General features: G+C 43.3%; 1 protein-coding gene across 2 annotated transcripts; it reads left to right on the plus strand.

Moving 5' to 3' along the window:
- The first annotated feature begins 2,276 nt into the window (after positions 1-2,276).
- SLC13A3 (solute carrier family 13 member 3) lies at positions 2,277-51,258 on the plus strand. Of its 2 annotated transcripts, XM_063963519.1 has the most exons (12): positions 2,277-2,542; positions 3,913-4,073; positions 8,794-8,860; positions 25,300-25,485; positions 26,104-26,229; positions 33,441-33,536; positions 35,438-35,542; positions 39,141-39,238; positions 41,647-41,759; positions 48,174-48,335; positions 48,576-48,713; positions 50,513-51,258. In XM_063963519.1, exons 1-12 carry the CDS (start codon positions 2,307-2,309, stop codon positions 50,684-50,686), a joined length of 1,662 nt encoding a protein of 553 aa, XP_063819589.1. In that variant the 5' UTR covers positions 2,277-2,306; the 3' UTR covers positions 50,687-51,258. The 2 variants fall into 2 exon arrangements, with proteins under 2 accessions (XP_063819589.1, XP_063819590.1); XM_063963520.1 differs by lacking the exon at positions 35,438-35,542 and having other exon boundaries at positions 2,285-2,542.
- The last annotated feature ends 20,831 nt before the right edge of the window (positions 51,259-72,089 follow it).

The following is a 72,089-nucleotide window of genomic DNA, read 5'->3' on the forward strand; positions in this document are numbered from 1 at the left end:
AGGGAGAGAGGCTGCTGCTCATTGGGCATCTACCATATGCTTCTCTGCTCCCTCCTCCTCCTTCACCACAATGACAGCGTGACAGCGGCTGACCGCACCACACAGATATTGGCAGTGCAGACAGGCCCCCATCTCTGCCCGGACCTGGAGTCCCGACATTTCCCCCTTGATGGCGGCCCTGCCAAACACGCAGCAGCCAGGAAAACAGCACACTAGTTCAGTATTTTCATGCAATCTAGCCGTGGCTAGTTTTATTGTGCAGTACATAAAACAAAACATAAAACACATCTGGGCACTAACTAAACATAATAGATTCTCTATCTCAAGGTGGTAGGACCTAATGTCCCTACCACAGACACAGGCAAATGCCCAGTACTTACAGTCATTAATTCACAGTGTCTCATCACAGGCCTGCTGCCTTTTATCCCAGGTAGTCAGAACCTAAGCCAAGTCCTGACACAGCATTTATCAGCCTCTTACAGGTGCAGGCACTAAATTATCCTGCTCTCACCTGAAGACCCAAAGATCCGCAATAGGCCTTGTGGATGGAGCCCCCCTTTCTCTCTCACATCCACACCCCCAGAACCCATTTCTGGCTTTTACTGAACGTCTATACTCTAATCAAGCCTATTTAGCAAAACAGACATTTCCTGGGTGTTAAAAATACATAGGCCAGTAACCTCAGACAAACATACAGTATCTCCCATTTATCACTTTAACAGTGCTTCTATCACAACCCCTATACTGTACCTCATAATCCTAACTAAATAGCTAACTAAGGCCACAAACTAACTGTTTTTTTAACCAACATTTTTACTATGTTTATCACCTGTGGTTTACTTTAATGCAGGGCCGGCTCCATGCCTACTAGCACTCTGAGCGAGAAATTTTGAAGCGCCCCCTACCCCCCCTAGTGCTCCGGGGAAAGTGGACATAGCCTCACAACTTTATATTATCAAACTATAAATATTTTTTCAACCCCTCCCTCTACACACACAGGGCCTAATTCAGACCTGATAGCAGCATCAAATTTGTTAGCTAATGGGCAAAACCATGTGCACTGCAGGGGGAGGGGGGGCAGATATAACATGTGCAGAGAGAGTTAGATTTGGGTGGGATGTGTTCAAACTGAAATCTAAATTGCAGTGTAAAAATAAAGCAGCCAGTATTTACCCTACACAGAAACAATATAACCCACCCAAATCTAACTCTCTCTGCACATGTTATATTTGCCGCCCCTGCAGTGCACATGGTTTTACCCATTAGCTAACAAATTTCCTGCTGCGATCAGGTGTGAATTAGGCCCTCAATTAGCAGCCTTACATATAACACCCACAGTAGTGTTCCTTACATATAATGTCCCCAGTATAGTACCAGATACATATAATGACCCCAGTAGAGTGCCAGATACACATATGTGTTCAATAGTGCAGTGCCAGATACACATATGCCTCCAATAGTGCCAGATACACATATGCCCCTAGTAGTACAGTGTCATATCCACATTTGCCCCCAATAGTGCCAGATAAACATATGCCCCCAGTATTGCAGTGCCAGATACATATAATATGCCCTCACAGTGCAATGGCAGATGCACATAATATGCCCCCACAATGCAATGCCAGATACACATAATATGCCCCCACAGTGCCAGGTACACACATGTCCCCAGTGCCAGGTACACACATGCCCCCAGTGCCAGGTACACACGTGCCCCCAGTGCCAAAAACACAAATGCTCCCAGTGCCAAAAACACACATGCCCCCAGTGCCTATACTTACCGCTGCTCACCGCCATTGCCTCTGCTGTTCCCGGCGCGCTGCGAGGGTCCGGTCCCCGGCATCTGGTAAGTCAAGTCAGGTACCGGCTCGTGAGCCAATCATAGCTTGCGGTCCGGCAGCCAATCAGGAGCTGCTGCCGGTCCGCGAGCTGATTGCTGATGAACCGGCTCCATTTTTTACTTAACTGATGGGCCAGCTGTTGGCCGCCTTTAGGAGTCGGGCGCCCTGCACAGCCGCTCATAAGGGACGTGCCTCGAGCCGGCCCTGCTATTATGAAATACACATGTAATTATGTCTTGAATATAAAATTCCCTGTGCCAAGCACAACTAAACACAACATTGTTGAGGCTGTTGATATCTTGTATATTTGCTTCGTTATTATCCTAATTTTCCTGTGTAATTACTATGACTGTAATAAAATAACTAAAACTGTTATTAACGTCAACTGTGTATTATATTATGATACTAAAAATGAATTACTGCTTGTAATTTCAGGAAGGAAAATGCCTCTTTGTCGTTCTATTGATGGCTCTTTATTGGTGTACGGAAGCACTGCCTTTGGCTGTTACTGCTCTTCTCCCAATAGTACTTTTTCCATTTATGGGTATTCTGCCCTCCAGCAAAGTCTGCCCGCAGTACTTCCTAGATACAAACGTCCTGTTTCTTAGTGGTCTGATCATGGCCGCTGCTATTGAGGAGTGGAATCTGCACAGGAGAATTGCACTAAAGGTCATCATGTTGGTAGGAGTCCAGCCTGCAAGGTTGGTTTCTTTCATTCATTCATTCATTCATTCTTAATTTTTTTTTTTTTGCATCTTATGTTTTTTTTTCTTTAGAAAGAATTAAGCTATGACAGTTGAGGGGCTCCTGCAGAGTTGATTATAAATGCACTTTGTTGTTTTTTCCCCCAGCAAAATGCATAAATTGATGTATGTGTGTTGACCGACTCATTAGCATATTTAGCATGTACTGTACTCTCTGCCTCTGTAGGTGGAATTCGAGTGTTTTGCGCACCGGTGGCCACTAGATGACGCCTAACGGAGCAATTTTAGTGTTGCTTTATACGGGCACGTACAGCCGCTGGCGCTAACATTAACTGTTATGTTGTTATCTCATTTTGATGGTTTGATCACTAGTCACGAAAATACAAGCATTGCTGAGAAGAGTAATTAAATATAATGGTTTTACGAGTTTTCAAAAAAGTTGATTGATCATATCTAGAATTTTTTAATTTAAATGATTTACCCTTATTTTTCAACAGTACTGAATAAAAAAACCATACGCTACATTCACTGTAGCCAAACCCTTTTGTCAGGTGGTATTCATGTGATCACCGGTCAGCTTACCGACAGTCACATGACCTCCTCCACCAGCCCGACGGATCACTATCCCGACGGTCGGCATGCCGACCAACAGGGACTATTTCCTCTCGTGGGTCTCCACGACACCCATAGAGTGGGAATAGAACCCGTGGCGACCGCAGGTCGCCACCGAGCCCGCAGCGTGGTGAGCGCAGCGAGCCCGCAAGGGGCTTGCTGCACTCGCCCCTCCCCGCCGGGATCCCGGCGTCGTTATGTTGCCGGGATCCCGGCGTCGGTAAGCTGACCGCCGGTCAGCAGTACTACACCCCCTTTTGTCTACAGGAAGCTATGTTTATCCCATGGAGACAGAATGCTGGGTGTAGGATTTTAGTTTACCTTTCCCTTGGATTTTTAATCTTATATTTTCTAGAATTCAATTTAACAGTTTCATGCATAAAAATGATAATATGACATGTTCATCGGTATTTATTTCAGAACATAAAATAATTGGGTATCCAATGCAATTCTGTCTTTTCTGAAAGATATAGAGCCCAGATGTGATGCCATCTCAGGTCGCCGGAGGTGCGGGTTGCCGACCAAACTCGTATGTTTTTTTAAAAGGGCATTTATTTACAAGGCATGGTTTGTCTTGTAAATGACTGACACTTTAAAAAAACGTCCGAGTTCAGCAACCAACCTGCACCTCCGCCACACTTAAACGGCATTACATCTGGCCCATAATATGTGATATTAAAAAATGAAAACAAGACTTCATCAACAAAAAATTGATACTCATTACTGAAAGAATGAATACACTTCCTTCCTTTCAGGCTCATATTGGGGATGATGATGACAACGGCTTTCCTGTCCATGTGGTTGAGTAACACGGCTTCTACTGCCATGATGCTACCCATTGCAAATGCCATCCTAACAAGTCTGTTTGGAGAAAAATGTAGCGAAGATAAAAGAATGAAGGGCGACAAAAGCTCAGGTAATACTAAAATGAAAGCTGGACAAGATAGGACTGGTAGTACACCATAAGTTTGTTAGAATGCCTATACTGCAGCATAGTATGTAGCATGAGGAGGCAACTACAGTTTGAATGTTGGCTGACCACATGATCCTCATAACGAATCCTGGGATGTCCTCTTTGGCCATACTTTAGTTGGAAGCACAACAGCAGTATCATTTTCAAAGGCTGCCCCCCTTCAGACAGAATGACACAGCTTAACCTTGATTCCCCTGGCAGTCATCTATGTGTCTCAAAGAAAGACTCTCTTTTGGCTTCAGAACACATAACAACAATTTACATACCACCAGCACCAGTTGTATAGATACCTGCCGTGGTCCCTCCATTTCCAACCACAAAGTAGTCCCCAAAGCAATCCGATTTACCAAGATGTGGCCCTGATGGGATGTAGTCACGATCCCGGCGGTCATCATACCGATGCCGGCAGGGGACAGAGGGCTATTCCCACTTGTGGGTGTCCACTGAGCCCACAGCTTGGTGAACGCAATGAGCCTGCAAGGGGCTTCATTGCACTTGCCCCATTGCCAGCATTCTGGCGGCCGGGATCACGGCGTCAGCATGCTGACCGCCGGGATCTTGACCGCCGGTCTCCTGACCTCCGGTTTCCTGAACCCAACCCGCCCTGATAGCTAACCATCTGAAGATGGTGTTAGACCAGAGTAGCCTATTGGCCACTGTAACAGAGTTTTTTTTGAGAGAGGGATTGATCATTAGCACTTTAGTGCTGAGACATTTATCCACACCTGCATGTCTAATTACTGTGCCTGTTTTAGTGACTTGCAGTGGGGTGAGGCAGAGCCTTTCCTGTCATACCAACATATATGCCAAAGTTTTTACTATATAAAGTATATGAAAAATACAAAAAATATATTAGAACTATCATCTTTGTATTATTCAAATCATTTTTATAGCCAAAATAAGTCTATTACAGGTGAGGCAGTGTATTCCCCCTGCCTACCTTTTCTACACATCTTTTAACAACACTCACCAAATTTCCAGCAGTATATACTGCTGCACCTGTGTACAGAGCCGGATTAAGGGCTACATGGGCCTGGAGTTGAAAATATTCATGGGCCTATTGTGAGAAACGGGGGAGGTGTGATCAGTGCTGTGTGCTATCAGCTCCAATGTCTCCCTAAATATGTATAAATATATAAAATTGCATAATTTTGTGAGAAAAATAGAAATGCATAGTTATAATTTATGGACGACCATGTGGTCAGCTGGTGGCTACTTGTGATGATGGGCCTGTATTTATGTGGAGGCCTGGGGCTATAGCTCCATTCGCCCTATTGTTAATCTGGCCCTGCCTGTGTATAATGGCTATATGAACTCTTTGGCTCATACAGATGGAGCTGCTCTTATCTATAGCATCCCCATCGCAAACGTGCACTCCCGGCGTGACTAGGTGATCTGTCCGCCTAGTCATGACGGGAGTGCACATATTCAATTGAAGTAGAAAGCTGCCGTCTGTCGAAAAGACAGCAGTTTTTGACTTTTTTAGGTCGGAAGGGGTTCCGATCTATTCAATCTAACCCCAAATTATTCGACAAGTCTAGGAATTCGACTTGTCGAAAAGCACGTGGATCGGCGGAATAGCTGCCGATCCTCATGCTTGTGTCGAAAACGGGGCCAAAACCAACAGGTTTTGGCCCCCTTTTCGACTATCTCAATTTGACTTTAAAAAAAGCTGAATTGAGATGCGGGAGCAGAGACAGGGGAGAGCCGCGGGCAGACGGGGGAGAGCAGCGCCGGAGGATGTATCACAGCCGCCGCTCACAGCAGCGTCAACCCGGCTCCAGCAAGCGAGACCTCGCTTGCTGGAGCCGGGTGGACGCTGCCGTGAGCCAGACTGAGACGCTCACAGTGTCCAGGCGTGCCCGGGCGGCCGCGCCTAGTCACAGACAGAGCCACGACTAGCGTGGCTCCATTTGTATATGGGCCCTCATTCCGAGTTGATCGGTCGCAAGGCGAATTTAGCAGAGTTACACACGCTAAGCCTACGCCTACTGGGAGTGTATCTTAGCTTCTTAAAATTGCGACCGATGTAATCGCAATATTGCGATTACAAACTACTTTGCAGTTTCTGAGTAACTTCAACCTTACTCTGCCTGTGCGATCAGTTCAGTGCTTGTCGTTCCTGGTTTGACGTCACAAACACACCCAGCGTTCGCTCAGACACTCCCCCGTTTCTCCAGCCACTCCTGCGTTTTTTCCGGAAACGGTAGCGTTTTCAACCACACGCCCATAAAACGCCGTGTTTCCGCCCAGTAACACCCATTTCCTGTCAATCACATTACGTTCGCCGGAGCGATGAAAAAGCCGTGAGTAAAAATACTATCTTCATTGTTAAATTACTTGGCGCAGTCGCAGTGCGAATATTGCGCATGCGTACTAAGCGGATTTTCATTGCGATGCGATGAAAAATACAGAGCGAACGACTCGGAATGAGGGCCATTGTGTGCAAATCTGGCTCTGGTACTAGTCAGTGCACCCCCCCAAGTAATTTACCTCACTGCATGTCCCTGGTCTGTTTGTCCAGGATTTCTGTGTGTGTGTATGTTAAAGTGTAGTGTCTGCTGCAATAAAAGACACTGCTTCACCGTCAGTGGTGCAAGTAGAAAAAATGTCTTACAGGTACTGCAGGTGCACGCGCAAAAAATGGGTGTGGCCAAATGCCACATGGGGCATGGCCAATGAAAATGGGGACGTGATACACATATGTGGGGAGGGGCAGATACACATATGACCCCAATAGTGCCAGATACACGTTGCCCCACAGTGCCAGATGTGCATTGCCCCACAGTGCCAGATACACATTGCCTCACTGTTCCAGATACACAAATGCCCCCAGAGTGCCAGATATACAGTACATTGCCTCACAGTGCCAGATATACATTGCTCCACAGTGCCAGATACACATTGCCTCACTGTGCCAGATACACAAATGCCCCCAGAGTGCCAGATATACAGTACATTGCCTCACAGTGCCAGATACACAAATGCCCCCACTGTGTCAGATATACATTGCCCCCCAGTGCCAGATACAGAAATGCCCCCACAGTGCCAGATATGCCCCCAGTGCCAGATACAGAAATGCCCCCAGTGCCAGATACACATGCTTCCCAAGTGCCAGATATGCCCCCAGTGCCAGATACAGCAATGCCCCCCCCAATGCCAGATATGCTCCCAGTTCCAGATATGCCCCCAGTGCCAGATACACATGTCCCTGCAGTGCCAGATATGCCCCCAGTGCCAGATACACATGTCCCCCCAGTGCCAGATATGCCCCCAGTGCCAGATACACATGTCCCCACAGTGCCAGATATGCCCCCAGTGCCAGAGATGCCCCCTTCTCCTGCTGCTCACTGCTGCTGCTGTCCTGTTCCTGTGTGTGAGGGGAGGAGAGCGCAGCCTGCGCCTCTCCTGCCCCTCAGTCTCCGGCGGCGGTGCGGGTGTCTACCTTCAATTCAGTGCCGATCCGTGAGCCAATCAAAGCTTGCGGTCCGGCAGCCAATCAGGAGCCTTGGCTGCCGGTCCGCAAGCTCTGATTGGCTCACTGGCCGGCGCTGAATTGAAGGTAGACACTGAGGGGCAGGAGAGGTGTACGCTGCGCTCCCCTCCCCTCGCAGCAGCGGCAGTGAGCAGCAACAGAAGGAGGGAGCGGCGTCCCGTCGGAGGTGGGTACCCACAGCTAAATTCTTAAGGGTACGCCGTACCCGCCCACTTGCACCGCTGTTCACCGTGAACCAGCCTATCCTGTGTCTTCATTTCTGTGACCCTGTTACTATATATATATATATATATATATATACATACATACTGTACATACACGTTTATATAAGGAGATCAAGGTAAGGGTGCCCTCTCCAGGGCTAGATGAGCACCTTCAAACACACAGCAGCCAGTAAAACAACACACCAGCCCAGGCTTTTATGCAATCTAGCCATAGCTGCGTTTATTACGCAGTACAGATGCACAAAACATAAATTAAATCCTAGCCAATCTGGGTTCACACAGATGTTCCCTCTCTCAGAGTGGTAAGACCTGATGCCCCCCCATCACATAGGCATATGCATGGTACTCACGGTCCGTACATCACAGTGTCTCTAACTGTTCCCCCAGGAAGTGAGACCCTGAGTAAAGCCCCGACACAGCTTTATTGGCCTCTACATGTGCAATCACTAATTAGTCTGACCTCAGGCTGAAGGCCTAAAGACCCGAAATGGGCCTTGCGGATGGATCATGCCCTCTCTCTCCATCCACACCACCCGGGATCCCTCAGGTCATTTTCCAGAATGTTGGAATCTGAGAGAATTATTACACATGAATAAACTTGTCTAGAGAGTTTTAAAAGAAGATAAGGGCAGTATGGTAATTGGTAAGCAAATAACAAATGGCTGTTTCGGTTAGCTAAATTGCTCAAACAACTTTATATCGTCTAGGGATGTCCTGCTACATGAATATTACTTTTCTTTCATCTCTTAAAATGTACATTAGACAAATATAAAGGGAAAAGAAAAATAGCGTTCAGTGTGCCTTTAAAGAGTTTGAGCTGAGCTCCTTATAACAAAAGCATAAATATAGTAGATGGTTAAAATACTTTAAAATTATATGTTTTCCTAGCAATATTGGCCAATGACTGGTTGGTGCTGACCTAATACAATAATTTTCATTACAGTTACCATGCAAGAGAATATCTTACACCCTGTGCTTACAGAACTGCAGATGCTCAATAGTAATGAAACGTAAGTTCAGTGTTTATTTATCATTACATTATAAAAATTCAATAGGAATTTTTTTTAGTGATGTAATATAAACAATTGGAAATTAATGGTGTATTAAAATAAGCATGTTCAGGCTGCAAGTGCCCACCTCTGAATAAGCCCCACAGTTATTACCACATGTTGCATCTTGCAAAAAGTTTTATCAATAACATTGGGGCTGACTGGCCTGCTGATCGCACAGACCAAGTGGTGGTATCAGGTGACTGCTGTTCTTGTACCCTGAGGCTCTGATGTTGGGACCATCACTTCTTAAGCCACTGGAGTTCAGTGCATGCTGCACACCAGGCTTTTACTATGTGCTACGCTCCCTGGCCTGTCATTGTAAATTGGACCTTTGCTTCCAGTGTTGGATCTGAATATTTTCAAAGAGATCCTGAACAGATAGCTCTACATAGCCAGTTGGATTAACCAGCGGTTCATATACCAGGTGATCCAGTCAGTATGGGACAAGCTGGTATTTGGGTGCAATACATTATAGGGAGAACAGAATGACAATCTTGGAATGGAGAGAGTTAACCCTCCTGGGCTGGGGGGTGGATCAGGATGGTATGACTGTCTACAGCCAATCAGGGAAAGTGAGAGGTGGTGTCAGTGGTTGTATTGGCTGGTTCTGTGTGGTACCTTGTCTCTTTCAATTTGCCTTCAGGCTGGTGAGTGCCTCTGTGGATGTAGAAGAGATTAGTGTGCTCCCAGTAGTGTAGATTATCTTTTTTCATCCTTTAGTGGGTTATAGCATCCTGCTTCTTCCCCCCTCTCCCACCGTGTTTCTTATTGGGCTGCTTTCTATTGTTGTTTCCTCTCCTCCTTCCTGTGATGGCCACCGCGGCTCGTCCCCACCGTTCCTCCCGGACCCCCGCACGGTACCGTTCAGATGACGGTAGTGGCGGGGTTCCAGGAGGGCCCGAAGTCGCTGCTGTCCGCTCGCGGGCTGTTTTGGCCGGCGCGCGCAGCGACCGGCGAGGAGGCTGGTTCTGCCCTGCCGCCGCGGACGGACCCAGATTTGGTTGCCAAGCGTGGGCGGAGGGGCGGGTGGCAGGCAGCCAGCGGGCGGGGAGGTGCTGTGGCCGAGCCTCGAGCTGCGGCCTCCTCCCCCGGTGCCCGCGGTGCCAGGGTGCGCGATCGCGCGCCCTCGCGCCGGGCTGGTGCGCGCCACCGTGTGGAGGCTGCAGGCGCACGGGGGCGCGCAGCGGTGTATGATGTCTACAGCTCTCCCCTGCCGCTTCCCACTGAGCCGGAGTCTGTGCTCGGACGGGAGCGGCAGGGGGGAGGGGGAGGGCTAAGAAGCGGCGTAACCTGCCAGGTGTAGTCTGCTGCGATTATACGGCAGTGTTAAGGGGTCTGCGTTATAGCTGCCGTAGGAAGATCAGTAAGGGTGAGTATGTAGATATTTTTGTCCTGACGGAGGATGCAAAGAAGGAGTTCAAGGCGGCTAGAGCTAAGGGAGGCATTGGGTCCGACGCATTTCGGTCATATGATAACTGGCTGGCTGGTTTTTGTGTGTTTGCCGCCTGGTTTTTAGAGGATAGACCGGATGAGCATATGAATATCATCCGGTACATACATCTTATTCACGACATGCAGCGAACGTCCAAGAGAGTGGCGTATATATGATGAAAAGTTTCGGCACAAACAGGACTGTTTGCAGATAATCAATTTCGGGTGTAAGGACGTTGAAGTGTGGCTGGACGTCACTCGGGCTACGCAAGATTCGAAGGAGCCCCGGGGCACGGGGGATGATGTTCAGCAGGCTGGCCCTTCGGGGCAGGGGGCCGGATCGGAAGCTGCGGCTGGTAGGAAGGCGGGGGCTGCAGGTTGAGGGTTTGGCCAGTCGCAAGCGAGAGGGAAATGCTTTGCGTACAATAATTCGACATGCTCATTGGGCCGCAGGTGTCGTTTTCGACACTTATACTTGCGTTGCAGTGGATTTCACCCGGCCTCGAACTGTTTTCGAGGGAATGGACAGGCACCAAGGTCAGGAAAGACAGGAGCAGGTAAACCCGCCGGCGGCGGGGGTGCTCAGTAGGGCTCCGACGCAAGTCAGGCTGGATACTATGGCCAAATGGCTTAGATGGTATCCAGATCAGGAGGTCGCAGAGTTTTTGTTTAAAGGTTTTCAGTTTGGTTTCCGGTTACCGGTTGCGGGCGAAGTGCGAGTTCGGGCCTCAAGAAATCTTCAGTCAGCTCGCAGTTTTCTGTTAGTTTTACGGGAGAAAGTTGAAAAAGAGGTTCGTCTGGGCATAATGGCGGGTCCGTTTGCGCGCCCCCCCCTGGAGGATCTGGTAATTTCGCCAGTGGGGGTGGTGCCTAAGAAGACTCCGGGTTCCTTTAGGCTCATTCAGCATCTGTCGTACCCATCGGGGTCATCCGTCAACGTCGGGATACATCCTGAGCAATGTTCGGTGGTTTACCAGTCGTTTGATGAGGCTCTTGGTATTGTGCGGGCTTACGGTTCGGGTGCCCTGATGGCTAAGATTGATGTGAGTCAGCCTTTAGGTTGCTTCCCTTACATCCGGATTCTTTCCGTTTTCTGGGTTTTCGTATCGGGTCAGAGTATTTAATTAACAAGTGTTTGCCAATGGGATGTTCCGTCTCTTGCTCATATTTTGAGAAGTTCAGCACCTTTTTGCATTGGTGCATGGAGTCTTCCACGGGAGGTCACGGGGTGGCGCACTACCTTGATGACTTCTTGTGTGTAGGGCCTGCGGAGTCGGATCGTTGCAGTGATCTGTTATTTAGCATCAAAGTGCTTTTTTATCATTTCGGAGTGCCAGTGGCTGAAGATTAGACTGCAGGTCCCGTTTCTTGCTTATCATTTTTGGGTATCGAAATTGATACGGGGGCAGGTTCGTGTCGCCTTCCTCAGGCCAAGGTGGCCAAGCTGCGTGAAGTTATCGGGCAGTTCTTGTCATTGCGAAAGGTCACGCTTCGGCAGGCTCAATCTTTGTTGGGTCTTTTGAACTTTGCTTGTTGGGTCATCCCGATGGGCAGGGTTTTTTGCCGAAAGTTGGAAAGGGCGACGGCGGGGTGTACCAGGCCGCATCATTTCGTTCGATTGTCTTCCGAGATTAAAAGAGATTTGGCTGTTTGGGACGCTTTCTTGGAGGATTTCAACGGGGTGCGGATATGGATGACCCCGGTCGTTCACAATGCTGATGTACAGCTTTTTATCGACACGGCAGGTTCTTCTGGGTTTGGGTGCTATCTCGACGGGTCTTGGTGTGTGGCTTCTTGGCCTGAGGAGTGGTTTAGTAAGGGTCTCACTAAGGATCTGTTGCTGCTTGAGCTTTTCCCAATTATGGTGGCGTTGGAAGTGGGTGGAGAGCGTCTGGCTGATCGCAGCATTTTGTTCAGATGCGATAATCTGGGCATGGTGCATGCGATTAACAACCAGAGGGCGAAGTCAGTGGTAGCGTTGAGAGTACTGGCGCAGCTTGTGTTGGCTTGTTTGCGTTGGAATGTTTGGTTTTGCGCGCTGCACGTTCCCGAGGACGATAATGGAATTGCCGACGCCTTGTCACGGGGGCAGTGGGAGAGATTTCGAGTTTTGGCACCTGAGGCTGATGCTCTTGGGATCCGCTGTCCCGATTATGTTTGGCAGGTGATCGGTCCGGCCTGGAGGGATTAGCGATGCGGTCATTAGCACCGAGTACGCTTAAGGCTTACAGCCAAGCTTGGAGTGAATGGGAAGAGTTTGCTCGCAGATGTGGGCATCAAGGTAAGAGTGGGCATCTTTTATTTGGCAACTCTTCGTCACTGGTAGGTCTAGAGCGGTCGTGTCACGGTACCTGGCGGGGATTTCTTTTTTCGCCAAGCTCAAGGGTCTCCCTGACGTTACCAAGAGCTTCCTCCTTGTGAAGGCTCTGAAAGGTTGGGCGAGGTTGGCCCCGACGCCGCCTGATAGGAGACACCCGATTGATGTGGCCCTTCTGCCGGCGGTTATTGGGGCGGTTGCCGGAGTTGCTTCTTCAAGTTTTGAGGCTTTGTTATTTGAATTAGCTTTTTCCATGGCGTATCATGGGGCTTTTCGCATTTCAGAGTTGGTGGCGCCGTCGAAAGTGGAAAGATTCGACCATGCTACGGGAGGATGTAGTTGTGGGTGAGAGGTCCTTGCTGTGTAGGCTGCGGCGTTCTAAGACGGATCAGTTAGGTAGAGGTCGATGGGTTACCTTGGTCTCGTCTTTGGATGATCGCATTTGCCCGGTGTTGCTGGCGGCCCGCTATGCGTCAGTTCGGCCCTCCTTGAAGGGGTCCTGGCTGCTGCATTATGACGGGTTGCCTTTGACGAGATACCAGTTTCGGTGGATGTTGAATCGTTGTCTGTCCGGCGTGGGCCTTTCACCCGCAGCTTTCGGCACGCATTTGTTTCGGATCGGAGCGGCTATGTCGGCCGCGTCGGCCGGCTTTTCTGTCAGGGAGATCCAATCGTTGGGCCGGTGGAAGTCTTCCACCTACAAATGGTATATCCGCCCGGTGTTATAGGTTATTGAGTTTTACAGCTGTTTGCATTTTGATTGTTCAATTGTTAAGTATGTTAATGTCCAGTATGTTTGTGTGTTATCCCCTGTTCATCCTACTCAGGGATTAGCTACTCGCCGCTGCTGGCAGTGGGGGTCTGGAGTTATTTTTCACTTTTTTGCCTGACCCGACGGACTGAATTCGGTTCATTCAATTCTAATTCGGCTAATTGGACTCCAATTGAAAGTCCCTCGGAAGGTTTTTTAAGTTTCACCTCCAGCTGAGTTTTCTCTGTGTTCCCCCTTGACCCCCCCCCCCCCTCCACATTTCCTTTTGCAATTTTTCTTTTTTCATTTGATTTTATGCCTTTCCCATTGTGTCTTTATGTTCGCTTCGATTGCCTTGAAGCTTGTTTGCATGGCCAGGCCGTGGTATTCAAAAATAAATTTTTCTTTTTGGCAGATCCTTCAGGTTTATTGTAGGTTTGCATTCATTTCGGCCTAATTTACTAACTTATTTTTATGTAATTTCCTTCATTTTAGATTGGGAGGAGGATGTCTTTACAGTGTGGGTAGTTGGTCACTCCTACGTGTACTGGGCTGGCCAGGTTTTTGGCATCTGAGGGGGCGCAGTTTTTTCCACGGGCTCGTGGTGTTCGGTGGCTTGGCTGGCGTGGTATGTTGTGGCAGGACCTAAAAAGTAGGCTATTGGATCAGGCTCGGGTGCATGGTGTCCCTGGAGTTTTGTTGGTGCACCTGGGTGGTAATGATTTGGGTAAGAGGACATCACTAGATTTGAGATGTTCTATGATAAAGGATTTGTCTAGTATTGCCATGGCCTGGCCTCATTGTACATTGTTTTTTTCCTTCATAGTGCCCAGATTGTGTTGGCGTGGAGTGCCGGATGGTCGCCCTATTGATGAGGCCAGAAAAAAGGTGAATTCGGCGGTGGCGAAGTGGGTTTTGGCTCACGGTGGGGCGGTGGTTCGCCATGATAGGATCAGGTATCGTTATGATTACCTTTTTCGGGCCGATGGTGTGCACTTGTCGCAGGAAGGATTGGTGTTTTTTCTGGAGGATCTGTTTTCGGTTTTGGATCATTTGGGTTGTGGGTATGGTGGCGGTGCGAAGCCTCTTTAAGAAGAGCCTTTCGCTGTTGGCGGAAAAGAGCGGCAGGTTCTCGTTTTTGAGTTGTTAGTCACAGTTTTTAGTCGGTTTGGTGCTGTTTAGGTGCACTCTCCTTCGTTGACTGTTATATCTGCTGGACCACCCTTCAGGAGGCAGCGTCATCACCCTTCAGGGTGGGTAGTCAAGATGAAGGTTGAGTGGATACCTTTGTTTTGTGATTTGGAGTGGTTTAGATTTAATTAGCTTGGAGTTTTTTTGTGTTTGGATTTCAGCCGTTCTTTTTTCTGGCCACCATATTCTTTTTATTAATATTCATATTAATTTCATTTTATTGCAGGTTTTCTCTAGTTATTTAGATTAACAATAAATAGCTAACAACTTTCTGCCAAAATACATGTCTCCGTGTCGTTATTCTATTGTTAAGTTGTTTAGAATTGTTCATTGTCATGAGGGAGTGAAACCCCCTCAGCCAGTAGGAGGTTTATTATCTATTAAGATTTACTGGTGGTTCTCTACAAACAGTCTGCAAATTTGCTCTACAATCGTGCATTCTAGCGACTTCAAGTTTATCAACATGCAAGGTTTATTGACATTCTAATACTGGTGAGACAATTGGCATTATTTTAATCAGAGGTATTGAACTTTGCATCTGAAGACAATAGTCTATCTGTACATTCGTGGCTTGTTTGTAGGAATGTTCTGTGAACACGTTTTTTTTACATCTTGATGTAGACATTTTATTTAGTGTGTTTTTTATTTGTTGCAGTCACATTACAAATACAATATTACAATATTATTAATATAATATTTTATATCTTGACTCTCTTTTATGCAATTTTATTGCTTATACATTACTCACGCATGTGTACTCTTATCAATAACTGATATTAATATTAATAAAAATTGTCATGTTACTTTATATCTAAATGGCAGCATTATCTGGTAATTATTTATAGTAAATGATGCTGAATGAAGCGCTGTTATATACCTTTTCCATGGATGCAGTAGGCATCTGAGTAAAAAAGATGCCTCCTGCCGGCATCACGGATCACCATTGTGATGCCCTCCATTTTGTAGAAAGGGGGCGGAGGTGGGAACCAAACAGCTGCAGCATGTGAATCATTCTGTGGCGTGGGGGAACTGTGAGCAACAACACAGAATACGTACTGCGCATGCATAATGCACCCACCCTGAGAGTAGTATGTAAGTTTCTTAAGAGATATTTAACGTTAAGGGTTTTAAAAAGTGTTAATGTTTTACAGTTGTTCAGTTGTCAGCAAATATTACTAACCCAGGAGGTGAGAGAAGTGCATAGAAACCGAGATTAGTGCTTTGTTCGTATCCCTCTTACAGACTTCTATGTAATCTTAAAAGAAGGTCTCAGAAGTGCTGTCAAATATATATATATATACAGGTTGAGTATCCCATATCCAAATATTCCGAAATACGGAATATTCCGAAATACGGACTTTTTTGAGTGAGAGTGAGATAGTGAAACCTTTGTTTTTTGATGGCTCAATATACACAAACTTTGTTTAATACACAAAGTTATTACAAATATTGTATTAAATGACCTTCAGGCTGTGTGTATAAGGTGTATATGAAACATAAATAAATTGTGTGAATGTAGACACACTTTGTTTAATGCACAAAGTTATAAAAAATATTGGCTAAAATGACCTTCAGGCTGTGTGTATAAGGTGTATATGTAACATAAATGCATTCTGTGCTTAGATTTAGGTCCCATCACCATGATATCTCATTATGGTATGCAATTATTCCAAAATACGGAAAAATCCCATATCCAAAATACCTCTGGTCCCAAGCATTTTGGATAAGGGAGACTCAACCTGTATATATATATATATGCAATACATATACTGTAGATATATATATATATATATACTGTATATATATATATATATATATATATATATACACACACAATACATATACTGTGTATATATATATAGCAATATCACAGGGAATTTACAATAACAAAATTATAATAAGCACTGATAAAAGTTTTTTTGCACTTAAATATACAGCAAAAATGTATATGTGTTCCCAGGTCAGGCAATCAGTGATTTCCTTGGAAGACATACAGTAAAAAAACATTTATTGGACCTTCTTTTAAGTTTATTATTTATTCTTTTGGAGGTTCTTTGGAGAGCCCTTCTTGGTTGTTAAGCTAGGTACACATTATATGATGTGTACCTAATCCAACATCAGCAGCGTCGGGGCCCGGCGGGGGAGCCGTCATCTGCAAGTGCATACATACTTGCCGATACGGGTAGTGACCGAGCGACGGCGGGGACCCTTGCTGCATTCAGCAACATGGCCTTCGCTAATGATATACCCTGTTGGCCCTGCATGTTGGTCCGATGGAGGATGTCACTGACAACCCACGGGAGCACGCATCTTCAGCAACATAGTGGATTCACAGTAGACGATATGCCTGATATGTTGGTCTGATTCGCCGGATTTGATGACATTTTGTCTAGTGTTTACCCAGCTTTAGAAGCAGCGGTCATTTATTTTAAGATTGTTTATTGGCTCATCCAAATGGTTTTAGCTCCAAACCTATATATTTTCTTTCGCTATGTAATCTGTATATTTGTATCTTTTGTTTTACAGGGAGTCCACTTTATCTCTCTCCAAAGCTTAGTAAATAGACCCTTATCTCTCTTAGGTAGGAATGTTTCTGAGTCACAAGCAGTCCGAATACAGCCGCATCTGCAGCAAACATACCCATCTTTGCCAATCTCAGGCCATTCTGAGTAGGGTTGTTGATGGACATTTCACTCCATCTATGAAATGGGCATGTCTGGGTGTTAACTGAGCATCAACTGGGCATACTCATTAAAACGTACGTATAAATCGCATTAGCATTCTGAATGAGGTCGCAATCGGACCTTGGTATGACTCTGAATCAGGCCTTTTGTAGTTTTGGCTGGATACCGGACTGACCGTATGCAGAGACAAAAGAGGCTGCTGACTTGGGTGCAAATAGAAATATACTCAGGGTCCAGCACTTCTGAACACACCATATTTGTCTTCACCTGTAAATTCTTTCTCTTTCATGTCTTCACATACAGTATGTATTGATGGCTGTCAAGGCCCACAGCATGAAACGGTAGCCACCAGGGACGTGCGGTGAGGTGAAGCAGGTGAGGCAGAGGCTTTCCTGTCATACTAATGTTTGTTCTAGAGTTTTGACTGTATAAAGTATATGAAAAATACAAAGAATATGTTTGAAATATCTTCTTTGCATTATTCTAATATTTTTTATAGCCAAAACCCTGGAGTAAAAAGTCTATGGCAGGTGAGGCAGTGCCTCCCCTGCCTATCTTTTCCACACATCTCTGATCAATACTCACCAAATTTCCAGGAGTTTATAATGCTGCACCTGTGTATAATGCCCAGATGTACCCTTTAGCTCCTGTTGTATATTGTGTGTAAATCTGGCTCTGGTGCTAGCCAGTGCCTTCTGAGCTATTTAGCTCACCGCACGTCCCTGGTAGCCACAAAACATTGCACAGCAGTATACTTGGCTGCTCAAAAATGGACAACTTAATATTAACTATATAAAGATTGTTTAATGCTAAGGCTGAATAACATACAGAATTTGAAGTGTAACGTTTCCCCTAATGTTTCAGCCTATCTGCTCTATGTCTTGTTCATATATAGAAACACAATAGTGTTTTACCAAATACAGCAAACTACTGTAGGAGTCAATTTAGCAAAGGCATAAAATTAACTTTCGGCTGCTAACATAATCTTAGGGTGGTGTAAGACAGGGATGCTCAAATAGGAATAAATGCATTATTTTTATAGCATTGTTTTTAATATTCATACACTAGTGTGTTCAGGGAATGGTTGGTCAGTTTTTGCCTGGGTGGATAGCTCAGCAATGAAGGCCAGTGTTTCCCACTTCCACAGGATGAATAACCAAAGCACCATGAAATGGGAAACACCTCACACATGGGGTGGTCTTCAGGTTGCCAACTGTCGGGATCCCGGCGCACAGTACACCGGTGCCGGAATCCTGACAGCCGGCATACCGACAGTTTTTCTCCCTCGTGGGGGTCCACGATCCCCCTGGAGGGAGAATAAATAGCGTGGCACGCATAATGCGCCACCGTGCCCGCACCGTGGCGAGTGTAGCGAGCCCACAAGGGGCTCATTTGCGCTCGCCACGCTGGTCGCCGGGAGCCCGGCCGCCGGCATACCATACCACACCCCACACGTGTGCTCACGGTCTGGACAGTATTTCTAAAGAAATACCATGCCACCAGAGGTGAGACTTTATAACAGTGCTACCTGTTCTGCACCTTTCACTACCCACTGCTTATGCTCACTTCCAGCATGTCTGGACCCAGGAACATTAGGGCCATGACTGAAAAAGAGGAAGGTACTATTCGCCACTGTGAAAAGAAGAACAGCTTGTGAGCATTCTAATCTAGACCCCCCTTTCCCAACCAGTCCTAAACTCAAATATATGTAACTAAACTTGAATAATAGTCCTCCCTTCCCCAAGCCAACCCCACTAATAAATTAATACATTACTGTTATATATTTAGACTCAGGCCCACCATCAGTTGAGCGCTACGGGCACAGCTGACCCGGGCCTGGCCTCTCTAACAGACAGGAGAGGGCCCGGGCCACTCAAGCCACTGTCCACCCATAGCCGTTGGTCCCCTCCGTCTGCCGCCGTCGTCAGCCTGCAGCTCCGTAATTAAAATGTCCCTCTCAAAATGGCCACCGCCTCAGAGGAGGCAGTTCTTAAAGATACCAGAGGAGGCTCTAGTATCTTTAACAACTGTCTCCGCTGATGCAGAGGCCATTTTGGGAGGGATGTTTTCAATAATTATAACTATTGAAAGGAAGCAGGCAGCTGTGAACAGGCAGCAGCAGCGGCCGAGGGAGGGGAGGGGGAACCCTGACAATGAGCAAAACCCCTTGACAATAAGCAGAACCCCTTGACAATTAGTAAAACCCCTTGACAATGAGCAGAACCCCCTGACAATGAGCAGGTACTGCATAATTATTGTGTTGGCATATTATGGTGACAGAGGCATTAATGTGGGGGCATAATATGTTGCCAGGGGCATTACTGTGTGGGGCATAATATGGTGACAGGGGCATAACTATGGGGGCATAATATGGTGCCAGGGCCATTACTGTGGGGACTTAATATGGTGCAAGGGGTATAATATGGTGATGCTCCGTATGTGCATAGGATTTCTGTCAAAAATAAATAAATAAATAATAAAAAAAAAATAATAATATATATATATATATATATATACTGTATATAATTTATTTTCTTTCTTTTTTTGGGGTGACGAAGGGAGGGGGGGCTGCCTATTTTGTCAGTCCTGGGCACCACAATTTCAGATGGCAGCCCTGTGTAGACTTCAAATGCCATAATATAACACTAGTGTGACTAGTATAGCATAATTTAGCAGTTGAATTAAACATATAAAGAAACATAATACTAACACCCGCAGTTAGGGTTGCCACCTCATCCCTTTAATTCTGGACACATATTAATTACACCGGTTCTGTGGCTGATTAAAACCAGGTGAAATGGAGTCTGGAAGTCAGCCAGCCACAGAACCCGTGTAATTAATGTGTCCAGAATAAAAGGGATGAGGTGGCAGCCCTACCCACAGACCACAAGTATCATGTCAGAACCATCTTGGTTGTTAGTTCTTCAAGCATGGTCTTGCTTTGTCAAAGCATTAGCTTTCATCTTGCAGTCTCATAATCAGGGCCGGCACCAGGCATGTTCGAATATAGCGGCCGCGCAGGGCGCCACCCTTAATGGGCGCCGCGCGCTGGTGCCACCATATTCGAACCTGGAGCCAGCCCTGTGCACCATTACCCGGCCTTGAACTCTTGTGTGCCGGTGCACGCTGAGCGGCGCCGGTGTCTAACGTCAGACGCCGGCGCCGCTCAGCGCGCATAGTGCACACAACCACTTTGGAGGCCGCCCGTCCGCCCACCCGCACCCGGACCCGCACCTGCAGACCGCAGCACTCCTCCCCCTCCCAGCGCCGCAGGTATTGGGGGGGGGGGGGGCATTTATGGATGGCACTTTGTGGGGTCATATCTGCACTGTGGGGGCATGGCACTGTGTGGGGTCATATCTGCACTGTGGGGGCATTTATCTGGCACTGTGGGGGCATTTATCTGGCACTGTGGGGGCATTTATGTATCTGGCACTGTGGGGGCATTTATTTATCTGGCACTGTGGGGGCATTTACGTATCTGGCACTGTGGGGACATTTACGTATCTGGCACTGTGGGGGCATTTATGTATCTGGCACTGTGGGGGCATTTATTTATCTGGCACTGTGGGGGCATATATGGCACTGTGGGGGCATTTCTGTATCTGGCACTGTGGGGGCATTTATTTAACTGGCACTGTGGAGGCATTTATGTATCTGCCACTGTGGGGGCATATCTGGCATTGTGGGGGCATTTATGTATCTGGCACTGTGGGGGCATATATTTATCTGGCACTGTGGGGGCATTTATGTATCTGGCACTGTGGGGGCATTTATGTATCTAGCACTCTGGGGGCATTTATGTATCTGGCACTGTGGGGGCATTTATTTGTCTGGCACTGTTGGGGCATTTATCTGGCATTGTGGGGGCATTTCTGGCACTGTGGGGGCATTTATGTATCTGGCACTGTAGGGGCATTTATGTATCTGGAACTGTGGGGACATATCTGGCACTGTGTGGCCACTTATGTATCTGGCACTGCTGGGGGGCATGTCATGTGTTACTGGCACTGCTGGGGGGCATATCATGTGTAGCTGGCATGGCTGGGGAGCATATCATGTAGTGTTCCCGCTAGGCGTCTGTGGCTAGGCAAAGTGTCTAACGTGCTGTGCCTGGCGCAAAGTGTCTAACGTGCTCTGCCTGGTGCAAAGTGTATAGGAGGTTCTACCTGGTGCAATGTGTATTAACTGCACTACTGTGTGGTGTAATGCGAATTGCCACTATTATGTTGCCACGCACCTTCCCCACGAAGCAACGCACCTAAATTTTTGCTGCGCGCCTTAGGCGCGCACTGTCCATGCTTTGCCATGTAGGTAGATGAGCACCAAGCATTACAGTATGTACATCATTTTGCCCTCCTAACTTAAAAATGTGCTCTCCCTGTGATCAGTACCCTGCCCTGAAAAGTGAACACTATCATGTGTAGCTGGCACTGCTGGGGGGCATATTGTGTGTAGCTGGCACTGCTGGGTGACATGTCATGTGTAGCTGGCACGGCTGCGGGGCATGTCATGCGTAGCTGGCACTGCTGGGGAGCATATCATGTCTATCTGGCACTGCACATTATGTGTATCTGGCACTATACTGGAGACATTATGTGTATCTGACACTATACTGGAGACATTGTGTGTAAGGAACACTACTGTGGCTGTTATGTGTAAGGGTGCTAATTGTGTGCGTAGAGGGGGTGTGAAAATATATTTACTTATAGTCTAATAATATGAAGTTATGAGGCCATGCCTACTTTTCCAGAGGCCACACCCACTTTTCCTGGAGCCCGCGCGCGCCTTCGGCGCACGCATAGGGGTTGGGTGGGGCGCTTTTATATGTTCTCGCTCAGGGTACTAGTAGGCCTGAAGGCAGCCCTGCTCATAATAAACACGATCGCATCATGGACCTAATTCAGACCTGATCGCTAGGCTGCGTTTTCGTACAGCCTGCGATCAGGTCTGAACTGCGCATGCGTATGCACTGCAATGCGCAGGAGAGTCGGTCTGCAGCGACGGGATGGTGTGAGAAAAGGGATCGCACGGGCGATCGCAAGGTGACTAACAGGAAGAGGCCGTTTGTGGGTGGCAACTGACCGTTTTTAAGGAGTGTCCGGAGAAATGCAGGAGGGACCAGGCATTTGAAGGGAGGGTTTCTGACGTCAGCTCCGGCCCCGATCATCACACTTCTGTTTGTGCAGCTCTCCTGCACATGCGATCGCACCCCTGCACAGCGATTTCCCCCTCCCCCTGTAGGCGGCGACAACCTGATCGCAGGGATGCAAAAAATGCACCCTAGCGATCAGGTCTGAATTAGCCCCCATGTTCCTCTACATCAAATAGGTGGTGGATGTCTGACATCAATGTTCTCAGTATTTACAAGTCCTTGGGTTTCTTTAGGTGAGACACAAATTAATATAATAAATAGTCTAAAAGGAAAATGAATAAATATTTAACACATACAGATGTGTCCACTTACATTTATCCTCCCTGTACGTTAAACAGCCCTTCTAGTTATGCCATGATGTGTCATGACTTGGCAGCGCTGAGCGTCTTTTTGGGCAACTTTTCCATTAAAATGTGTCTTATTCGTAAAGTGATGTGAATAGGAAGTACAAGCAGCTAATGTTAATTAAAATTATATGTGGTGTGTCTATATTCTGTGTGCTACTGTGGCTGTATCTGCATACAAAATGCCATGCTACATATCTGCATTTCATATGCAGATGCAGGTGCAGTCACACACAGAATGTAATATAAAGATAGGAAAGAAAGGTGTCTGAATCTGTGCACAAAGAAAAAAGATTTCTTAAGCTTTACCTTTTATTAATTCATATTAAAATTGTGAAAGTTTGTAGAGAAAGGCAAACAGTGAAAAATAGGTTTAAAATGTAAGAATTGTACAAAAGTTAGAGAAATTGTGAATTCAAAAACCTCTGCTGTCTTCCCTTTAATGTGTCTTTTTTATTATTATTTTGTTGTTTTTCTACCATCCAATAGCTGTATTGGTATTATTGAGGAACCTTCAGTGGTGTATCAATGTGTATTGTCAATTATTTCTATATATATCATCAGGGTCGGACTGGCCCACAGGGGTACCAGAGAAACCTCTGGTAGGCCCCACTGCTGAGTGCCCACTCCTTCCTCTAGGGATCAGGTTCCAGACTATGCACTTGTGTTATACATGTTAGATATATTACACTACACTGCACTAAACTATTGTGTATTTCAAGCCTCTGTGGAGGCGGACCACACCCTTTGTAGGCTGACCACACCCCTAAATATGGGCCCCTATAACTGCATTCCCCCGGTGGGCCCTTCATGTCCCAGTCCGACACTGTATATAATTTCCAATAAGGTCCTCAAGATACGTTGAGTATTTTGAGTAGAATTCCTTATTTATATACCAGGGATATACTCTTACAGCTTAGTAGGATTTTGAGATAACCTTCTGATCCAATCAAGGGTGGAAAGTGGTGCACATTATGTTATATTATATATGTGATGACATTTTAATAATCCCAAATATTGAAGCACCACTAAAGGTTCCTCAATAATACCAACACAGCTATTGGATGGTAGAAAAACAACAAAATAATAATAATAATAATAATAATAATAATAATAATAATAAAAAAGACACATTAAAAGAAAGACAGCAGAGGCTTTTTAATTCACAATTTCTCTAACTTTTGCACAATTCTTATATTTTAGACCTATATTTCGCTGTTTGCCTTTCTCTACAAACATTCACAATTTTATGAATTAATAAAAGGTACATTTTAAGAAATCTTTTTTCCCTTGTGCGCCAGATTCAGACACCTTTCTTTCCTATCTTTATACAATGTACAATAGTCTAAGGCAGCACCTCCTAAGATTTATTTAGATGGGAATATATTGAATTCCATTATAGGGGTGCAGTCCTATTCAATAGAATAAGTCCTGCTGCAATAGAACCTGCCCTCCTTCTTCTTCATTTCAAACAGACACACAGAATATAGGCATGTTGCATATCTGATACAACCTGTCAGAAAGCTCACTGTGCTGCTCAGTGGCTGCTCTCAGGGGTACCTCTGGTCTCTCTGCTACCTAGTTCCCTCCCCATACCCAGTGTCTGCCGTACTGCTGATCACTGCTGATTGGTAAAGGTGGATTTAGGGGTCAGGATGCCCCTAGGCACATTATCGGCCGCACCCCCCCCTTCCCCCACCCACTGCCCTCTTCTTTTCAGGGGCTATTCTGGATGCATTGAGACCACCAAAGCAGCCCAAACCTCACCCCACTACCAGCTTCTGGACCACAATTTGCTGCCCATTGTCCCGCTCCTGTCTGTTGCAAAAGAAAATATAAAAAGAAAGTCGTAATAACAAATAAAAGAATGACCTGGCCTCATCATCCTGGAGTGCCGCCCCCACCTCCACCAGCAAATACCGCCCCTAGGCATGTGCCTCACGTGCCTAGTGGGAAATCCACCACTGCTGATTGGTTAGCCTGGCAGCACCCCCCCACCCAGCAGCTGCAGACATTAAGAGCCGAGGGGGAAATGTAAAAAAAAAAAAAATAGCCCTCACCTTCCCTGAGGAGCCCACGGAGGCTGCAGAGAAGATCCTGTGCCAGGAAACTGAAGTTGCCATGGTCACAGTGTTCTGACCATCGACAATGTTCTGACCATCAATGTCTCTACCAATGGTTTTTTTCTCATTATTTATTTATTTATTTTTAAATGTTTATTTTTTTTAAATAAAATTGTTTTGGATATAGTTTATATAAATGTTCATGAAAAAACTGACAATGTTTGAGCCTTTAAAAAAAGAAAAAATAATTAATTGGTTAATCAGCAGAGTCTGCTTGTGTGTCGTACTCACATAGTGATGCGAATAAGATGCATTTTTGGCATCAAAACGATGCCCAACACTACCGGAGTTGCTCCGGACCTATTAGATCACTCACACCAGGCATCTCCCGCTGCGTGGCATATTGAGGCAAGATGTATGCGGACACATCTGTATACTCAATATATCCTATTATTTTACAGGAAAGAAGTGGCAGAGAAAATGGAAATTCCCATTGAGATGCATTTGGATATGGAGAAAGAACAGGTATATCAGAAAAAGATCTGGAAAGCTTTTCTGATCTCCATCCCATACTCTGCAAGTATTGGGGGAACAGCCACTCTCACTGGCACAGCGCCCAACCTCATCCTTCTTGGACAATTAAAAAGGTGATCTATAATATCCATCATAGAAACGATTAACGTACATGTTATTTGCATTTCTTATGGCTGTGTAATCTGACAAGTATTGTGGTGATACCAACATAATGTCAGTCTGTGTGAGTGTACTGATTTGGTTATATTATATTACCTATACTACATTCCAGAACTACTGTAGTGTTGCCGAGCAATATTTTGCATGTTTTATAAAATTCTTCTTGTTTGAAAGAATCATTGTTTAAAAGCTAATATTTAAATGCTTATTAAACACTAGGGGTCGTATGTAATATCCTGCGAGCTGCAGGCTGTGCGGAAATTCCTTTGAGTCTGCCTGTATTTTTAATGCGGCAATCATTTACAACACAAAGCCAGGTTGGTTTTTCCTTGTAATTGATTACCTCTTTAAAATTCTTCTTCAGGGTCTTATGTCCCCAGCCTACATGACTTGTCTTGTAATAATTTTTGTATTTTCCATGTAATTAATCGTTAATCATTTTAATATTGGGAGGGGTGCATTGTGGTATGATGTCTGACATGAAATCCTGCCACCATAGACCATTTTTCATGTATTGGGCTTGTTAAAAAGTCAGTTTAACACACTAACCAACATGTTTGTTTTCTGTAAAGCTTCTTTCCAGGTTGTGAAGTACTGAACTTTGGTTCCTGGTTTGTCTTCGCATTTCCACTAATGATTTTATTCCTTGTTCTTGGGTGGTTCTGGATCTCAGTCTTGCATGGAGCAATTAACCTTAGGTATGATGTCTACTAAGTGCAGGGTGTTTATTTCTGTTGTTTTGTTTTAATGTTTTAAGTTATCTTTAGTTTTTTAAGCACATTTTGTAGCAATCATAGATAAATGACACTGTTTAATCTTCTTAACGAGGTGATTGCAAACTATGCTGCAATTTTAATTTATAGACTTGTGATCTATATCTGCACTGTACACAAGTATCTTCACAGGCATGATGTCTGGTGTACCTTATCTCAAATAGCTTCATTTTACTAAACATGTCTATATATATTTATGTTATAAGTACAGTAGCTTGCAACTTGCATTTCTAGATTAATGGTCAATTATAGTGGTTCTGTCATCTACACACAGTGGATTGAAACATTATTCATAAGATTGCCATGAATTTCATCCTGGATGTCCAAGCCTAAGTATCTCCAGTAAGGAAAGAGGGACACGTTTGGGATCAACACATGGAGGGCAGAGAGCAGATGGTGTTTCTTCCTTTTATAATGTAAAAAGAAATATGAAGAAGGCATGTAAATGTAAATAATTAATGAAATAGCTTTTTGCTATGGAAGGAGAGTGAAACTGAGCCAGCCAGTGCCATCTCTTGCCTTTACTTTGATAATGACCATCATAATGGCAGCTTCAGGAGATGGCCTAGCAAGCCACTGGTTATGCTATGCTAAACATAGATGGTAGTTATGTAGAAATGTTTGGAGAAAAGAAAGCAAACCACATGGAGAATGGAAATCGTGCAATGAATTGCTCCCTAAAGAAATGGGCAAGCACAATTATTAAAATCAGAAAAATATTATCTCCATAAGAAGTCCAAAGATGATCAAAAGACCTAAGCTACACAAATGTGGCAGTCCACCCAATGCTTTTTGTCAACTGGACTGCATCAGGGGTGAATTTCTAATGAATAAATGCAGTGGAGTTGTCTCTTATTCAAAATGTTGACAGTGTGAATGTCGACAGTCACAATGTCAATACATGCAATTACGGTTAGGCTACAATTAGGGTTATGTCTCAGTTAGGGTTAGCAGGGCATTACTAGGAGTAGTAATAATCATAGGAAACTTTAATCTACCTGATGTAGATAGAGGTAATAATCATGGGAGACTTTAATCTTCCTGATGTAAACTGAGAGGTGTCTGTTGCTAGTTCCACTAGAAGTAGGGACATTTTAAATTCCCTGCAGGGAGCATCCCTCAACCAATTGGTGAGGGAGCCCACTCGGAAAGATGCAATATTAGACTTAATACTTACAAATGGAGACAGAGTATCTGACGTAAAAGTGGGTGAAAACCTGGGATCCAGTGATCATCAAGCAGTATGGTTCAGCATAAAGACAGAGACTGAATCATCCCATACAAAAACAATGGTGTTGGATTTTAGGAAGGCTGACTTTGTAGGGATGGGAAAAAAGTGTAAGCGATTCTTTGGCAGAGTGGAGGACCTTGGAAGCAGTGCAGGAGAGGTGGGAAACATTAAAAAGTGCAGTATTAAAGGCAACAGACCTTTGTATCAAAAGTGTTATGAAAAACACAAGGAAAAGGAAGCCAGTGTGGTTTGCAAAAGAAGTAGCAATTATTGTGAAAGCAAAAACGATGGCTTTAGGAAATATAAGCAGACACAAAATAATGAAGACAAAGAGATATATCTTGTTAGACAGAAGGAGACTAAGAAGGTAATCAAAGGCACAAGCTGAGGAGAAAATGGCCCAGTCAGTGGGTAAAGGAGACAAAACTTTTTTTTTAGGTATATAAGCGAAAAAAGAAAAACAAAAGGCGGAATAATAAAACTAAAGACAGAGACTAGGAGTCTTGTTGAGGGAGACAATGTAATAGCAGATCATCTTAATAATTAGTTTTGCTCAGTATTCACTACTGAAAGAGAGGGGAAGGGGCCACAGTTAAGGGGCCACAGTTAAGTTGCAGAGATATTCAGGAAAATGAAATAAGTACATTTACAGAGGATAAGGTCCTAACAGAACTCTCAAAGCTGAAAATGGACAAATCTATGGGGCCAGTTGGGATACATCCAAGGATACTAAAAAAGCTTAAAGAGGTGGTGTAGCACCACTAACAGAATTATTCAACCAGTCATTAACTACAGGAGTAACTACAGGAGTAATTCCACTGCACAAAAGTGGAAGCAAGGAAGAGTCAGACAGCTACAGACCAGTGAGTCTTACATCAGTAGTACGGAAATTGATGGAAACACTCTTAAAAGAGAGAGTTGTAGATTATCTAAAATCCAGCAATTTACAGGATCCCAAACAGCATGGTTTCACTGGGGGGAGATCATGCCAAATAAACCTTATTGACTTTTTTGACTGTGTGACTAAAGTGATGGATAAAGGTGGAGCTGTGGATATAGCTTATCTAGACTTTAGTAAAACTTTTGACACTGTTCCACATCGCAGACTGCTAAATAAACTCAAAAGTTTGGGATTGGAAACTAAGATTGTTAAATGGATAAGATCTTGGTTGCAGGATAGAAAACATAGAGTTGTAGTAAATGAAGTGCATTCACAGGAGGGAAATGTTACCAGTGGAGTACCCCAGGGATCTGTACTTGGACCAGTGCTTTTCAATATCCTTATTGGTGACATTGCAAATGTCATTAAAGGGAAAGTATGCCGTTTTGCAGTTGACACAAAGCTATGCCACAGGGTAGACACACCAAGAGGGGTAAAAAAATAATTAAGAATCTAAGTAGACTAGATGGTCAAGAGTGTGGTAATTACAGTTTAATGCCAAAAAATGCAAAATCATGCACTTAGGTCTCAAAAGTCCAAAGGCTAAATAGAGTATTAATGGCACTATACTGAAAACTACTGAGGAGGAAAGGGATCTAGGAGTCACTATTTCAGGTGACTTAAAGGCAGGTAAGCAATGTAACAAAGCAATAAAGAAGGCTAGTCAGATGCTTGGCTGCATTGGGAGAGGAAACAGCAGCAGAAAGAAAGAAAAAATAATGCCATTGTAGAGGTCATTGGTACGGCCTCATCTAGAATGTGTTCAGTTCTGGAGACCATATCTTCAAAAGGGTATTAATACATTAGAGACTGTACAAAGAAGGGCAACTAAAATGGTGCATGGCCTACACCACAAAACATATCCAGAAAGACTAAAAAATCTCAATATGTATAGTTTGGAGCAGAGAAGGGAAAGGGGGGACATGATAGAAACTTTCAAATATATCAAGGGTTTCAACAAAGTCCAGGAGGTAAAAACAATAGGACACGAGGACATGCACTGAGACTGGAAGGAGGTACTGTAGGTTCAGGGGAAATTTGAGGAAAAATTACTTCACAGAAAGGGTAGTGGACAAGTGGAATAGCCTCCCATCAGAGGTGGTAGAGGCTAAGACAGTAGAGCACTTTAAACATGCATCGGATAGACATTAGGATATCCTTACAAAGAAATAAGGATCAAATAAGGTTTAAGATAAAAAATATGGTGAAAAAAGGGGCAGACTAGATGGGCCAAGTGGTTCTTATCTTCCGTCAAATTCTATGTTTCTATGTTTCTTTGTAAAGTGGTAGGTGTCTGTTGCAAGTTTCACTAGAAGTAGAGACATTCTGAATTCCTTTCAGGGATCTTCCCTCCAGCAATTAGTGAGGGAACCCAATCATAAAGACATAATATTAGACTTATTACTTACAAATGGTGACAGAATATCCTGTATGACATAAATGTGGGTGAAAACCTGGGATCAAGTGACCATAAAGCAGTATGGTTTAGTATAGAGACAGACTGACTCATCCCATACAAAAACAAAGGTGTTAGATTTTATGAAGGCTGACTATGTAAAGATGAGAAAATGTGTAAGTTTATTTTTTGGTTGGAGGTATTTTTTTGAGTGGAGGAACTTGAAAGAAGTGCGAGAGGTGGGAAAAATTCAAAGTTGCAATACTGAAAGCAACAGACCTTTGTATTAAAAAGGATAGGAAAACGTAGCTAGTGTGGTTTGCGAAAATAATTAGAAAGTATTGTGAAAGCAAAAAGAGATGGTATTTAGGAAATATAGGCAGACTCAGAATAATGAAGACAAAGAGGCATATCTTGATAGACAAAAAGAGGCTAAGAGGGTAATCTGATGTAAAAAAGCACAAGCTGAAGAGAAAATTGCCCAGTCAGTAGGTAAAGGTAGCAAAACTTTTTTCAGGTAAATTAGTCAGAGGAGAAAAACAAAAGGAGGAAAAATAAGACTAAAGCAAATCATCTTAATAATTATTTTTGCTCAGTATTCACTACTGAGAGTGGGGAAGCAGCCAGAGTTAGGTTGCAAGTTGTCACAATCTGGACCTTCATCATGTGTGACCTTTGCTGCCTGTCCAGCAGGCCAGGTTTTCCTGTTGCATTTGTGCCGTGGAGCAGATGCATGGACATCACCATGTTGGATCTTGTTAGGTGACCACATCTCCCCCAGGCAGAGTATTACTTGCCTCAGCTGACTCTGTCAGCCAATCTGTGACCTGCATTTCATACAGTATGTAAACCTATCCTGTTCATTAACTCACTGCCAGTGCAATAAGTCACATTGCTAAATCCTGACTCCTGTTTAACAGCAAGGCTGCAATTCCTAGTGATAGTTCTGTTCCTTAGTACTGCTTGGTTCCCTTTCTGCAAACATAAATGCTACTAAAGTTCTCAGTGCATTTATTCACCTAAGCGTCAGTATTCCAAGCTACAGATATTACCTGTTACCTTTGTCTCTGAAGCCAGTATTGCTTCCAGTTGCACTGCACTAATTACAAGTCTCTCCAGTATTCTTAAGTAACAACTTTGCTGGAATTAACTTCTGAAATCAACAGCCTTGTTTATATGCCTGCATCTTAGTTTTGCTGTGACTCTCTCTAGATTGTGCTTTTTACCTGAGAAATTCATCTAACCTACAGCCTGCTGATTTGAAGTACTTCATACAGATGGAGCCACGCTAGTCGTAGCTCCATCTGTGACTAGGCGCGCCTAGCGCTGAGAGTGTCCCCGTCTGCCTAGGCGCGCACGTCTGCGGCAGAGACACGCCGCATTGACTTGAATGGAGAGCGTCTCTGTCCACGCGCCTAGACAGAGACGCTCTGAATGGAGCATCTCTGTGCACTCCTGGCGTGACAAGGCGGACGGATTGCCTAATCATGCTGGAATGCTCGTTTGTGATGGGGCCACCTCAGATGAGTGCTGCTCCATCTGTAGTTCAGCTATATCTGTTAATTACCAGCTGCATTATCAATACCTTTGAAATAGGGCACCATTTACTTTCTGCGGATCTCCTGAATCTCAGTGTGCACCTTTCAGATTCCTGCAAGCAAGTGATCTATCTGCATTGTGTGCAAGTTTCAGCCAGCTTACTCTGCAGCACTTCAGGTCCCAGCTAGTAAACTCCAGTTACAATCCCAGCCTGTTTAATAAAGCTTCATGCTCTGATCTGCTTGGCAGCACTACTACATCCAGCATTATCCAGTCCCAGCCTAGTATCCTGTGCAGCCAGTCCCATTCCGACACCCAGTCCACCATCCAGTCCCAGTCCATCATCCATTTCCAGTCCAATTTCCAGTCTGCTCTTGCCTTGCTTTGGTTCTAGAATTTTTACCTGTAGCAGCAACATTAAAGATCTCATACAGCTACAACTATATTGCCCAGTGGTCCCAGTTCCAGTGTCCTCAAACAATGGTGAGTCTGACAGATTGTGACACAAGTATATTCCTAAAAATGAGGTAGATACAGGTACAAGTACATTTACAGAGTAGTAACAGAACTGTCAAACTGAAAGTTGATAAATCAGTAGGACTAGATAGGATACATCCAAGTATACTAAAATAGCTTAAAGGAGTGCTGGTAATACCATTAACAGAATTATTTCACCAGTCATTAGCTACAGGAGTAATTACAGAGGACTTGAATAGAGTGAATTTACTCACACTGCACAAAAGTGGAAGCAAGGAAGGGGCAAACAACGACTGACCAGTGAACCTTACATCAGTAGTAGGGAACACTGTTAAAAAAAAGAGTTGTAGAATGTCTCAAATCTAGCAATTTACAGGTTTCCAAACAGCATGGATTTAATGGTGTGGGTCATGTCAAACAAATCATATTGACGTTTTTGACTGGGTGACTAAAGTAATAGATCAAGAGGTAGCCGTATATGTAGCTTATCTTCATAAAAGAAGGAATAATGCCACTGTATAGGTCATTGGTACAGCCTCATCTAGAATACTGTATATAGTTCTGAGAGGCCATATCTTCAGAAAGATATAAATACATTAGAGACTGTACAAAAAAGGGCAACTAAAATGGTGCATGGCCTACATCACAAAACAGATGGAAAAACGAAATAAAGTTATTATGTATAGTTTAGAGCAGAGAATGGAAAAGGGGGACATGATAGAAACATTCAAATACATCAAGGGTTTTTACAAGGTACAGGGGGGAAACATTCTTCAAAGGAAGAGAAGTATTAGAACACAAGGTGATGCGCTGAAACTGGAAGGAGGTAGGTTCAGGGTGAATTTGAGGAAAAATTACTTCACAGAAAGGGTAGTGGACAAATGGAATAGCCTCCCAGCAGAGCCTGGTGGTAAAGGCTAAGACAGTAGAGCAATTTAAACATGATTGGGATATATATAAGGATCTTCTTACAAAGAAATGAGGATAAAACAGGTTGAGGTTATTATAAGGTTAAAAAGGGGGCAGATCAGATGGGCCAAATGGTTCTATTTATATATAATTGCAAATTACTGAAAAGTCAGATGGCCTTATATACAATTCTAAACCAGGCTATGACTACCTAATATTTACATTTGAACTAAAGATTTGCAGAAATACAAGGAAATATCTGTATGTGGATATTCTTGGCAGGGAAAGAGACAACACTGCATATGCTATTACATGCTAGTCATAATCAAAGTAAGAACTGGTGGTGATTTGTGTTGCATGTCTTCTGCTTCTTCTACGACCAGTCTCTCAGCAAAAATCTTATTGATTCTTGCACTGTGTACTCGCTGAATTCTGAGGTAAACCGATAAGGGCTCAGGAGTTGAGGGAACTTCTTAGAGACCGGATGGTGGCTGCAATGGCAAATACCCTTTAGTGGGTAATTACAATAAACAAAATTAACATAATTAGAAACTGCATATTTGTTCATATTTAAAGCAATAAAAATAAATGTATTTTAGTTACTCATTAATATGAGAATATTTTTCATATATTGTATTTATCAGTTGCAAAAGGAAAGAGAAGTCGGACATCAGATCGGATGCAGAAGCTAAAGCCAAGGCAGTAATAATGGAAGATTATAAGAAGCTGGGCCCGATAAAGTGAGTACTGGGATTGCTGTATTGTTTGGAAAGCCAATTATTTTAACAACAATACTTTAAAAGTAAGTTAATTATAACTTCATTATTTACTATAGTTTCTTAGAAAGGCCCTCTGCTAAATGATGCCCACGGATGGCAATGAGTACATGCTCCTGCTTCAGCATGGAAAATACAAATGCAGTGATTTTTCAGTTTTAAACAATGGGGAGGCACAGCAAGAATTACAGTAAACTCAGTCTCATAAACATAAGACTTTCTTAATTTGAAAAGCCACACTTGTGTATCTGTGTAGAAAGTAGCAGCAACAGTTTTTTTTTCTAATTTTGAATGTATATCTGTGTGCATATCTGAGTCCGTATATGAACCACAACAGAGCCTGTTTTGGGAAAATTGTAAAAAAAAAACTGTGGAAGGTACTTTTTACACATATATACAATACAAGTGTGTCCTTTGCTGGAATCTACCCCTAGCTCGTGGTCATGGTAACCATCAGTGATACCATACCACTATGCCAAGAGAGCAATGGAGACAGGTGACTGACACCTGCAGTGACATAGTGATGTCGCTCATTGTCATTTTTTTTATAGTGCTGTGTGTCCCAACTCAATCATGTGCAATGGTGGTTTTCAAAAGCGACACCTGGCAGACAAACAACAGTATGGAACCCATCGGAGACTCAATTAATTACCCTGGGACTGAATACACCACACTGCAACAAGGCGCAGGCAAAAGTAATGCAACTAGTTGTTCACACTCCACTCCACACAGAGGATAAATAAGCAAAGCTACATCTGTATACAGATGGGTCCATATTTATCTTGACCTTTAACAGGATTAACTGAGACTGGCCAGTCGGACTTAATCCCCTGCTGCAATGACTTAATCCCCTGCTGTATTGTTCTCTGTATTGTATTGCAGCTGAGAACAATAGATGAATGGTTTATGCTAATAAATCATGTTGTGCCTAGGCGCAGAAAACTAGTCAAGATAACCGTGGACCCATCTGTACCTTACTGAGTGTAACTCACTTCATTTGGCCCTTTGAAATATTTGGCACCATCTTCCTAATTACCCTTCAGAATTATGACTTGCACATGATATATAGACAGATTGTAACAACCAAAGCTTAGTCTTTGGGGGAGATTCAATTCTTATTCCGCTGGCAGCCACCCGATGGCGACCAAATGGAGCAATTCAATTGTAGCTCTGTTTGGTGTCTGTATCTTGCAGTGACTCCTGGTGTCTGCATTTCAGCTTGCACCCTCTGGGGAGTGGCAAGCTAAAGTGTGCGAAAAATTACCCATTTGGGCACACAGCACTTTGGTCAGGTTTAGCTGCTTTACGCGGCTAAACCCGACACTAATGAGCGCAATCAACATGAAAAAAACAACAACAATTGAATTGCGCCCTGTGATCTCCCATCACTTTAGACAGGAGTTTGGGTGTGCAATACAATTGAATTCCTCCCTGTTTTCTTTGTAGTAGAAATGAGTGCTTGGGTTTTGTTGAAAACTAAGCACACCTGGAACTTTGGGGTTCTGAGATGAACCGAGTCCCTTCTAGGTTCACATTGTGGTCTGGTTGCAGATCTAAAAAAACAAATCTCACGTGTTTTTGATAGCATGTAAGTCCCCACCTTGTGGTATAAGGTGCAATTTCACACTGGAAATGAATGTTATTGATGTTAATAATACTGAATACTAAACAACATGTAAAAATTACATGGATTTTGCTGTTTAAACTAAAACCAAAACTGAACCAAAATGCTTGAGGATGATTTTTCCAAAACCAAACCAAAATCAAAACTTGGAGGTCAGTGCAAATCTCTACTACTTTGAGACCTTGACATTCTAAGTTGTTATTCTGTCTCTCAATCATAATTACTATTTCTCTTTCTTTAGTTTTGCACAGACATCAGTTTTCTTCTTCTTTTGCCTGTTTGCCATCCTTCTGTTTACAAGAGACCCAAAGTTTATCACTGGATGGGCATCGGCATTCAGACCTGGGTAAGACAGTTTTCATACCATAATATTAATTTTATTAATAAACAGTGATCTGTTGTACTAGGGGGCTGATTCAGAGGTACGTAAACCCAATGTTTGTGGGTCCACGAATGTGCAAAATGAGTCCTGCGAGATCACTCCAGTGTCGCCCCCGTTTTGTAGGTGTGCCAAGATCAGGCTGTGTGTCTGTTTACTGCATCATACCTCTCAACATCTTAATGGATGGAAGTGGGACCTTATTGCGCGGCTCTGCAGCCTGCTCCCGAAAAATGGCGTGGCCTATGGCGGAGGGGCCTGGCTTTGTGGGAGAGCTGCAATCACGAGCTATGCCCCCATTTTCATCACTGTGGGTGCATGCCCAGTTCTTCTCTGTTCTGTGAATAGACGCTGTGAGCATGACAGGAACCTCCCAACTGCACCCCCCCACCCCCTAAAAATAAATAAAAAAAATGGGACTGTCCCGCAAAAATCGGGACAGTTGGGAGGTATGCTGCATCCATCTCTGAATCAGATCAAATGTTTTAGTAATGGCACCCATACCTAACTGTCAATGTTCCTGCATAAACACTTTACTTTGTAAAGTGTTACTTTACTTTACTTTGTGTTACTTTACTCTACTTTGTTACTTTGTGTTACTTTACTTTGTTACTTTACTTAAAGTGTTACTTTACTTTGTTAAAAACGTGTGAGCAGGGGCGTAGCCAGAACTTTGTGGGACCCATAGCAACAATTTGAACGGGCCCCCAACATTTTGAAGGGGCCCCCATCCCACTGCTTCTAGAGAGACACTTCTCTGCTGCAGTTGGTAATTTTATGCCCTATAGTAGTTCCCTAGTTCATTTTCTGAACCATAGTAGAGACTTAATGTTATGCCCCATAGTAGTGCCCTAGTTTCTTTTATGAATCATATTAGTGCTTAAGTTCACCATATGTCACATTTCAGAGCTGCCAGTACAAATTATGCTGCATAGTACCCCCAATTCACATTATGATATATAGTGCTCCCCGTTCATATTGTGCCTCATTATTGTGCCCCAGTTCATATTATATAACATTAAAATGCCCTCCAGTTAATTTTATACCACACTTTAATAAGTAGGTCCATAGGCATACCTAGATATATTGCAGGCCCCAAGGAAAAAGTTTGAAAGGACCTCTATGTACCACCCAACATGTAACGTTGACCGAAAAGGTGGGCCCCTATCAGCTCTGGGCCCCATAGCAGCTGCACTCCTTGGACCTATGGTAGCTACGCCCTTGCGTGGGAGTGGGCTGAATTCTGAGTTTTGCAACCAGAAGGGAGCTTACTTATTTGGGGGCATGGTGTGGCAGACGCTTCTGGGGCATGACTATTTTCTCTTCAGGTTTTTCCCTTTTTACTAATCTGCTTTGATGTCAGTAGCTAATTACCTATCATTGCAGCTGTCTCATCAGTTACTAACTGATATAATTAACATACACATTGGAATATATAGTAATTAGTACAACATTGGAATACTATCGAAAGTGTGCAAAGCTCTTATAGGAAACACTGGGACTTACAGAGAATGCAATTACAACATAGAAAATTGGGAGAGAAAGAAGCATAAACATAATAACACACATATTTAGTAATTTGCCAATAATAGCACTGTCCTTACTTGTACTGTTGCAGAGCTACTGTAGTAGACAGGCCAGTTTTCTGTAATAGAGCATTGCAGGCATTCAGGATGTTCAGTTTATGGGCCCTCATCCCAAGTTGATCGCTGGATGACGTTTTTCGCAGCGCAGTGATCAGGTTACTTCTGCACATGCGTATGCACCGCAATGTGCACGCGCGTCGTACGGGTACAAACAGCATCGTTGCTGTGCAAGGCTTCTAGTGATGAATCCATTCGCACAACCGATCGCAAGGAGATTGACAGGAAGAATGTGTTTCTGGGTGTCAACTGACCGTTTTCTGGGAGTGGTAAGGAAAACGCAGGCGTGTCCAGGCGTTTGCAGGGTGGGTATCTGATGTCAGTTCCGGAACCGGACAGGCTGAAGTGATCGCAAGGGCTGAGTAAGTTCAGACCTACTCAGAAACTGCAAAAAACGTTTTCATCCCGCTCGGCTGCACATGCGATCGCACACTTGCGAAGCGAAAATACACTCCCCCGTGGGTGGCGACTATACGTTTGCATGGCTGCAAAAAGTAGCTAGCGAGCGATCAACTCGGAATGACCCCCATGGGTTCTATTTATTATCATTAACATTATCACCTGCTTGACCATCTCTGCTTTGCTTACACCCTGCCATCAGGCTACCTCCCGCTTGCTTGCACCTCATGCCATCTGTCTGTCGCCCCTTCCTACTAGATTGTTAGCTCTTCAGAGCAGGGCCCACTTTCCTCTTGTCAAAACCCTATTCTCGACACATTTCACTCACAGTCCTCTCCTACTCAGCAACCATCTTTACCCGGTTTTTCTCCTGCTGGTAAAGGCTCATCTCTATCTATGGGGGTAATTCCAAGTTGATCGCAGCAGGAAATATTTTAGCAGTTGGGCAAAACCATGTGCATTGCAGGGGGGCAGATATAACATGTGCAGAGAGAGTTAGATTTGGGTGTGGTGAGTTCAATCTGCAATCTAAATTGCAGTGTAAAAATAAAGCAGTCAGTATTTACCCTGCACAGAAACAAAATAACCCACCCAAATCTAACTCTCTCTGCACATGTTATATCTGTCTCCCCTGCAGTGCACATGGTTTTGCCCAACTGCTAAAAAGTTTCCTGCTGCAATCAACTTGGAATTACCCCCCTATGGCCACCAGCTCCTAGTAGTACGATGATCACTCCCTCACTACTTACATCTAAGCTGTATTATGTATTGAGAATTGTGGTGCTCTTTGTTACCTGCACTCTATTTTTGTTATCTATTTACTGTAATGTTAAGTTTTGTCTCCCTGTACTGGACTTTGTAAGGCGCTGCGAAACACTTGTGGCGCCTTATAAATAAAATGTATTAATGATGATAATAATAATAATAATAATAACAACAATTATACAGTATATTACCTCTCTCATAAATGTCAAAAATAGGTATATTTGTTGTTGGCAGGATTACTTCAGTTTGCTTTACTTGACATGTAGATCATTTTCCCTTGGTTATAAATACATTTTGCAAGGCCAATAGCAGGACAGCATTCCTAAAAGCAGGCCAATCCCAGCAGGATCAGCGTTCTGATAAATTGCACCAGCCAGTCAGCTCCTAACTGACATGTTACAGACAATGGGGCAGATGTATTAACCTAGAGAAGGCATAAGGAAGTAATAAACCAGTGATATGTGCATGGTGATAAAGGCACCAGCCAATCAGATCCTAACTGCTAATTTAGATATTGGAGCTGATTGGCTGGTTCATTTATCACCTTGCACATATCACTGCTTTATCACTTCCTTATGCCTTCTCCAGGTTAATACATCTGCCCCTGTGTTTGAAAAATTACAATTAGGAGCCAATTGGCTGGTGCAATTTATCACTCACAGTGAAATATATCACTCATTGATAAATAAGGGCATAAGCCTCTGTTCTAGAGCCTGAGTAATGTAAAGTCATTAATTCTCCGCTGTTTTCATCCATAGATTTACCTCTGATGCAGTCACAGGAATTACCATTGCCATAATTTTATTTTTCTTCCCCTCTGAAAAACCATCGCTGTCATGGTGGTTCGACCTTAAAGGTATATTTTCAGAAACTTGGAGATTTTTCTTCAACATTTATTTTCACATTTGTCAAGATTATTATTAAATGAATAATAATGCCTTATTATATAGGATACAAGCATTGCCTGAAATACATTTGAAGAAAAAGTATGCATTCTAAATGTTATTGCAATGCAACACTTTCAGTAAAACATAGGTGGCAGTAGCTGCTCTATTATTTATCTTCTTTATGAGAAATGTTACGTGGTCTTGTGCTTGTGTTATAATGAAACTGATTGTAAGGAATGATATGGATACAGTAAAAAATGGTCAAAGCTATCTTTCTGCTGTGGATTAATATTACTGTATTAGACATCATATTAAATACCTCAGACAGTGAATTTATTAGATTTGATTTGCCTTGCATGTTAATTTCCAACATGGAGGGACTGATTCAGATGCGGGCACAATGGTCTTTGTGATCTTGTGATCTCCCTCGTAGCATGAGTGTCAGGTCAGCCACTGAGTTTGAGACAGGTCAGACTCACTCAGGCTGTGTGGCTGCCTGATCTCCATCAATGTATTAATGTTTATGCTGCTAAACAGTACGTCATCTAACAGATACGCAAATGCCCCACTAGACATTAGCATATTGTAGCGATCCAAGAGAGATTGCAACTGCAATGGCAGCTGCTTCCATATCTGAATCTCACCTGTAGTGTACCCAAAGTAATCACATTACCAGACCCGTTCTAAGCATCACAACTTGAGAAATTGGGTTTCATTTTGCTCATTTTTGCTTGCAACTCCAAAGGGTGTGAGAAAAAGTTTAAGCCTTGTTTCCAGACCCAAACACAAAAGAAAGAACCCGGCGCTAATATAAAAAACTCAAGCTAACCTTTATTACTGGTATATTACCACACCTCAATTGATAAGCAGCAGTGAGATAATGACTTGGGGTTATTACAAGTCAAACATGAACACCTGAAAATACCTGGTGTATGTACTAGAAACACTAAAACAACTTTTCTCCTGCGCTATAAATGCAGGGTATGGCAAGAATTCAACCAATTTCAATAATTTAAATAATATATTTTAATAAAAAAATTATAATTGACCTGTCACAATACAATAAAAATCATACATATCAAGACTGATATAAAAAAAGTCTCTGTATTTTCTTACCACTTCATATTTAATTCCCCTATGAAGGTGGATCCCAAATAATGTGTGCACACAAAAAAGTATATAAAAAAATGTAATAACAAGTCATAGGCTAAAAGTACTTTTATAGTCCATGATCTTTAGCACGGAGCTGTAGTAACATCAAATGAATGGTAGTTCCCAATATGGATTACTTGTATGTACGTTAACACAGTTCCTTGGTATTTTGCCTGTATTAATAATATCATCACAATGTATACTGTAATACTCCGCTCCAAGCTGGAGCCTTACGTGTAGCTTCCACAAGGCAATTCAAGTAATGTGAGAGGCTGGTTCTGGCTGCGGGATCCGGCACTCTGCTGGCGCCTGTAGTTTGCAAATCTCCCGTCCTCAATGCGCTGTGAGTCACGTCCTCTGACACCGTGCTGCATGTACCTGTGAACGGTCTCTCTCCTGGCGGCTCCTAATGAACTTGAAGACGGTAAGGCTGATTCCAATGTGGGGGTCCAATATACGTACTGACGCATTTCGCTCCTTTAAAGGTGCTTTTTCAAAGAATAATTATTGAAATTGTTTCCATACCCAGCCACTGATGTGGCCTGCAGCGCAGTTTGCCAGTGGAGGCAAACTGCGCAGGTACAATCAATGCGGTTGCATCGCCGATGGATGTGACTGCAATGCGATTGACAGCGGCAGGCATTCGTGGGGTGGCAATGCAGCGTTGGGGTGGGGGGCTGAACGGGCCAAATTGGGGGGTGCTAGGACCGTTTTTGGGGTCGCTGCGTGACGTCACACGCAGCCACTCTGATTAAAAAAATAGTAGCCGACCACCTGACAGCGTAGCCGACCTGCGCTGCCAGGGGTCAATCTTAGGAGGTGTCCTCACACATGCTGGGTGGCCTTGCCCTGTGCTAGGCGGCCCCCAGCATGTGAGGAGATGGACACAGATCTGGCTGTGTATGGAGCAATCTGCATCCATCCCTGGATGAGCTCTTTGATCCATACCACAGGACTTGTAATAGAATTACTTTGAGAAAACTACATGCGGAAAAATAACATGTGGGGCAACTTGCAAATAAATGAATTGCCCCCAATACTTGCATTCCTCTGTAAATCAATTACAAGGCAGAATTAGCCTGACCCCCCAGGCCCCTCCCCCCCCCCCCCAGGAATCATCTTCAACAAACGTTCATTGTTTTATAACTCAATCTTTTTCTGTTAAACTTGTATATGTAATTGTTAGAGAATCTATAGCTGACAGCATGAATATTCCTTTCTGCAGCCCCCAACACAGAAAATAAACCACTGTTATCATGGAAGAAAGCTCAGGATACTGTACCCTGGAGTATTATTCTATTGCTGGGAGGAGGATTCGCCATGGCAAAGGGCTGTGAGGTGAGGAGATATGATGTACTGCAGCTGCATAAAGAATGCATACTGGGGTCTTTGGGCCAGATTCATGTTTATATGTCAAGCACAAAAGCAAGCAACTGGGCAAACCCATGTTGCACTGCATGTGGGGCAGATGTAACATGTGCAGAGAGACTTAGATTTGGGTGCGGTGTGTTCAAGCTGAAATCTAAATTGTAGTGTAAAAATAAAATACTCAATGCTGAGATTACTGGGTTTGTGAGGCAGTGGGCGGGGCCACGATGATGCGAATTGCATAATCGCACCCTCCCCCGACCGCTACTAAGGACAGCAGCATGGAAAATGCGGGCAGGTGGCACTGACTGGAAGACTTGCCCACTCTTCTGGAATCCGGGAGTGCCATACGATTTTCAGGAGCCTCCCGGTCGTTCCGGGAGAGTAGACACGTATGTATATATTTGCTCCTCTTGCACGGCATCATAATTTGTCCCAGACACAATGTACTAAGGCAAAAAAGGTAAAAGGAGTGGCACCTTTAACTCTTCCCTCCATGTTTGCCTCAGCGCTCAGTCGTGCAAGATGTGGGAGGGGCATGAAACTATGGCGTGTCTACTTAGTAAGTACATAGTAACGAGATTAACACGCGGCGTATGTGCCATCTAAACTAAAAACAAAAAAGAACAAAGCAATGGTAGTACATTTTTTGGATTTGTTTCCATCACCAATTAATGGTACTTGAATCCAGGTTCTATAGCCAAGGAATAGATTTTTGCAAAGGATCTTTTTTGCTTATAGGAGTCTACCTGGCACGAGGACTGGTAATTTTTCTCCCATTTGCATTGCTAACATTATTTTCAATCATTCTTGATATGGGATGTGGTCAGAATCCTGACAGTCAGTATCCCGAAAGCCAGAATATTAATAGCGGGATCCTGATGGTCAGAATCCCAATGGATCCCAGAGGCAAGTACTGTCCTTGGGGTTAGGGTTAGACACTAAGGGGATAGTTATGGTTAGACTGCGGGTGTGGGGGAGGTTAGGGTTAGGCTACAGAGGTGGTAGAGTTTAGGGTTAGGTAGTATGAGCGGATGGTTAGGGTTAGGCTGTGGGAGGGGGAAATTAGAATTAGGCTGCAGGAGGGGGAGGTTAGGCACTAGGGGTAGGGTTAGGCTGCGGGGATGGGGAGGTTAGGGTTAGGCTGTGGGAGGGTTAGGCACTAGGGGGAGAGATAGGGTTAGACTGCAGGTGTGGGGGCGGTTAGGGTTAGGCTGCATGAGGGGGACAGTTAGGGTTAGACTACAGGAGGGAGAGATTAGGGTTACACTACGGGAGGGAGAGATTAGGGTTAGGTTGCAATGGTTAGGATTTGACTGCAGGAGAGAGGGTTGGGTTTAGAATTAGGGATATGGTAAAAATACTTTCCGTAATCCATCTAATTCCACTGCTCCCTGCATCTCCAACCTCCTTTCCCTTCATACTCCCTCCCGCCCACTACGGTCGGCCGATGACCACCACCTCTCCTCTACCCTGGTCACTTCCCATGCACGAGTTCAAGATTTTGCCCGTGCAGCACCCCTTTAGTGGAACAAGCTCCCCCGCTCCATTAGAATCTCCCCGACCTTGCAAAGCTTCAAACGGGCACTGATAACCCACCTATTTATCAAAGCGTACCCTACCGATGCATAACGTAGTCCTTAGGCTGCTCCACCATCCCCCTGCCCCATGCCTTGAACATCTCTGCTTTGCCTGCATACTGCCATCAGGCCTCCTCCTGCTTGCTTGCACCTCATGTCATCTGTCTGTCGCCCCTCCCACTAGATTGTTAGCTCTTCAGAGCAGGGCCCTCTTTCCTCTTGTTGTCTAAGCCCTCTTCTCGACACATTTCACTCAGCGACCATCTTTACCTGCTTTTTCTCCTACTGGTATAGGCTCCTCTCTATCTATGGCCGCCAGCCCCAAGTAGTATAATGATTACTCCCTCGCTACTTACATCTAAGCTGTATTATGTTTTGAGAATTGTGGTGCTCTTTGTTACCTGTACTCTATTTTTGTTATTTTTTTACTGTTATGCTAAGTTTTGTCTCCCTGTACTGTCCTTTGTTCGGCGCTGCGAAACACTTGTGGCGCCCTATAAATAAAATGTAATAATAATAAGGATTTTGTCCATCAGGATCCAGCTATAGGTATTCTGTCAGGATCTTGACTGCAAGGATTTTGTACCCAACTCCTTGATACATTATCTCCTCTTTGCAAACCCCTTTAGAACAGTGACCATTTCTCTTAAAGCGATACTGTACCATATAAGTCTGAATATTTAAAAGTGTCCCGCATATAGCTGCTTAACTACTGGCCTGGCAAGTGCCTTATCTGATCTGGTCGCCCATGATGCGACCAGTATACAGTGTGTGCGGCTGCAGGGAAGAGAAACTTCCCGCATCTGCAGCTCTAAGAGGGACCAGAAGGTTCATCTGCCTCCCTGCACCCTCTCCCCATTTTCTGCTGTGCTGCCGATCACTGCTGATTGGTCAGCATGGCAAGACCCCCACCCAGCGGCTGCAGACAATAGCAGCCGCAGGGGAGGTGTAAATTGCCCCCCCCCCCCCCCCCCCGCCAAGTTTGTACTTGTTGGCTGCACAGCTGTTACAATGAAAGCCGCAATGGTCGCAATGTTTCCGATGTTCCAATGGTTCCGACTGATGTTCTGATGTTTGAGAAAAAAACGTTTTTTACAAATATATAAAAAAAAAAAAAACTTTTGTTTTAAATAAAATCAGTTTGGATAAGTTTAAATACAGTACATGCCAAGTAAGCGATTTCCCCTTTAATAAAACATCTGCGTTCAGCCGGCATCCCGCATACCCGCCGAACTTGGGGTGTCATTACATCTGGCACATGTTCTCCTCTTAATTCACTCCTAAAAATCTGACCATTTCTGAGTGGTTTTTGGAAAAAAAAAGTCAGTAAAGTACTTAAAGGGGGTAATTCCAAGTTGATCGCAGCAGGATTTTTAATAGCAATTGGGCAAAACCATGTGCACTGCAGGGGGGGCAGATATAACATGTGCAGAAAGAGTTAGATTTGGGTGGGTTATATTGTTTCTGTGCAGGGTAAATACTGGCTGCTTTATTTTTACACTGCAAATTAGATTGCAGATTGAACACACCACACCCAAATCTAACTCTCTCTGCACATGTTATATCTGCCTCCCCTGCACTGCACATGGTTTTGCCCAGTTGCTATCAAAAATCCTGCTGCGATCAACTTGGAATTACCCCAAAATACTTTTTTTTTATCTACTGTATAGCTTTTATTATTGTCTAAAGTTTCAATATATTATATTAAAATTTGTCATATATTTTATACACAGAAAGTCAGTTATACTTTTTATACCACCAAAGTGCTGTTCTCTTTAGTTTATTTTTGATTGTTAAATTTGCACATCTCTGAAGGATAAAATAGGAGACATACCACACCTCCATACAGTTGCTGGTTTATTTCATATTTGTAGCACCTGTGAGATTATCTTAATCTGAAGTGTATGCACAAGGCCGTAACTAGTATTGTGCGAGCAGTGCTGTAGCACAGAGCGCAGGGCTTTGGGGGCGGTACTGTCACTGTCTCATGGCCCATACTTCTAGCTAGCAGGGTGTCTGTAACAGCATCCTGCAGCCAGTATTGCTGCTGCAGAGCCACTTGGAGAGTCCTTTGGTTGCTCCAGACATGCGCACTGCAGCCTGTACAGACTCCCAGTCAGGGCCATAACTAGTGTGGTGTGGACGGTGCTTGGAACAGAGTGCATTTGCCCTGTGAGCGCAAACAGCTACATCCACCCATTATCATAGGTGAAACTACGGGTGGTGCGGGTGTTCACCGGACAACTAGTGGTGGGATGACTAGAAGTGGAGATTTAAACCATAAACTGTACTTCAGCTTCTACTATACACAGGAGTAAGGCAGCCTGATGCATTGCAGGACCCAGTGTGTGACAGCTACTGGATGGCTTAAATGTAACTGCTGCTCTACCATGCTGTTGGCACACAGCACACACATACACTAGGCATCCCCTCTATAGTATAGTTAGTATATCCCCCTGGTCACACACAGCATGCCAGTCATTCCGCTGCACACGCTAAACATTCACATTCCGGTGCTACTCCAACTTCAAAATCATTACTGGGCAACAGCAAAACATCCTGACCAACCAGTAGCCGCTGTGCGTTCCAGTCAACTGCTATTACCATAACTACAGCAGCCGGAACATCCGTCATGTAATGGTTGCCAAGGGACACAGATACCGGTTCTTTTAGTACTATTCCCAAAAGATTCTAAGTTCTTCTATTTGTTGCCATCATTCTACTCAGCCCCGATGCCTGTGCGCGACCTGAGCCATAATATAAGTGGTATTTCCTGATACAGTCACAATGTAATAGTATGTGTATGGTTCTGCAACTGCACTAATTATACTTTCCAGCATGTCCTTCTAACGAATGTCTGCCAGGGCGTGCTACGACTTCTAGTTTCACAACGTCTGCTAAGTCTAATATTGCATGTACTGTATCTGTACTCATACTTCTACAAACTATAGTTATCTGTTCTTTGTGTATAAGTATTAATACCTCTTGTAAATGATGTGTTCCTGATAGATAACTGCATAACTCACAGCACAGTGGTAGAATCCTGTTACAAACAAAATATGTCACAGCATGGCTTTGTGGAGCTCATATAGGATACTTCTAATCAAGACTGGAGATGTATGAGATGAAGGAATGAGGAGGAGGAGTAGGAATGATGATTAATAAGGAGCAGTGATGATGAGTAGGAGGAATGATGAGGAATGAGGAGGAAGAATGATGAGAAGTAATGAGGTAGAGGGGCTCTACTTTTGCGCAATGTGTATAAGGGACTCTGCTGTCGGGTGAATGGTGTAATGTGGATAATGGACACTACTTTGTAGTCAGGTGTAACGTGTATAAGGGACTCTGCTGTGCAGTGTAATGTGAATAAGGGACACTACTGTGCAGTGTAATGTGAATAAGGGACACTACTGTGCGGTATAAAGTGAGTAAGAGACACTACTGTTTGGTGTAATGTGAAGCTCGCTGCCTAGGTGTCATTCTTGATTCTGAACTGTCCTTTGTTCCCCACATTCAATCTGTCTCAAAATCATTTTACATACATCTAAGAAACATATCCAAAATACAACCATATCTTACACAAGACACAGCAAAAACTGTAATCCATGCTCTCATTATCTCCCGCATTGATTATTGCAAAAGTCTCCCTACCGGTCTTACCAAGAAAAGACTCTCGCCACTACAATCCATTTTGAATGCAGCTGCAAGGCTAATCTTCCTAGTAGCAAGACGTTCATTGTCTGCAGATCCGCTCTGTCAGTCCCTCCATTGGTTGCCCATATTCTACCTTATTCAATACAAAATAAAGCTATTAACTAAATTACACCTCTTCGCTTATTTCAAAATATCTCCCAACTCAACCTTTCCGCTCTGCACAAGATCTGCGTCTTTTATCTGCACTGATTACTCGCTTACATTTACATTTCACTGCTAGTCGGGATTCCGGCGTCAGCATTGTGACTGCCGACTAGCAGTATTTTAACTAGTTACCCTATTGATAGTGCCTACCCTTGTGTATTCTTCCTAATTCCTTATAGATTGTAAACTTGCGAGCAGAAGCCTTCCTACTGCTATGTCTGTCTGTTATTACTCAGTTTGTGTTACCACTGTTGTCTCCAATTGTAAAGCACAACAGAATATGCTGGGCTATACAAGAAACTATAAATAAATAAATACTATGCTGTGGCCACGATCCTTCCCCACAAAGTTACGACCCTGTTTCTAATATGGGGGAGAGGAGGGCACCAATTCTCTTTCTGTCACAGGGCACCTAAGTGTTTAGTTAGGGCACTACTCTCAGTGCTGTACTTCCCAGCACTGGTATCCAGCCCCATGGGTGTGATGTCATGACATTGTTTGGTCAGGGGACGTGGCCAGCACGGGACGCAGTGCCATCCTATTACAGTGCTGTGTGTGCATTCCTCTCACTTGTAACAAAATCTTTGCTCAGTTTTTCTTAGCAGGGCTGCTTTATATGTTATAAACAAATGTTACATATGGCACCACTCTGCTCCAAGATGGGAGTACCTTAGTGCAGACAGCATAGGGGTCTATGTACTATGCCTTAGAGAGAGATATAATGTAGAGGGAGATAAAGCATCAGCCAATCAGCTCCTAGCTGCCATGTTACAGGCTATGTTTCAAAAATGACAGGAGTTGATTGGCTGATACTTTATCTTGTTCCAGTCCACTTATCTCTATCTAAGGCTTAGTACGTAGACCTCATAATCTTGACAAATGATTTGTTCAGATGTAACAAAGTCTTCTACCAGGCATCACAATGTCTTTATTTATCTTCTTCCAGGTGTCTGGTTTATCCACATGGATAGGAAGCCGTTTACAGCCCCTGGAGGGTATCCCACCAGCACTTGCTGTCTTCCTCATTACTGTACTGATTGCCTCCTTCACAGAGTTCGCTAGTAACACAGCCACCATCATTGTGTTCCTTCCTGTTTTATCTGAGCTGGTAAGAAGGAGGCTAAATCTCCTTAAAAGTAACTATGAAATAAGGAAAGGAGATTGATATCTTTCTGAGAGCTCCATAATTGGGCAATGATATCCTATATTCTCTATGGCAAATCCATCAAACAAGATATACACCACTCGCTACAGGGGATGGACGACCCCCCACACACCTTCCCCCTGTACTGTGTTATGGATATTTACATTGACTGTAGAATAAAAGTTGTCCCACTCTGCCTTTCAGGCTATCCGTCTCAGGGTGAACCCACTGTATTTAATGATTCCTGGTACCGTTGGCTGCTCATATGCGTTCATGTTACCGGTGTCCACTCCTCCAAACTCTATAGCATTTTCTACTGGAGATTTGATGGTGAAAGACATGGTAGGTACCAAAATGATAACCTTCACATGACAGCACATGTGCTCGGGATGGGGGCAGGCCAAGTGTATGGAATTGCTAGGCTACGGGACTGTACAAGACCTATATTCTCATATAAAGTTACATCCAAACACAGAGAAGGAATGGTGGGGCCCAATGCAGAGCTGAACAGAAGTCGGACACAATTTCAACCACATTGCACAAAAAAATGTCTGAGTTGTATGCAGATATGAGGCGGCACCACCATATGCTTGATTTCATAACCGCCATAATTATCATCCCAATACTTAGTGCAAGAGATCTGTTTGAAAACAACCTTTTTTGCTGGAGAATGAAGTTACCACTGCTTCCTCCTATTTAAGAAGATACAGCAGATAAATCACTGATTTCTTTTGCAGTCCCTCCAGGAGTGTATTAATTCCCCAGAGATCTACTCCTCCATATAGCACCCCACCCTACTGTGACTGGCGCCATCTTGCCAATGATATTTGGGAGTAAGGTACAAGCTCAGAAGACAGAAAACTCTTTGCCTGGAAAGATGGCACCAGATGCAGAGGAGACCTAGTGCCACTAGCAGTGTAAAGTATGCTCTAGGTACAATGTGTGTTGTGTGGAACCCGCTGGACCCAGAGGCCTATGAGCACTGCACATTATGTAACATTATAAATACACAGCGTTCCCATAGCTTACTATATATACTGAAGTGTCTGCTCTAATGCAGGACCTGAGAGGTTTTTCAGATCTTATCCAGATTGCATATTGCTTAAACTCCTTGCCAGCACAATTAGGCTACTGGCGAGGGGACGAAAACTTCCATAGATAAATGTGAGGCAAAAAAACCCCATCCCAAATCATCCTGATCTGTAGCGATATTAAACAAGTTTTAAGAAAAATTATTCCCAGTCCAGACCAGCAAATTCGGGATTTGTAGTATGAAAAATTTCCCCAACGGATCGCAGGTCATCGATGGCTGCGGATTGGCAGTTCCAGTCCGGTTGGGAAGTCGGGGAAATGGCGACTAGATGCATGGGGGCCTTAAATTGACACCATTCAGAAATCTTAGTCCTAGCAGTGTCCTCAGGGTTAGTTGCATTTGGAAATATGATGATTACAAGGAATGTTATTTCTGGAATTGAGTAAAAATGTTGCATTTCTAAAATTAGAAGACTTACACAAGACTTCACAAAATACATTTGAGGAACTAGTTTATTTTCTACAGTTAATATTGAGGAATGTTACAAAATGTAAACCCGACAAAGTGGCTGTAGAGATATTTGTACATTTGCCCCCTCACTGCAGTAGCATACTGTATGATTACCAGGAGCCTCACATCACACCTTATTTCCTCCTCCTCTAAGTCTGTGGCTTTCTGCTTGTCTCCATTTTCCTCCTCACATAATGATGATACATGAGCCCTGCCGTCACTGACATAATCACAGCTCCACATGATCATCATATTCATAATAAACTGAATTTATCTTTGCTGCTGTGAGCATTCTGATGATCTGATGGATTTTAGCGTGTACTAGCTCAGCCTATACCACATCAGGTTCCACACAGACTATGGGGCCTATTTTGTCAAGTCACATCTACTCTATTTGTGGGGATAAGAATATAGACCTGTATACATCATGTACATTTGGTGAATACTGCTATGTTTAAGTAGGACGCATTTTGAGATTGAGCAGACTGACCATATGGACATGTTTGTTTACATGCATTTTTTCTATGTGCTCAGATCGAACATGTGTCCACTTACAAATGAGCGTAACACATTGTATTATGTTTGTTTCTATTCCTAGGCAAAGACTGGTCTGCTGATGAATCTGATGGGTGTCCTCCTGCTTAGTCTGGCCATGAACACCTGGGCCATTAGTATATTTCAGCTGAATACCTTTCCAGACTGGGTCATCGGCCATTCAAACAATATCACTGTTCTTGCCACCAGCACATACAACATGACCACAGGGGGATAAACCTGGCACCATAGCTTCTACCAGCATGGTCACAAAAGCTGGCTGATGTTAAGAAAGGACATGATCTGATTAAATGGCCATTTTACTAATATAAAAGTAAAATGGCTGTTTTATAGCTATCACTGAGACACTTTCAAAGACTGTTTAATAAGCTTTTTAATTGTTACGCAACTGTGTCACTCCTACGGCATCATTTGTTTCAGAGAATAATAATATATTGCTGTATATATCTGCAGTCTCATATACCTCAGGTATGCTATAAGTAGTGCAACGCCACATACTGTATGCAACTTGGTGCATAGTCTTGTCACTGGTGAACATAAGGCTGGGTCCTCATGACCTATTTCTACGGAGCCTTCAGAATTAGTGTTCTATGTCATTCCAGGGCATGTGATATCAGACACAAATATTATATGGCATTACCAGGCATCTGTATCATCCAGAGCACCTTTAAGCACTAAACATACATCTCAATGGTAAGTCCCCCTCCCACTAAGTACCAGAATGCATCCAGTGCATCGGAATGCTGACCGCATTCCATCTGAAGTTCGCTTTTGCCTGTTTTTGTTTGCAGTTCCTGTTTTTTTATTGTATAAAAAATGTTTTGACATATTTTAAACTCTCTTTAGATAAAATTTATAAATAACTAAAAGGTATTTTAATATTTCTTTAATTCGAATTGTATTAAATTGGACTCAAACACTTAAACATGTTCAAAACACATGTGAATGAGCTCTAACTTCATCGAGCAGGCTCGGAAATCGTTGAAATGATTTCATTTTCTCGAATTTAGGTTGAAATTTTTAAATCAAGGAGAATTTTTGCCAAATTTCTGTACCGATTTGAGGAACTGGTTCAAGAAACGATACACGGCTTGTTCCAGCATCTCCATTATAGAGCATTAACATTCTCATACTTACTGTAGGAAAAGCTTCAACAAAATTTGTCTAGGTTCTTTAAATAAATTAAGGAATTTAGGGTAAAATAATTCCAAACATTAATAATGTTGAGTCAGTTAACATTACAATGGTATTTTCTAGGCTTTCACGTGCCTATTGTATCACCAAATGATTACTGCTCTTATGATAAAGTATGCAAGTGATTATAATGACTTTATGTCTCTTCTAGCTACAATAGTATTGGGTGTAAGACTATTTTAAGTACATTTTGCATAATAAGTATTTATAAAGTGAAAACAAAGTTAAATGTACGCTGAGGCACAAAGCTTGAGACTTGGGATCTGTGTTCCCAATGTAGAGTCATAACAATGTCTAATAACAAAGAGATAGATGTGTGTACAATTTCCTCTCACTCTTGGCAGCCAATAAGATGAATACTTTAATTTTCTTCCCTGCACTAAAATCTGACTGGCTGCAGTGAGTTAAAGCACATCTATACACATTGCTCCATTTATTAAAATAAACATAAAGTATAAGGCATTTGTCAAGTACAGGAATATTTGTATTTCCTTCTTTATGGAAGCCCTGTTGTATCCCTTCAGTTCTGAATAAGGGATCTGATTTCATATGATGCTCATTTTTAGCTGGTAGGGAGTCCTCACATGAAAAGGTTTCATTTATTTTTTTACATTTATGATTGCTGTGCTTCATGCATGTACAGTATTATTGTAGACTTGTAAATAAGATAATTTATAATTCTGCCTACTGATTGGATGGTATTCATTTTATGAGACTACAAAGCAAACTTGAAATCTAGACTGTCTTGGTTACAGTATCTCATTTTTTTGATGTGTTGTTCCTTGTCATACTTTGTCCAAGGTAAATATACTATATTGTGAATAGATATTGTAGAACAGGGGTGTCAAACTCAAATTCATCGGGGGCCGCATCAGCAGTTTGGTCCCCATCAAAGGGCCGGTTGTATCTGTAGGTCTATCCAAAATTTACCGCTCCACCTGCCTTATATGTGCCCAGCCATCTGCCCCCTTTTAAAGTGCCCAGCCATGTGCCCCCTTTTATAGTGCCCAGCCATGTGCCCCCTTTTATAGTGCACAGGTCCCCATTTTACACATTGTGGCAGGCACAGGTCCCCATTTTACACATTGTGGCAGGCACAGGTCCCCATTTTACACATTGTGGCAGGCACAGGTCCCCATTTTACACATAGCGGCAGGTACAGGTCCCCATTTTACACATTGTGGCAGGCACAGGTCCCCATTTTACACATTGTGGCAGGCACAGGTCCCCATTTTACACATAGCGGCAGGTACAGGTCCCCATTTTACACATTGTGGCAGGCACAGGTCCCCATTTTACACATTGTGGCAGGCACAGGTCCCCATTTTACACATTGTGGCAGGCACAGGTCCCCATTTTACACATAGCGGCAGGTACAGGTCCCCATTTTACACATTGTGGCAGGCACAGGTCCCCATTTTACACATTGTGGCAGGCACAGGTCCCCATTTTACACATAGCGGCAGGTACAGGTCCCCATTTTACACATTGTGGCAGGCACAGGTCCCCATTTTACACATTGTGGCAGGCACAGGTCCCCATTTTACACATAGCGGCAGGTACAGGTCCCCATTTTACACATTGTGGCAGGCACAGGTCCCCATTTTACACATTGTGACAGGCACAGGTCCCCATTTTACACATAGCGGCAGGTACAGGTCCCCATTTTACACATTGCGGCAGGTGGTGGAAGGAGGGGGAGAGAGAGAAAGAGAGGAAGGGAGAGGGGCTGACTTACATTTGAAGCGGTTCTCGCCGCTCTTCAGCCGCCTCTCCCTCCTCGTCTGCGCGGCTCCCTTCTCCCTCCTCCGACGGGGTTTCGTTGAATGACGCGTTTGCGCCGTGACGTCACGACGCAATCGCGTCATTCCGCGAAACCCCGCCCCCCCCCGAGCTGGGCACTCGGGAGAAGGGGGTTTCATGGCGGCGGCACCGCGGGCCATCAGACGAGGTCTGGCGGGCCGGATTTGGCCCGCGGGCCTTGTCTTTGACACCCCTGTTGTAGAATAATAAATTATTGTAATCTAACTTTTGTTAGTCAAATTGTAAAGAAAAAATAATGTTTTACAGCAAGTTGTAACAATTTCCTAGTAAGTGTGCAATCAAACATACTGTATGATTAAAGACGTTGGTTTATAGTCAAACTGAGATCTCTGTATATTTAAAATGTCTAATTTCAAGCTACTGGATGCTGCCATTTTGGGAATATATTGAATAAACATTATGAATCTTAGATTGCTGACAAGAGGAGCACTACCAAGGCAGAGTTACTTTGTACGCTAGATGTATGTAGAAAATCTCTTGAAGCTCTAAACATGCAAACTGCAGTGTGCAATTCTGAAGAAACAATGTGCAGTGGCTGTGGAAAAGTGTTTGCCCCCTTCCTGGATTCTTCTCTTTTTGCATTCCTGTCATACTTTCTTGTTTTAGATCTTGAAACGAAACCAAATATAACGCAACGACAACCTGAGTAAAGACAGAATACAGTTTTTAATTGATAAGGAAAAAAGTTATCCAACACCTACATCACCTTAATGAATTGCCCCCCTAATCCTAAAAACTGGTTGTGCCACCTTTAGCAGTAACAAGCAGGGCCAGGGTGGCCCTCACCTGGGGGGCTGGTTAAGGGCAGGGAGGCACCACCCTGCTCAGCCTAACAACCCTCTAGGGGGCCAGTCTGCTACCCAGATGACTAATCCAAAACCGTTTTCATTATTCATTACATCGAGCATCATTTGCTCTGTTCAGTGGTGCCTGGATTCTTGACAATCAGAGGGAAACAAGCATCCCGTGTCTAGTGCTGGGCTGGGTCTAGCTGCTTTAATTTACTCAGATACATACAGTATCACAGGGAGGTAGGGGTCTGCCAGTGAGTATGGAAGTGACATTGGCCCTGAAGAGTTAGAAGTAAGGAGCATGCAGCATGCTATCTGGGAACGTGTCAGTAATAGAACTGGACAGTGGGCATCAGGAGATGCGTTCTGTCACCAAAGTAGGGGTGAGAATCCTTACTGACCTAGCATTGTTATTAAAGCGAAAACCCAGATCATTCTGATTATACCCTGCAGAACATCATTCTGGGGAGTATAAAGTGGCATAATATCATCTGTTTTCCTAAGTGGGGGAGGTATGGCCAGGTCATGGAGGAATGTGACTAGAAGATCCCATCTTCCATAAAAGCAGTACTGTGCATAGGACCTCCTGATGCAGCACTGCCTTCATGTTTCTTGGAGCTGATGGACTCCACATCTCTACACTCTAGCTCAGGTCATGTCCTCCTTGCATTCTCTATACTTTTCCAAATGATTGCATATATCCTACAAGACCTCACATCTTATTCCAAATATAAACATTTGAGGCAGAGGTTGATATATACAGTACCTGTCATAATGCCAATGTTATTATTATACAATTTCTAAAGTGTTATGAAATGTAATTATTTTGATAGTCATATAGCTCAATTCTATTGACACCATTGGAATGTTTAGTTGTATATATATTTGAAAATTATACATTTTAAACCTATTTGTCTTTGAGATGTGGTGCTTTGAGTAACAAATGTATAATTCTATTGTTAGAGTTGGTTTATATGAAATCAAATGGGTTGGGTATAGGATCATAGCATCCTGACTGTGTGAAATGCCATCATGGGTGCAGGAGGCAGCTAAGCCTAATCCCCTCCCTCACCCTAACGCTCCCTTCTCGCAGCCTAAACCTAACCCTGGGTGCTTTCAGCCTAATACCCTAACCTCCCTTCCTGGCAGCCTCACTCTCCCTTCCTGCAGACTAAACCTAACCCTTCCCCCACAGCCTAAACCTAACCCTTCCCCCCGCAGCCTAAACCTAACCCTTCCCCCCACAGCCTAAACCTAACCCTCCCCCTGCTGCCTAACCCTAACCTCCTCTTCCCACAGCCTAAACCTAACACTCCCCCCACAGCCTAAACCTAACCCTCCCCCCACTGCCTAAACCTAACCCCCCCCACAGCCTAAACCTAACCCCCCCCCGCAGCCTAAACCTAACCCTACCCCCCACAGCCTAAGCCTAACCCTCCCCCCGCTGCCTAACCCTAACCTTTCTAGGATACATACGTTTAGATGCATGTCAGGATGCCAGCGTCACTGTACTGACAGGTGTCGGGATTCCAGTGCCAGCATTCTGACTGGTGGGATCCGAGTGCCAGGATCCAAACTACATTCCTATCAAATGACTTCCATTTTAGGCAAAGGACAAATCAGATAAATTAAAATAACAGATATATTTTGTTTGTCAAAACAAATTCTGTCTCAGAATATTGAATAAGTCATGGACAATACACTACAGTGAAGCTGGGCATACACATCTGTTCAATCTGGTTGGTTCAAATGAAAATCTGGTAATGTATCCAATTTGTTTGAACTACCATATTCCTCTGTTTTCCAGTGTTTGTGAGCAAATGGTCAATTTACATTTGCTCTCCTATATTACCAGATGTTTATTCCAACCAGCCAGATTGGACAGATGGTCTGCCAGCTAATTGTATAGTGTATGCCCAGCTTTACTCTCAATGCACTATTGCATTTTATGAAGAAAAAAATTATGCTTAGGGAAAGGTATTTATACAGATATTCTAATCTGTAGCAAACAGCACGTTCCTGGTTATTTTCATTGTATTTATAAGTGTATGTATGTAAAATGGAAAGCAATGTATGTACAGTAGATTTATGCAACTAGGCTGTATCTTGGTAAATTTTAATATCAAATTGTATTAATGGTTAAAACTTGAAATAAAATGTATTGATTAAAAAGACTATGTTTACTTCATTAGCAGTTTCTTAGGGTCCTACTCAGTAAGCCATAGATCCTGCAAACACACCAGGATCAGTAAGAATAATAGCAGGATAATGGCAAGTTTAAATGACTATGCTATCTATTTATCACAGATATCTCCAACTCGGAATGACCCCCATAGTGCAACACCAGATGGCAATATGGATAAAAATTAATGTTCCATTAAACTCACATTACACATATAAAAAAGCGCTTATAATAAAAGCATAAAAAGGTTCCCCCAACTGGGTACTAGGCAGCAGTGGGCAACTTGTCGCTCTAAAAACGTTGTATATTCTCTGCAATGCGACTGCGACCTTATTTATGTTGGGAAAACCAGTCGCAGTTTCAAAACTCACCTAGCAGAGCATATTTACAACATAAGAAAAGGTTTCACAACTTAGATTCATCATTGGACTTTTGGATTCCTTAAAAAGGTTGTGTTTTTAAATGCTATTTTAAAGGAGAATTTATGTAACCTCATATGAGCACCATTACATCAAAACTTTATCCGTGATCTTTTGTTGCATAAGGAGCTGTGAACCTTTGTTCTGATCTAGGCTGCCATACCAGGTCTATTGCACAATATAACAAGTTATTCTTTATTACAGAATCACAAGCTTGGACAAACTATTTGTTTTGATGTACTCTGAAATAAATGTAATATGAAATAGTTGTTTATTATGTTTTTAAAATTGTTTGCTTTTATTTTATTATTAGTGGGGCTAATTTACATGTGGACGGAGCTGCATTCTGATGTGCATTAGACTGTTATTGTTTGAAAGTCTTATGTCATTTGGGGATGGGGACAGCCTCCATTTGTGAAAATGGAGGCATGTTGCAGCTGTTTAGGTGGAGGGAAGAGGCCTAGCCTCTTACAAGGATCTGCGACGGGCACCTTGTGTGACCTCATGGGTGCCACAAGCCAATCAATGGCATTGCAGTGATCTGATGCTGCTTCCTTGGATGCAACTCGGATTACTACTGCAGCAGGAGCCATTTACTTGTAATAGACACTCCGGCTGCATTACCATACAGTGCTATCACTGCTGCTTCCAAGCAAGTCCAACCGCTTCTGAATTAGGCCTAGGCTTAAGCCTTTTTATATGTAAGCCAAGTCTCATATTATTATGATTGATAACATTAATATAATATAAAATATTATCTTTAAGGAATTAATTGACACTATTAGTGCTAGTATATACCTTTGTTTGTTTATGTGTCTGGATAAAGAAATTACAGACTTCTTATATTAGCTGCTATTGTTACATTCCAGTGAACACTTCTGTCCATTTTGCTATCTATCTGATTGTTTTATTTACTGTATAATGGCTATTTGAATAATCTTTGTATTCTATGTTGGTCATCCAATTGCTCTCTGCATTACTTATTGGTTATTAGAATGCCATCTGCATTGTATACTGGTCACTAGAATGCAAAGTGTATTGGTCACTAGAATGACCTCTGTATTATATATAAAGAACAGAAAGCATTTTATATGCTGTCATGGATTAAACACCTACTGTAGTCAGGGGTGGAACTACCACTAGCAAGTGCATTGCACCAGGGCACCTGAGGACTAAAGGGCCGACTGCTGCCCAGAACAGCAATGATTTATCCCCTGGCTGCCCCACAGACCATTTTGAATAATGTAATATGACTGACCTAGTTTGCCTACAAATTCAAATCCTTTCCGGCATAGCTACCATTTCATTGGGGGTAATTCAGACTGCATCGCTGCAGCGGCCACGATCGCAGTCTGAAGCCCTTTGCAAAGTGCGCTCGTGCAGCAGCCGCACTGCGCATACGCCCCCAGGAGCCCATTGATATGCTATTTGCATCTCAGGGATGTGATCGCCTCTGCCTGATTGACAGGCAGAGGCGGTCGTGGGGTGGGAGGAGGCATGCCAACTGTGTTAGAAAGCCTCTGGCAGGGCGCGGTTGGGACAAAGGAGGCATGTCCGGACTGTTGGGGGGGAGGGGGGGGGGTGGCAGACCATGGCAGCTGCGTGGCATCACACACAGTCGCTGCGACCCGGGTCATGGCGAGTAGCGTCCTGCCAGCGTGCAGGAGCTGCGCTGGCAGGGAGCTACTCGTCAGGTACAAAAGCATTGCCGCCGTGTCTGTGAAACTGATCGTAGATGTGCTAAATTTAGTACATCTACGATCAGATCTGAATTAGGCCCATTGTCCATGAATCACTGCAGTCTGGCATCCTCTTGAGCCTGCCATTCTGAATCCAGTTCTCATACTATAGTTGCTCGCACACAGGGGCCATAACTTTGTGGGCCCCATAGCAGCATATTGAAGGGACCCTGTCCCAATGCTTCTAGATAGACACATCTTCGCAGCAGTTGTTAATTTTCTGCCCCATAATAGAAGTGCCCTAGTTCATTTTCTTCCCAATAATAGTGCCCTATTTTATTTTCTAAACCATAGTAGTGCCTTTCTTAACATTATGTTACATTGTAGGGGCTGCCAGTACACATTATGCAATACAGTAATTCACATTATGACATTCAGTGACCCCAGTTCATATTATGCCATATTACAGTGCCTCTACTTCATATTGTGCCACATTACAGTGCCTCTGCCCCAGTTCACATTATGTAACATTATAATGCCCTCCAGTTAATTTTATACCACATTACATTTAGCAGGTCCAGGGGCATATCTAGATTGTTTGTTTGAAGAGCTCCTATGTATTACCTAATGGTGAAAAATGTACATAACACATGACAGGGAAGGTGGGCCGCTCTCAGCTCTGGGCCCCATAGCAGCTGCACTGCCTGCACCTATGGTAGCTACGCCCTTGCTCGCACAGGATATGAGTCATGGCTCTTGTAGCAACCTCAATTTTGGTCTTCTTCTTACGTGTTGGTACTGTGAAAACCGAAAACCGAAGTAAAATAAAAATTAAGCATCACAAACTTTCAAATAATGTATGCAACACATGATTGTAAATGGTACTGCAATTTGAAGAGCAGTACTATCAAAGCATCCATGCTTGTGGTTACTGTCCTCTAGCACAAGTTGAATGCTGCAACAGATACAGTTTCACTCTAGCACTCTGCATATAATCATTAATAACACTTGTTTAATATTGAACTATGTACCAATAAAGTCACGGCCTTTACTATAATGGTTATGTGTGAAGAATAGGCACAATATTTAAGGGTGTTTGTTTACTACCATTTTATAGACAAATCCTAGTATAAATTGCAAACCACATAGGTTAATGCTGCAACACATAGAGCTTTTAATAACGTTAATACAGGGGAACTTACTGTTACTAAGTAGGGCAGCTTGTCTCCCTGGGTCTGTGACTGGGACACTCTGTGATGATGGTATCACATCTGTGGCAGTGTTTGGGTCACTGATGGTGGTAGATGACTCTGCTTCATTGCCAGTATCATTAAATAGGACCTGCGATTATGCTGGGCTCTGCTGGCTGCACTCAAGGGTCAATGAAGGTGTGCCTGTCGCTGTTGCAGTGTGCCAGCATCACTGGTTGAAGATAGGGCAATGGGGTTGCATAGTGCTATATGCGCAAAAATGGTACTACATAAATCATATAAGTGCCTCTCCATCCTTCCCATACCACTGCAATTTTGATTGTGGTCATGGACCTTTGTATACTTTTTCTTAAGGGACTTTATTAAGAACTTGCTGTTGTGTCTTCACAATACAGGACAGGATCCTTGCAGTATTGCCATAGAGAATGGCATTCTTAACAGTGCCTATAATTTGGGCTTTTATTTCCTCCTCTCTCCTCACATGTAATAGCTCCCGGACCTCCTCCTCCTTTCAGTGAGGCATGATCTCAAACAAAATGCTACTCTCACCACTGGCACTGTACTCCTCAAACCACTGGCATTGTCCTCCTCTGCCCCCTGACAATCTTCTCCGCCCACTCTGACCAACGTCATTGGCACACTTTTTCTCTACCTACTGGCACTCTTCTCCTCTGCCCGCTGGCACTCTTCTTCTCTGCCCTCTGTGTGCACTGGCACTGTCCTGCTACCTGTCCCAACTGCATGTATGCACAAACAGCATCTCTCTCCTACACCGGCTGCCTCTGATGATGTCATCGGCATGCATCAGGCAGCCCTGGCTGGCCAATGAGAAGCTTAAAGTAAAATCCTGGGTTGACCCATTCAGACTTTTATCCGGAATGAAAGCCCTGGGAAAAACCCTGGTAAATAGCAAGGGTGCTGACCCAAGAACGTGTTCCCAGGTTGGTGCCTTTAAGACATGTATGAGGCCCGGGCAGTTTGGCCAAGCCCTGGCAAGCATTCAGGATTTACTGCAATAAACAGAAGAGCATCTTATGCACCCATGCGGTTAACCCACTCTTAAGCCCATGAGAGACTATAGAATCCAGTTATGGTTTTTATACTGCGGTATAAAAAAATTAGAAACAGGGATATTTCTATTGCAGTATTATCCATGAAATAATTAAATATACAAATGAAATGAATAACAAATGGATCAAATAACTGGCGCAATTGCTGCAAGCCCCAGAGACTTGTCTGCGCAAGTCTCAATTAAGGATGAACAAAAAATTAAATAAAGTAGGCTGCGCTAGAGAGACAAAAATAACAATACCGGTGGTACCAATTAATTATAAATTTATTTTCCACAAGGTAAAACAATTAAAATTACTCATTTCTGGAAAAAAAAAATTATGGCTACATGTAACACTGCAAAAGAAACAAAATAAATAATGCCTATTGAGAAAGTCACAGGAAGTGACAAAATGCGTTTAGGACTGTCTGCATAGCTGGAGCATTGAGATTGTTAACATCAGCCATCGTAGCCCCAACAGTGACGGCTCCCGCACATAGCCGCTGACAGTTGGAATTACACTCTGCTCTAACTGGCGGTCACTATCTGTTTTTTGGGACAGGGACAGTCCTAAAAAACGAAGCTGCCCCACAAAAATCGGGACAGTTGGGATATATATATATATATATATATATATATATGCAGGAGGTAGGAGGTTGTGCAATCAATGTTTAACGTCCTTAAAAGTCCATACAATCCGTATATACTTTCTGATGTTGGTGCAACTCTTCTAAACAGTGTAACCACACTGTTATTGTAACTGAAAAAGAATGATGAAGGCGCACTCAGTGAATCAAAGTATAAGTAGATTTTACTACAAGTAACAAGCTCACATACATCGAGGTTTGAAATCACCGGCTCGTGGAAGTCGGACAAGCTGCATCCAGTGTCTCTCACAGCGGACCGTCTCTCTGATTGCCGGCATGCAATGGTCATCAGATCAGCGTCTCAGCTTACGGAGCAAATGTTCCTGGTTGGAACAATCACGTCTTCGTTTAGGCCACGCCCAACGCGTTTCGTCACTGTATGACTTCGTCAGGGGGTGTGGTCAGCATCTCCAGTGATGTCTTTTTATATACGCACTGATTACTCATGTCATATATTCAGGTGCAACTTATTATTATCAGTATTATACATACTTAACAGCATCTCTTTAAACATCTATTATCCTACTTATCTTTAATATAAATATAGATTTATTCTGGATAAACTTTATTTATACAATACTAATACTAAAATAGTCACCATAAAAATTATCAGTGCCAGGATTATTAATAACTAAAACAAGAAAAATCAGGAAAAATCAGGAGAAAACACATAATTAATATATAAAGCAAGCAATACTAAAATATCAATAACTACAATTTTAATAGGTCAGTATAAAATTAATATAAAATGAATATAAAATTATGGCAGTAAAGAACTAATCAATTAATTATAGTGTCATATAACACCAATAGTTTTCTTATATTTTGTTCGGTATAAATATATATATATATAAACTGGCGTACCCATTAGGGGAGGGGCGACCGCAGGGATACGAACAAACCAGGCTACCGCTGCAACTGCCGGAAGAAGCCGGGGCAGCCCTGGAAAGGTCACACCACCCGCCGTCTCCTCACCCCCCTTGGGAACTCAAACAGTCTAAAACGCAACCCCATTTAATTGTTACTAACTGTATAACGAATCATAGCGGATAAATAATTAGTTAATCATAACAAGGGATATTATTTCCATCATACGCTATTTATCCGTAATTAACCCACTGATAGTGGATTACTTAATTGTAATGCTATTATAATGATATAATGAGGTAAAGAGGAAGAGGGAGGGTGAACTATAGCATTAGGAGGGAAGATAACTGAAAAGGCAGGGTTCACCATATAGCCGGGAGATTAAATACAGCAGGGAGGACAATATACTTATATTATATAATTACTGCAAGAATGGTGTGATATCATACGTCTCATTAAGACCTGACGGAGCAAGGGTGTTTAATTTGTATATCCAAAAGGTCTCTCTTTTACTTAATAATTTTAAAATATCTCCACCTCTTGTGTCCACAACCACATGTTCAAGAGCTTTAAAAGTAAATTGGGCCAATGACGACTTGCAGCACACAGCCCAATGTCTTGGGACACTGTGCGTGGTAACTTTATTTACTATATTACGAGTATGTTCTAAAATCCTTATTTTTAGATGACGCTTGGTTTTCCCAATATATCTTGCTCCACAGCCGCATTCTAACATATATATAACGTTGGTAGTTTGACAGTTAATAAAGCCTTTTATATCCCATGATTCTTCTTTATTACTACTGTAAATCTTCTTCCTTTCTCTGCTAGTATATTTACAAACCTTGCATTTATTACAAGGAAAAAATCCATTCACATTCTCCAACCAAGTTTTTTCTGTAATATTTTTGAGCCTGGATGGTGCTAATCTGTTTTTCAGAGTGGGCGCCCTTTTGAAAACTACCTGCGGAATTTCAGGGATTACTTTATTTAATATGGGATCAAGCATCAAAATATCCCAATGCTTTTGTAAGATGTTTTTAATTTCTCTATTTTTAGAATTAAATCCTGTAGAAAAAGGGACCAGATTCCGATTGTTGTTTTTCTTATCTTTATAGCTTAATAAGCTTGATCTATCCATAGCTCTCACTCTTTCTTGGCAATCCTTAATGAGTTTCTCTGGATATTGTTTTTCACGAAATTTATTACTGTAAATTACTGATTGCTCATCATATTTATCTATATAAGTGCAGTTACGGCGGATTCTAATGAACTGGGATAATGGTATATTATTAATCCATTTTTTAAAATGGCAACTACCATAATGGATATAATTGTTACTGTCTACTTTTTTAATGTGGGTATAAGTATCTATCTTAGACCCAGGCGTCCACTTACTTGTGTCCAACACTAGGTCCAAGAACTCTATACATGTTGCTTGGAAATTTGAAGTAAATCGCAAATTCCATTCGTTATTATTCAATCCCTGTATAAATGAATCAAAACTTTCTTTTCCACCTTGCCAAACTATTATCACGTCATCTATATAACGCTTATATAGTTTTATATTATTACAATACGGATTGTTGTTGTCAATATTTTCAGTCTCCCATTTTCCTAGATATAAATTTGCAAAACTTGGTGCATACGGGGTTCCCATCGCCACACCCCGCTGTTGTATATAAAATTGGTCATTAAACAGAAAATAATTATTTTTTAATACAAACTCTATGCAGTCTAAAAGAAAGTCCACTTGATCAGTATTTAAATTATCATCCATATCTAAATAGTATTTAATGACTTCTATACCTTTTTTATGAGGAATACTGGTGTACAGTGATTCTACGTCCACCGTACACCAGTAATAATCCTCCTTCCAATCGAAGCTGTTTATAATCTGTAAAACGGCTGTGGAATCCTTTATAAATGAATCTAAATTAGCTACATATTCCTTTATATATATATCAACGAACTCTGACAATCTGGCTGTTATTGAGTCTGTCCCTGATATTATAGGACGACCAGGGGGCTTATTTAACCTCTTAGATCAGAATGAATATTCATATATACTTAATTTACATCCTCGTATAGCTTTATTCTACCAGCTGCCAAAAATCCACTGATCAAGTGGACTTTCTTTTAGACTGCATAGAGTTTGTATTAAAAAATAATTATTTTCTGTTTAATGACCAATTTTATATACAACAGCGGGGTGTGGCGATGGGAACCCCGTATGCACCAAGTTTTGCAAATTTATATCTAGGAAAATGGGAGACTGAAAATATTGACAACAACAATCCGTATTGTAATAATATAAAACTATATAAGCGTTATATAGATGACGTGATAATAGTTTGGCAAGGTGGAAAAGAAAGTTTTGATTCATTTATACAGGGATTGAATAATAACGAATGGAATTTGCGATTTACTTCAAATTTCCAAGCAACATGTATAGAGTTCTTGGACCTAGTGTTGGACACAAGTAAGTGGACGCCTGGGTCTAAGATAGATACTTATACCCACATTAAAAAAGTAGACAGTAACAATTATATCCATTATGGTAGTTGCCATTTTAAAAAATGGATTAATAATATACCATTATCCCAGTTCATTAGAATCCGCCGTAACTGCACTTATATAGATAAATATGATGAGCAATCAGTAATTTACAGTAATAAATTTCGTGAAAAACAATATCCAGAGAAACTCATTAAGGATTGCCAAGAAAGAGTGAGAGCTATGGATAGATCAAGCTTATTAAGCTATAAAGATAAGAAAAACAACAATCGGAATCTGGTCCCTTTTTCTACAGGATTTAATTCTAAAAATAGAGAAATTAAAAACATCTTACAAAAGCATTGGGATATTTTGATGCTTGATCCCATATTAAATAAAGTAATCCCTGAAATTCCGCAGGTAGTTTTCAAAAGGGCGCCCACTCTGAAAAACAGATTAGCACCATCCAGGCTCAAAAATATTACAGAAAAAACTTGGTTGGAGAATGTGAATGGATTTTTTCCTTGTAATAAATGCAAGGTTTGTAAATATACTAGCAGAGAAAGGAAGAAGATTTACAGTAGTAATAAAGAAGAATCATGGGATATAAAAGGCTTTATTAACTGTCAAACTACCAACGTTATATATATGTTAGAATGCGGCTGTGGAGCAAGATATATTGGGAAAACCAAGCGTCATCTAAAAATAAGGATTTTAGAACATACTCGTAATATAGTAAATAAAGTTACCACGCACAGTGTCCCAAGACATTGGGCTGTGTGCTGCAAGTCGTCATTGGCCCAATTTACTTTTAAAGCTCTTGAACATGTGGTTGTGGACACAAGAGGTGGAGATATTTTAAAATTATTAAGTAAAAGAGAGACCTTTTGGATATACAAATTAAACACCCTTGCTCCGTCAGGTCTTAATGAGACGTATGATATCACACCATTCTTGCAGTAATTATATAATATAAGTATATTGTCCTCCCTGCTGTATTTAATCTCCCGGCTATATGGTGAACCCTGCCTTTTCAGTTATCTTCCCTCCTAATGCTATAGTTCACCCTCCCTCTTCCTCTTTACCTCATTATATCATTATAATAGCATTACAATTAAGTAATCCACTATCAGTGGGTTAATTACGGATAAATAGCGTATGATGGAAATAATATCCCTTGTTATGATTAACTAATTATTTATCCGCTATGATTCGTTATACCGTTAGTAACAATTAAATGGGGTTGCGTTTTAGACTGTTTGAGTTCCCAAGGGGGGTGAGGAGACGGCGGGTGGTGTGACCTTTCCAGGGCTGCCCCGGCTTCTTCCGGCAGTTGCAGCGGTAGCCTGGTTTGTTCGTATCCCTGCGGTCGCCCCTCCCCTAATGGGTACGCATCCCCGGTAGTTGTTCCACCCAGTTTATATATATATATATTTATACCGAACAAAATATAAGAAAACTATTGGTGTTATATGACACTATAATTAATTGATTAGTTCTTTACTGCCATAATTTTATATTCATTTTATATTAATTTTATACTGACCTATTAAAATTGTAGTTATTGATATTTTAGTATTGCTTGCTTTATATATTAATTATGTGTTTTCTCCTGATTTTTCCTGATTTTTCTTGTTTTAGTTATTAATAATCCTGGCACTGATAATTTTTATGGTGACTATTTTAGTATTAGTATTGTATAAAATAAGAATTTACTTACCGATAATTCTATTTCTCGGAGTCCGTAGTGGATGCTGGGGTTCCTGAAAGGACCATGGGGAATAGCGGCTCCGCAGGAGACAGGGCACAAAAAGTAAAGCTTTAGGATCAGGTGGTGTGCACTGGCTCCTCCCCCTATGACCCTCCTCCAAGCCTCAGTTAGGATACTGTGCCCGGACGAGCGTACACAATAAGGAAGGATTTTGAATCCCGGGTAAGACTCATACCAGCCACACCAATCACACTGTACAACCTGTGATCTGAACCCAGTTAACAGTATGATAACAGCGGAGCCTCTGAAAAGATGGCTCACAACAATAATAACCCGATTTTTGTAACTATGTACAAGTAATGCAGATAATCCGCACTTGGGATGGGCGCCCAGCATCCACTACGGACTCCGAGAAATAGAATTATCGGTAAGTAAATTCTTATTTTCTCTATCGTCCTAGTGGATGCTGGGGTTCCTGAAAGGACCATGGGGATTATACCAAAGCTCCCAAACGGGCGGGAGAGTGCGGATGACTCTGCAGCACCGAATGAGAGAACTCCAGGTCCTCCTTAGCCAGGGTATCAAATTTGTAGGATTTTACAAATGTGTTTGCCCCTGACTAAATAGCCGCTCGGCAAAGTTGTAAAGCCGAGACCCCTCGGGCAGCCGCCCAAGATGAGCCCACCTTCCTTGTGGAATGGGCATTTACATATTTTGGCTGTGGCAGGCCTGCCACAGAATGTGCAAGCTGAATTGTATTACACATCCAACTAGCAATAGTCTGCTTAGAAGCAAGAGCACCCAGTTTGTTGGGTGCATACAGGATAACAGCAAGTCAGTTTTCCTGACTCCAGCCGTCCTGGAACCTATACTTTCAGGGCCCTGACAACATCCCGCAACTTGGAGTCCTCCAAGTCCCTAGTAGGCGCAAGGCACCACAATAAGCTGGTTCAGGTGAAACACTGACACCACCTTAGGGAGAGAACTGGGGACGAGTCCGCAGCTCTGCCCTGTCCGAATGGACAAACAGATATGGGCTTTTTTGAGAAAAAACCCACCAATTTGACACTCGCCTGGCCCAGGCCAGGGCCAAGAGCATGGTCACTTTTCATGTGAGATGCTTCAAATCCACAGATTTGACTGGTTTTAAACCAATGTGATTTGAGGAATCCCAGAACTACGTTGAGATCCCACAGTGCCACTGGAGGCACAAAAGGGGGTTGTATATGCAATACTCCCTTGACAAACTTCTGGACTTCAGGAACTGAAGCCAATTCTTTCTAGAAGAAAATCGACAGGGCCGAAATTTGAACCTGTTAGGCGCCGGGGTCCGCTCGTCGGTGCGGCCCGGCGCCTAGCAACCAGGGACGCCGTGCGCGTTCAGCCGCCGGCTCCCTGGCAACGCTAGACGCCGGGCGCACAGAGCCGCTCTGACCTTAGCAACAGGGACGCCACATTCAGCCGCGTTCCCCGTTGCTGGGTCTGTCCTAAATTACCTGATTATGTGCTGGCCGTGCAGCATGCAAGCTGCACGGCATTTCCATTGATTACCCTGTCTGGATCTTGATTGGAGGGTTCCTGAATAAAGGCACCCTCAGGACTTCTTACAGACGCCGGTGATAGCTTCCTGTTTGCCTGTGTCTGCTACAGAGAGTTCCAGTCCTGCTCAATCCGGTTGTTCCTGTCCTCAGAGATCCTGTACTCGGAAGTTTGCCATCTATTCCTGGAGTCTGACCGAGCACCTTTAACATCCTGTGGTGTTCGTGAGTCGCGGCTCAGCCGTGTGTTGCGGCTTGTCCGCTAACTGTTTATTATTTAGTTAATTTGTGTTCTGGAGCTTTTGCGGAGGATTCCGCTCCCACAGATCCACTCTGGTATCCAGCGGTGCTGGATAGGAGTAACGGATCAGTGGTTCTTTGGTTGTCCTTTTCCCTGGCGGCTAGTCCGCACATACCTTTGGTTAAAGTTAGTTAGCTTGTAATCCCTGGCCTGGTTGCTTAGTCAGAGGGCCCCTTGTTATCACCCTGTCTCGGATTTCCCTTTGTCTCCCATTAAGACCTGCGGGGGCATCGGGGTTGGGCAGACATAATCCGCCCTTCGAACGCGGCTGCCATGGGCTCAAGCAACCATAGTCTCGCAAGGGATTTCTGATAACACGGGCGAGACAACGGAGTTAGGGTGCCAGGGGTTACTAGGCTCTCCTGCTCCCACAACCAGCATATCTTCCCAGTACTCAGACCTCTGCCATAAGATCTCTTCTGGTCTGGAGTACGGGAATCATAACATTATCACCGGCCAAACAAAAGAAAAAATTTAAATTAACAGGAGTTAATTTTTTCACTTATTCAGTTGGGAGATTTTGTCGGCCTCATGAATCCCGCCGGTATTGGGCCAAATCCTGGCCAGCTTCTAGTTAGTCAGATTCAAGAACTTACTCAGATGGTTCAGGATCTGTCCCTCCGGGTGAGGTCACAGGAAGATCTGTTACGGACTTCCCCGAGGGTCATCCCTGAACCAAAAATGCATCTGCCTGACCGTTTTTCTGGGGATAGAAAACAGTTTTTTAATTTTAAAGAGTCTTGTAAACTTTATTTTCGTTTAAGACCAGTCTCCTCAGGTACGGAGGCTCAGCGGGTTGGAATTATTATTTCTCTGCTTCAGGGGGATCCTCAGACCTGGGCTTTTGGTTTAAAGACAGACGATCCGGCCTTATTGTCTGTAGACGCCTTTTTAAAATCTTTAGGGCTATTGTATGACGACCCTGATAGAGAGGCGTCCGCTGAGAGTCAGTTGCGTGCTCTTAGACAGGGTAGGAATCCCGCAGAGAATTATTGTACGGAGTTTCGCCGTTGGTCGAACGACTGTGGATGGAATGACCCAGCCCTGCGCAGTCAGTTTCGCCTCGGCTTATCTGAATCTATAAAAGACAGTCTCCTTCAGTATCCCGCTCCTGAGACTCTCGATAAACTCATGGAGCTCTCTATTAAGATAGATCGTCGGCTCAGAGAGCGGAGGGCTGAAAAAGGGGCATCTGTCGGGTCTTCTCCTTGTGTGCTTTCCATTCCTGTAGACATGGAGGAGCCTATGCAGATAGGTCTCTCCAAATTGTCTCCTGAAGAAAGAACCAGGAGGCAAAATTCTGGTCTTTGTTTATACTGTGGAGGTAAGGGACATTTTGCCCGTAGTTGTCCGAACAAATCGGGAAACTTCCTGACCAAGTGAGTTGTGAGGGGGTTCACTTTGGTCTGCAGCTCATCTCCTCAAATAATTCACTGTTAGTTCCTGCTAAAGTTTCCTTTGGCAGCCTCTGTTCCTCGGTCTCTGCTTTTGTGGACAGTGGAGCTGCAGGGAACTTTATGGATTTAACATGGGCCAAGGCCTTAGGTATTCCTCAGTTAACCTTGGGTAGGTGTGTCACCATGCATGGTTTAGATGGGAGTCCCTTGTCCAATGGGGTTATTTCTCTAGGTACACCTCCTGTTTTACTCTCGGTGGGTGCCCTGCATTCTGAAAAGATTGAGTTTTTCCTTACTCATTGTCCAGCAGTTCCTGTGGTTCTGGGTCACCCTTGGCTGGCCTTTCATAATCCCATCATTGATTGGCAGTCGGGGGAGATCTTACAATGGGGTACCATCTGTAGTAAAGAATGTATTACGCTTCCTATCCGAGTAGCTGCCGCCGTTCCTGCACCCATTCCTGAGGAATATCAGGATTTTGTCGACGTGTTTTCCAAGGGCAATGCGGATATTCTGCCTCCCCATAGGCCTTACGATTGTGCCATTGAGCTAATTCCTGGTGCCACGTTGCCTAAAGGAAGGTTATATGCATTGTCTGGTCCTGAAACTATGGCCATGAATGAGTATGTGAAAGAAAGCCTTGGGAAAGGTTTTATCAGGCCATCTAAATCCCCATTAAGTGCAGGTTTCTTCTTCGTAGAGAAGAAGGATGGTTCACTCAGACCCTGCATTGACTTTAGAGCTTTGAATAAAATCTCAGTAAAGAATACTTACCCTCTGCCGCTGATCTCTGTCCTCTTTGATCAGCTACGTTCGGCTGTGATTTTTTCCAAAATTGACCTTAGAGGAGCATATAACCTCATCAGAATCAAGTCAGGGGATGAGTGGAAAACGGCATTCAGTACTCAATCAGGCCACTATGAGTATCTGGTTATGCCATTCGGCCTGTCAAACGCTCCGGCAGTTTTCCAGGATCTCATTAATGATGTGCTCCGTGAATTTCTTGGAAGATTCGTTGTAGTCTACTTAGACGATATTTTGATATATTCTGACTCTGAAGAACAACATGTTACCCAGGTGCGTCAGGTGCTAAAGAAATTACGTGAAAATCACCTATATGCCAAACTGGAGAAGTGTGAATTTCATGTCACGGAGGTATCCTTTTTAGGGTACATTATTTCCCCTCGGGGATTCCGTATGGAACCGAAGAAGCTCCAAGCCATCCTTAGTTGGGCGCAACCCACCAATTTAAAAGCAATTCAGCGCTTTTTAGGGTTTGCAAACTACTATAGAAGATTTATTCACTCTTTCTCTGACCTAGTTGCTCCCATTGTGGCACTTACTAAGAAGGGAGCAGATCCTACCAATTGGTCATGTGAAGCTGAGTTATCTTTTCAGGCCTTGAAACAAGCCTTTGTCTCAGCCCCTGGCCTTAGACATCCCAACCCAGAATTGCCTTTCATTGTTGAGGTTGATGCCTCGGAGGTTGGAGTAGGGGCTATCCTTTCTCAGAAGGATCCAGATTCCCTTGAATTACATCCTTGTGCCTTTATGTCCAGGAAATTCTCATCTGCAGAATCCAACTACGATGTTGGTAACCGGGAATTGCTGGCTATTAAATGGGCTTTCGAGGAGTGGAGGCATTGGCTTGAAGGAGCGACCCATACCATTTCAGTTTTGACTGATCACAAAAATCTTCAATACATTGAATCTGCCAAACGACTGAATGCCCGGCAGGCTCGTTGGGCTTTATTTTTTACTCGTTTCAAATTCATTATCACCTTCAGGCCAGGTTCCAAGAATACTAAGGCAGATGCCCTGTCACGCAGTTTTCTTCCAGTTCAAGACAACAGTCCTGTTACTCCCATACTTCCGTCTTCAGTCATTCGGGCAGGCCTCACACAGGATGTATTTACCCAGTTAAAGCTGCTTCAACATCAAGCTCCTGGAAATACTCCTGCTGGTCGTCTTTTTGTCCCTGAGTTTTTGAGAGCTACTGTTTTGGCGGAGTTTCATGATAGCAAGGTTGCCGGGCATCCGGGAATCGCTAAGACTTTGGAATTAGTCTCCCGCTCAGTATGGTGGCCTGGTCTTTCCAAAGACATTAAAGAGTTTGTTTTTTCTTGTCAGGTCTGTGCACAGCATAAAGTTCCCCGTTCTTTGCCTATAGGTCAACTTATGCCCTTGAATGTTCCCCTTAGGCCATGGTCGCATATCTCCATGGATTTTGTGGTGGACCTCCCTCTGTCAGCCGGATGCCGAGTCATATGGGTGGTAGTGGACCGTTTTAGCAAAATGGCCCATTTCATTGC

The sequence above is a fragment of the Pseudophryne corroboree genome, chromosome 3 (assembly GCF_028390025.1).
Source record: "Pseudophryne corroboree isolate aPseCor3 chromosome 3, aPseCor3.hap2, whole genome shotgun sequence".
NCBI lineage: Eukaryota > Metazoa > Chordata > Amphibia > Anura > Myobatrachidae > Pseudophryne > Pseudophryne corroboree.

What these genes read in the sequence shown, in the direction of transcription:
- SLC13A3 (XM_063963519.1), top strand. Translation starts at nt 2,307, where the DNA reads ATGGCTCTTTATTGGTGTACGGAAGCACTGCCTTTGGCTGTTACTGCT. An exon ending in GCATCGGCATTCAGACCTGG is followed by an intron (nt 35,543 to 39,140) that starts GTAAGACAGTTT and finishes TTTCATCCATAG; the next exon opens with ATTTACCTCTGATGCAGTCA. An exon ending in CCATGGCAAAGGGCTGTGAG is followed by an intron (nt 41,760 to 48,173) that starts GTGAGGAGATAT and finishes ATCTTCTTCCAG; the next exon opens with GTGTCTGGTTTATCCACATG.